Source organism: Trichosurus vulpecula, chromosome 7, assembly GCF_011100635.1.
Source record: "Trichosurus vulpecula isolate mTriVul1 chromosome 7, mTriVul1.pri, whole genome shotgun sequence".
In the NCBI taxonomy this organism is placed as follows: domain Eukaryota; kingdom Metazoa; phylum Chordata; class Mammalia; order Diprotodontia; family Phalangeridae; genus Trichosurus; species Trichosurus vulpecula.
The window spans coordinates 99047795-99119883 of NC_050579.1; positions in this window are offsets into that span (position 1 = coordinate 99047795).

The window sequence follows — 72089 nt, forward strand, 5'->3', positions numbered from 1 at the left end:
AAATAAATATGAAGTGATTTCTGGTGACTGGGGATGCGAAAACCTGAGAGATTCAGGAAAGGCCTCTTGAAGGAGGCAGAATAACCTACATTTTACAGTTCCTTTCTCTAAGCACCACAAAGTACGTGGATGATTTTTAAAAGCATTTATCCTGCCGAACTAGTCATTGTTTTATTTTTAACTTTAGAGAGACCTTAGTTCACAAATACCAGGGTTACATAGGAAATTAATTTGAAGGTCTCCTGGCTCACAGGGAATATTTTTCACTATCACATGATGGGATCCAGCTTGGCAGAGTAAGCTGCTATTCCCTAGGGGGGCCCTGAATAGTAGGGTGTACTGAAGGTCATTGCAGGGATACATATAAGTAGTAGGAAAGGAGACCACACTATGACCAAGTCTACATAGTCATCATACTTTTTTTGTTTTCTTTTTGCACTTCTTCCAGTGAAAGGCCATTCTTTTTCAGCCAATTATTTAAATTGGTCTAGATTAATATGAAATTTAACAGAATTGGCTAATGCCACAGCTTGCGGAGCTTATGCATTTACTTTTAAAGTTGTATTGATGATTGTTGTTTTAATATCACTGTTACTTCCCCTATTCTACTTCCCCACCCTCACATGGAGTCCTTCCTCCTAAGAACAACAACAAATTTAAGCAAAAACTACAAACATAGTGATTTTATTAGATGCTGAATCACATTTGACATTTGTAGTTGCCCATCTCTCCAGAAGAGAGAGGTATATTTCTCCTTTAGCTCTCCAGGATCAAGATTAATTAAAGTTTGATTTACTTTGATTAACAAATAGATCTTTTGTACAATAACTAATATATAATTTATTGTAGTCATTGTGTTGTTTTGGTTCTTCTCACCCTACTCTGCATCGTTTCATAATAAGTCTTCCCATGTTTCTCAGAATTTCTCATATATGTCATTTCTTAGAGTGCACTATTATTCCTTTAGACCCATTTGCCACAATTTGTTCATCCATGCCCCATTTTCTGAGCATCCACTTTGTTTACAATTTTTTGCTACCATAAAGAGAGCTGCTATGACTATTTGGTGTAGGTATGGATCATTCCTTGCTGCCATTGTCCTCCCTGCACTAGACTTTATGCCAGGGGTTCCCTGCCATTGTGTATCCCTGTACCTGCTGACTTATACACTATAAAAAAAAAACAGAAAAAAAGAGACTAATAAAACCTTTCATAAAGAAAACTTTACTGGATACATAAAATGTTTTATGTTGTCAAATGATTAGAAGAACAGAGTTAAATAAATTAGTGAGACCCTTAATTCTATTTCTTGTCAACCAACCAGTTTTCTTCTTGGTATAGTTTTTGAAATATCCTACTCAGTCTTCAGTTTATTCCATGCTTTGGATCTGACTGAAAACAGGATTGAGAATATCCTGATTCTAAGGATAAGCAGTTATAAACAGAATTAAAGCCTTAGTAAGAATTGGATATACTTCTACAAGGGTACACCAAAAATTTTGTAGCTTCTTGGAGTGGAAATTGATTAGGATTTCTGGTTATTGAAGCTATCGATTAGCTCACCTGTCATGGGGCCACTGCTGCTGATTTTTCTTTTTTCTAGCTCGGTATGATTATGGTTTCCTAGCCAAACTTCATTTATTTGTTTTTTTTTTTTTCAGCAGGAATTATTCCTTTAACTGTCTCTTTCAAAATTTTCAGATGTACTATACCCCTCTTCCCTTTTCTACCTCGCTTCTGCCTCCTCAATATTTTCTTTCCAATTCACATTATCCCTCCATCCCCCACTGACTACTATTTTAGAATATTTCAATAGGGTAATACAGGTTTTTGCCAACTATTCCCATACCCCTTTGATGATGCTTCATGTACCCTCTGGAGTTATCTGTGTCCCAAAATCGAATCTCTGCATTTATGCCAACCTTAAAACTATTGCTGGATCTATCTCTTGGTGTGATGACTCATCATGCATAGATTTTCACATCTGGCAACCAGGGTCAATCAGAGATTTAATTATATAATGATCTAGGCAATGTAAACAGCTAACCTGTACAATCCAGGTGCCCCTAAATTTTCCAATTTTTTTTCTTGAGTCTAAATAAACGTGCCATAAGGTTAGAGAAAACCCAATCACATAGGTCCAAGACGGGTGAAACTTGACTCAAGAGCATTTCACATAAAAAAGAACTTGGGATTTGGCTGATTACAAGTTCAATATGACCTAATGGTTGTGCATTAAGGAATCTCAATAGTGAGTAGTTTTAGGCTGCCTATGTAGAAGTATCCAAATACTGTGTAGTATGGGCTGTCCCCAGGTTCTCCATACATTCCACTTTTGCTATGATAGCTGCTGTGAAAAAAGGTTGGTGCTTTTGGAGGATCTGTAGTTTCAAACGTAGAGGAAGAGAAGAAACAATAAAAAAAGCCAGAACATCATAGAAAAGAGATTCTTAACCTTTTTGCATTTGTTGTAGATTCCTTTGGCATTCTAATCAAGCCTATAGGCCCTTTTTCAGAATAAATGTTTTTCAATGCATAAAATGAAATACGTAGAATTACGAAGGAAAGCAAAGGTTAGGAAAAATAAAGATATACCATTTTCCCCATCCAAGTTTGTTGACCCCATGAAATGTGTCCAGAGATACTCTGCACTAAGATATTCTTGTTTAGGTAAAACCATCCCAGGAATAGGCTATCAAGGCTACATTTTTTTTCCTCCTGCCCCCAAATATCTTCTCCACACACAGTCACTAATTGTTCATTTCACTTTTTTTTATAATGCCTGAAAATCCACCAACTAGATTTTGTTTGGGGGTTAAGAAGCACTTATTTTTTTTTACAAGAAAAATACCACATATGGGTAAGAAGGTTAAGGGTTATTAGTCATTTCTAATTTAGGTATGACTTAATTGAATCCCATTACTTTTCTCCTCAGTTGGGTTGAGTTCAGGTGTCCTGAGGGAATGGGTGGTTTGATTTAAGGGAGTAATTCTGGATAGTTTGAAGGTTTGTGAATGTGAGGGGGAATGCAAGGGGGGGAGGGGGGAGGGAGTGGTCAGCATAGCATGAGGAGAGGCAGAGAGTGAAGATCGATGGCACCAAAAAGAGGGAGACATATAGGAATCTGCTAATGACACACTTTGTCTCCAAAAAAATTTTTTTAACCCGTAGCTGTCTGTCATTGTATTAGGAAAGGAGGTGTGAATCTCTCTTTACCCCCTCTTTTTTTTTGTCTTTCATTCTGCCTCCTTGACTCAAGACTCAGGATTGAAGCTAGCCTTAGCACTATAGTTCAGTTACATCAAGCACTTAATAGGTTTTGGTGGGATATCCTAGAAAGCTAACCAAGATGGAGCATTTTTATGAAGAAGTACATTCTGAATTTCAAATAGCTTTCTTATATATTTTGGGAACACAGTCAGTTTGTGAGTTAGATATACCCTCTAGTTCCTCTTCCACTTCTGGAATTCTAGAAATCTAGTTCCTCTAAGGGGGCAAGAAGGAGCCATATTAACCTAGACCAATTCCCTACGAGAAGAAAGCCTCGAGAGGTACAGCTGGTTGCATAGCAACATGTCTCGGTTCCCCATGTTCTGTGAAGCTTTGTGCATCCCTGGTCTGTTTGCCTGGTGATCAATTTCAATATGTGCTCATTCATTCCTACTTGTTCCTTCAGCTTAGATGTTACTACTGTATTTGGCTAATTCCTTTGGCTGTAACATCTGCTCCTTTGGCATCTGCATTGGCATAGTTTGGTTCCTCGTAGGACTGTATGCTTGGCTTCTTGTGGCCTATTGTTGAATCACCTTCTAATTACATCAATACAGGGCAGAGGTTGCAGCAGTGATGGGTTCTTAACCCTTTATATCCACCATCTAGTGTTGGTGTATGACGGCCCCACTGTGCTCTGTACAGTTCGGACCACATCTGGAGTATTGGGTTCAGGTCTAGGCACTACATTTTTACCAAAGACATTAGCAAGCTGGAGGATAGCTACCAGGGTGATAGGTTTTTGGAGACCCTTGTTCATATGAAGCACAGGTGAAGAAATTGAGGGGAGGAAAAGCAAACCTGATAGTTGTCTTCAAGTATTTGAGGAGCCGTCATATGGAAAGTGACATTAGATTCACTCTATATTGTCTGGAATCAGAAATTAGCAGTGAGAAGAAAATGCAGGGAGGCAGATCCCAGTTAAATAAAAGGAAGAACCTTCTGACAAATAGAGCTCTTAATCAATGGAATGGGCTGCCTTATCAAATAATGAACTCCTTGGCACTGGTAGTGTTTAAGTAGAGCTTAAAGTAAGCTATTTCAGGGCCAGTTAATTGAGTGAGAGAGGGATCCAAAGTTGGAGGATTCTAGGTTCTTGAGAGGGAATTGCTCCTGTGGGGAGGATTGTCTCCCTCTTTCTCCTTCTTGTTCCTTGCCCCCCTCCACCATTAGTCAAGTGATGACCTCATGAACTTCAAAAGGTTGGAAGACCTGGAGCATTCCGTGGACATTAATATCAGTGTCCACCAGAGCCTGTAGCAGTGTACCTAATGCAGCAGTGACTGACAGCCGCCTCTGTGTTGCTAGTTGAAAGACATTTGTTGTTGTTCGGTTTTCTCAGTCATGTGTGACTCTTCGTGATACCCTTTGGGCAGATACTGGAGTGGTTTGCCATTTCCTTCTCCAACTCATTTTAGAGATGAGGAAACTGAGGCAAATAGGGTTAAGTGACTTGCCTGGGGTCACGCAGCTAGTGTCAGGCCAGATTTCAATTCGGGCTCAGCACTCAATCCACGGCACCACCTAGCTGGCCTAGCAAAAGATATACCAAAGAGAAAACAGACACACTGGATAAAAGGTGCTTCAACACTCTGTGAGGATGACAGCCCTCAGAATCCAGCAGAGAACACATATGAGGTGAACTTCATGAGGACTCCACAAAGGGAGACAACTTCACTGACCAGGAACTGTGGGCAAAACTTTTGACTGTGTACGCTCTGTCTGGGCGCACTATCTCTACAGATGTTGTGTGTTTAAGTGGTTGGTTTGCCTTCGGTTTGGGTGGGATGCTTCCATAACAACTGCCCTTGCTTAATAAACACCCTTTCTAAAAGCTAATAAAGTCTGACTAAGGATAAATGGGGACTGGGGCAGCTAGGTGGTACAGTGAGTAGAGCACCAGTCTTGAAGTCAGGAAGACCCGAGTTCAAATCAGGCCTCAGACACTTGACACATTTACTGGCTGTGTGGCCTTGGGCAAGTCACTTAACCACAATTGCCCTGCCTTCTCCCCTCAAAAAAAATTAAAAAAAAGAATAAATGGGGACCACCCTGGTGAGTGACACTACTAGAAAACAACACCCCCCCAGTTTTCTCTAGAACTCTTAGGGAGGTGGTCAACCAGCCATCCTCTGGCAACATGGCCCACCAATGCAAGTGAGAGTTGGGGAATGTCTAGGGAGAGGATGCTGCACTAGAATCATGGTATGCTTCCTTCCTCCTGTACCCCCTGCCTTGCACTGGTATATCAGTGATGCTGTGGGATTGGTCATCCATTTTATTTTATTATTTTTTTATTAAAATGTTTATGGAATAAAGCAAATATTTCTATAACATAATATAATAAAAATGATTGCACATGAAACTGAAAATCTAGTATGTACAACTTGCTATTTCTTTTAAATATATAATAAACATATCATGCAAATTTCTTTTTTCTTTTTCTCCTTTTTTTCTTCCCTACTTCCACCCCTCCCTGGAGATGTCTACCATTAGACATAAATATATATATACACATACACACATAGAAACATATATGCATATATATGTAAAATCATTCTACACATACTTCTATTTATCAATTCTTTCTCTGGATGTAGATAGTGTCTTCCTCTATATGCCCTTTGTAGTTAATTTGGGTACTTATAATAGTCAAATTGACTTGCTCAAAGTTGTTTTTAAAATAATATTGCTGTTTCTGTATAAAATACCTATTTTAATAAAAGACTTCTTGTAGATAATACCTTAATTCAAAAAGAAACCCTAATGGTGCTAAGTGGCAACTTGTAAGATAGCTCACCTTTACAAAGTTTTACAATTTACAAACCTTTCCCCCTCAAAATATGCCTCTGGGTGAACTCTGTTGTAAATCTGTTAAAGAATCTTGCATGTGTGGGAGAGACACCTCGTGTGAGGAGAGGCTTCGAGGCTGTATTTTGTTTTACCAACTCAAATGGCTTATTGAAATCCATAAATAGTAAACCCAGTGGGATTTTATATTTTCGTGCCCCTCCTTTAATCATTTTTTCTGTGATTGAGGTTATGTCTACTATAGACATTGATTTATGAAAGCCTATCTGCTCCCTTCTTAAGTTTTCACTGAGGCTATTGGGAGAGCCAACATAATCACAATGATAATGATTATAGCTAAGGTTTGTATACTTAAAGGTTTGTAAAGTGCTTTACATATATGATATCATCTCATCCTTATGGTGGAATGAATTCTGGAAATGGAGTTAAAAGACCTCGGTTCTGTGTGACTACCCACGTGACATTTGACAAATCATGTGATTTTCTTGGACCCCTCTCAGAATGAGGGGGGTTGGATTAAATGATCTCTCAGCTCCCTTCCAGCTCTGAATCCACATTCCTATGTAGTTATCTTGCAAATACTAATAGCCTTCATTTTACAGACAAGAAAACTGAGGTTCATAAAGATTCAGCATCTTGATTGCAGCCACTCAGCTAATATTTAGCCCTAGAGCTCGAGGGTTCTGACTGCAAGGAAGTAACTCAAGGCTTCTAACTGCTATACTGTGATGTCTCTCGAGCTATAACATTAGGAGGTGCTTACTTTGTCAATCAATCAGGCAAGCAAGCATTTAATTTGTTTGTGTGTACAGGCATTGTACTAGGTGCCTATTGCACCTACAACCCTTGTGAGCCTAAAGTAAAACAGACTCTCCCCTTAGAAATCTTGTAACAGAGCTGGGAGAGACAATACATATAGGTGTAGTTAGTATAGACTGGCGGTGGGGAGTCCTTATCTCAACTCTGCTCCTTCTGACAGATTGGATCCTTGGAGTATATCTGGCTATATCTTCCCCTCAAAATTCTAGGGTATTCCTGAGGGCTTACGGGGTTCGCCTGAAAAATAGCCCCATTCTGGTGTTCTCTCCAATATTAATTGACGGTTATAATTAGTGTGTCTCCAACATCATTGATTGACTCAGGATTAGCACCTTGTATCATTTGACCAACTACCTATCAATTAACTTTTACAAAGAGACGTTTACTAAAAAGATAAAAGAACTAAAGCATTAAAACATCTGTCCAACCCAGGGAAACACCGTCTCCTCTACACCTATGTTTCTGAAGAGAATGAGCTCAGACTTGAAATGGTTGTTATGAAGCACTCACCCCACCAATTTCGCTTCCAAATTTAGCATAGCTGACAGACAGAGTTGCTTCCTTGATTTCAGGACAGGGTGTCATGGCTATATTCAAATTCACTGCTGGGGTGGCTCCTACAGGCTGCTCCTCAGGACTGGGTTTCTTCCTGGCCTCAGATGGCAGCAGACTCTATTGTGGACTCCAGTTTCTTGTGATTTCACAAATAGAGAGGGAAGAAGACACATAGAGGAAACAATGCCCATCCAAGGCACGGGTTTACCTAGGGAAGGAAGGGAGAAAACTATTATGAAGCACCTACTGTGTGCCAGGCACCATGCTAAGTGCTTTACGAATGCCTTATTAAATCCTCACAACAGCCATTTGAGGTAGGTGCTATTATTAACCCCATGTTACAATTGAAGAAATTTGAGGCAGATAGGGATTAAGGGATTTGCCCAGGGTCAAGTATTCAAGTAACTTTCTGGGGCTGGATTTGAGCTCAGATCTTCCTGACTCCAAGCCCAGCAGTCTGTCCTCCTGGAGCTCAGTAGTAAGGAAAGAGAGCAAATTTTTCTACCTTTTACAAACATTCTCAGTTCCAGTTCAGCAACCAGCCATAAGGCCTTTTCTTCACTGCACAGTAAGCAGCCAGAAACAGAGAATACCTGTGTATGCTCCGACTTGGGAAGCCAGGCTCTTCCATTCCATGTCATCACAGATCTCTGAAAGCAGGTCCCCATGGCACCATAGGGGATGGCCTTAGGCAGAACCCTGGTGTGTGCTCTGATGTCTGGGTCCTTGTTGTCTAGATCCCTTGTTACATAGGCATGTAAAAAGTATGTAAAGATAATTTTGAGTGGAAGTCATTGACAAAAGGGGGGAGCCAGGAAAATCTTCATGTAATGGTGGCATTTGAACTGAGCCTTGAGGAAAGAAGGGATTCTGTTAAGTAGAGAGAACGTATTCCAGGCATGGAGGACGGCCAACGCAAAGATATGGAAAGGGAATTGGCTTTGTATGTAGGAAATTCAACTCAACAGACATTTATTAAGTGCCTACTATGTGTCAGGATATAAAGTGGCTGAGGATATAAAGTTTAAAAAAGAAAGAAAAGCATTTCTGGTCTTCAAAGAGTACATTGAACTGGGAAAGAGAAGATTGCAACATGTACATACAAGGCAATTTCAAATTCAAAGTACAACATTGGGGACAATGTTAGACAGCAGCTATTCTGAAAAAGATCTGAGGTTCTTATTTCATTGAAACTTAATGATTCATCAGTGTGATGCCAATTGGGCAGATCAGGGAAGACCTTATAGAGAAAGGGGCACATGAACCAAATCTTTGCCAGAAAATAAGGCTTCTAAGAGATGGATATGAGAAGGAGGTATACGCCAGGCATTGTGCATAGATTGTGCAAATTCATGGACGTGGGAGATGGAATGTTGAATCTGAAGAAGAGTCCGTAGTCCAAATTGACTGGAATATAGAGCATATGATTGAGAAGAATGGAAACTTAGTCAATTCTTAGATTATGCATTTGATCGGTGAGGGCATAGATAACCAACAAGATGGACCATAGCATGATGGAGTCACATCAGAGGTGGGTTCTGTTTCTCTAGAATGTAACTTCCTAGAGGGCAGAACTTTTGTTCTTTTGTAGTATAGTGCCAAATATAATGCAGGCCCTGAAATAAGTTTTAAATCAATTAATCACAAGTATCAGGTTCCAAAGTGACCAGAGAGAGGGACTGATGTTCAGAAAACCCATTTGCTCTCATTAATAAAACAATCTTATCCATATTAAAGTAATAGGAGATGGAGGGGTGGAAAAGGTTCTATTAGCATGGTCCAGCTGAGGACCTCTAAGATGATTCCTCCCTTCACTGTGCTCATGAATAATTAAATAAATTGGTGTGACACCAGGGAATAAGCTGTAAAGTGTCACAAAATGCCAGAAACAAAATCCATCCAAAGTGCTCTTTTTCTTCCTGAGGAAAAACCTAAAAGAACTTTTTTCTGATTACCTGACAGTCCATTTAATCCCCAGGAAACATTCCTTTGTTATAGTTTCAAGGAGAATTACTTGAAATAATCCTTTGTGCAATGTGCCTGGTTCTATTTTAGTTTTAAATCGTGTCCCCTTTCTTTTTGAATTTGTTATAAAAAAAAAGACATCTAATCAATGCCCAAGTGGAAGTGGTATGGCCAAGTCTGAGTTTCTTTCTCTCCAGGATGAAGTTACCTTTTGTATGGAGCCCCTTTTTAAAGAGACTTAAAAGACTTCTGGGCTTGAGCAAGAATTAATAAAAAAAGCCAAACCCCAAACCTGAATGTTATAATTAAATTGTACAGATTTAGCCATCTTTCTTATAATACATTACCAAAGGAGGGAGTGGTTTTTTTGACTAGCTCCATACCACTGGGTTAGTCTTCAGGACCCTTTGCTGCCTGTGACCCAGATTCAGAAGGGGCGTTATTCTTTCTTTCTGGGCTAAATATCTAGAAGGATTTCGAAAAGCATTTGTTAAAAAAAAAGCTAGAGAGATAACCGGTCCTTGTAATAGATGAACGATTATCTTATTGCCCTTAAGGCAGGAGGCCAGTTTTAGGGAAAGAAATGGAGCTCTGGAGGTTTGAGAGAGAATTAAACCAGAAAGGAGGGTGCCCCACTTTTAGACGACCAATGTAGTCACAGATTCAGGCTTGGAAATACCTCCCAAACATGAAGGATAAGAAGAATCATGAGGGCAATTTTCATTTAAGAGATAGAACACTATTTTAATTTCGGAGATGAGGAAAGTATCTTTGGCTTATGCTGTACTCGGCACTTAACAGGATGAAGCCTTGAGAACCTTTCTAGCCAGGCTACATACATAGGTTTAGATCTAGAAGGGCTCATAAGTTTAGAGCCAGGAGGGAATTTAGAGGGCATTTAATCCAATTCTCTCATTTTATGGCTAGGGAAATTAAGAGACTTTCCCATAGTCACACTGGCGGGAGGTGACAGACAGTCAGAATTTGAACCCAGGTACTTTGATTCCAAATTCACCACCTTCCCCCAAGCCAAAAGCTGCCCTAGAGAAAGAGTGGATGCCCCTGTGGTATTTCCAAAGCATACAGATCAACAGGATGTAGGTCTCAAGCTTTAGGGAACTCTGACTTCAGAATGAAAAAAAATGATCTGCTTCTTTTCTTTGGGTATGGAAGTTTAAGGTAAGGTGAATAATAGAGAGGGGACTAAGCCAGATTGCCCAATGAGGTAGTTCTAACATGTTCACTATAAGTTTTAAAAAGAAAAGCAGGGTCCATTTACTGTGAGAAAAGCAGGCATTTCAAAGATTCCTTCCCAGGTCACTGCCAATGATCCCATGAAGAAATATGGCAGAAAAAAATAGTGGAGCTGCTGCTAGTATCAGAAGACCAATGGCTTCACGATGTCTGCCAGCCAAGGATTGGCTAGATGTTTCTATTATCTTTCTTTCTCTCTTTCTCTCCCTCCTTCTCTCCTTCCTTCCTTCCTTCCTTCCTTCCTTCCTTCCTTCCTTCCTTCCTTCCTTCCTTCCTTCCTCCTTCCTTCCTTCCTTCCTTCCTTCCTTCCTTCCTTCCTTCCTTCCTTCCTTCCTTCCTTCCTTCCTCCTTCCTTCCTTCCTTCCTTCCTTCCTTCCCTTCCTTCCTTCCTTCCTTCCTTCCTTCCTTCCTCCTTCCTTCCTTCCTTCCTTCCTTCCTTCCTCCTCCCTCCCTTTCTCTCTGTCTCTCTCTCTCTCTCTCTCTCTCCCCTCTCCTTTTTTTGTCTTTCTTTTTTGGTGAAAGAGCATTGTTATGAGGAGAGAGACATAATAAAAATAGGTGTGACTCATTATTCATCACTTCGTCCACTCCAATCCAATGCAATCCAGCAAGCATCTATTAAGAATTTATAATATGCATAGCATTGGGCTAGACACGAAGGATACAAAGACAAAACACAAAACCAGTCTAATCAAACAGAATTAGAAACCCCAAAATTTATTCTACTCTTGGTTCAATCCAGATCCAAATTCAGAAATGAATTAATAAGCGACATTTATACAATAACTCAGTTCACTGCTTAGTCACTTTATTTTTTCATCCTCTTTCAAGAATATGTTGCTTTTCTCCTCCTCCCCTGGGAGATGGAAATTCCATTTGATCTTTAAAAAGTGATATAAGGTGAAACTACAGAGTAATCTTTTTAAAAAAGTACTACAAGCGCTCCAATATTTTTTTTTCTGGCAGAGCTGCCTAAAAGTAAGATTTGTGCAAAAATCTAAATGAAAAGTATATTCAATTGCTCAGGCCTTTAAAAAATTTATAGTTTTTTTAAAGCAAATAGGAAGAAAATGGTAGAATCCATGACTGCATTTTTAAACAAATGCCTAGTTAAAAATAATATCCAATTTGGCCTCCACCAGAGCATGGAAGGAATAACAAAAGGTAGCTAATGTGGAACACACTAAATGCTTGTGTCAAGTTGCCAGCACATTATCTTTGTATCTTTAACCAAGGAGGACTTCACTTGCAGAAATGGCTCTTGACAAAGTTAAGTGGTCCAATATATTGTTTGGGAAATTGCCCTTATTTTGTGCTCTTCTTGTTCCAGTAATGGAACCCATGAGCAGTAGATAATTGCAGCAGCCTCATCTATCAAATAATATTAGAAGTCAACAGCTATAATCTGAACCACTCGCTTTACACAGCTCTTCTCTGTATTTTTGGTTCAAATTGTCAGTTGTTACCTGTAAGTGTCCCCATTCCCTGTGGTTGATAAAAGTAAAAAGATTTAAGGAAATCAGGAGTGCAGTGGAAGGGCTTAGGTGACAGCTTGCATGGCCAGCCCAGGACACCCGATGATAACAGCTCGCTGAATAGGGAAAAAATCATAGCTCTTTGGCTAGCATTATATGTTACTATCACCAGTGCATGAGGATTGGAGGAAGAAGGGTGCATTTTAGGGATAGTCAGGGAAGTTAAAAACTAAGTTTAAGGGGGTCAGAAGTAAACCTCTGATTAAGGGAGGACAAACACTGATATCAAATTCCAGCATTCAGACCAGTGTGTGTTCATATCGCATACCACAATTACCCACAGCAAAGTTGCCTACAAATTGAGTTATACTACAGTAGTTGTAGAATCATGGGTTTCATAGGATTTAGAAATTCAGGATCAGTAAATCCAACCCTTTCATTTGACTGATGTGGCAACACAAGCCAAGAGAAGTGGTGCCTTGCTGAAGGTCACCCGGGGATTAAGTAGCAGAGCTGAGATTCAGAGCCACACCCTGTGATAGGATCCACAGCTGATGCTCTTTCAATCAATCAACAAGCATTTATTAAGGACATACTATATTCCAGGCACTATATTAAGTGCTGGGGATACAGAGAAAAAGCAAAAGCAGTTCCTGACCTCAAAGATTAGAATGAGGTGAGACAACATGTACATAAATACTTCTATAAATGAGATTCAAACAGAAGAGATGGAAGGTGACCTTGGTAGGAAAGGCACTAGCAGCTGGGGTGGGGGTGGGAGAGGATCAAGAAAGGCGTCCTGTGAAAAGTGACACTTAAATTGAATCTTGAAGGAAGATTTCTATGAGGAGCATAAAATCCTACAGTCCAGTGAGACTTTGAGGTCATCTGGATGGATCCAACTGGGCAGATCCAACAATTTAATTAAACTCAACAAAAGTATACACTGTGTGTCTATAAATAGGAAATTGGACTTACTTCCTGCCCTGGAAGGGAAGGCATGGTGTAGTGTGGTACATATAACACTGGACTTAGAAGGAGAAGACCAAAGTTGGAGTCCTAACTCTAACATGTACTCATTGGTGGCCTCTGGCAAATGAGTTCACATCTCTGGATCTCACTCTTCTTTAAAACGAAAGTACTGGATTAAATGAACTCTAGGCTTCCACCCAGCTCTAACATTTGATGAATTTCCTTTTACAGTGTTCTCCACAAGTAATCATGGGAGACACTGGTAAAGGACTGCCCAGCATCGTGTGTCACATCAAAGGAGACACTGTGCTCTATGAGCAGGCAGAATTGTAGTAACATAAAAAAAATGAGATGCACAAATTTAGAGGCATCTCCACCCCAAATTTTCATGTGCTGGTCTGATTGGCCACAGTTGGACACACTGTACCTTGACTCCAACATAGCGATGTCATTTTGGTCCACTTCAAGAATGAAGGACAAAAACCAACCCAGCCTCTACTTGAACCATGCCAGTGCTAGGATCCTTATTACCTTTTAAGGCCCTCCATTGTGTTTTTGACAGCTTTTCTTTATTTTGAACTAAAACCTTCTGCACTGTAACTTTTATCCACTAATCCTATTTCTGCCTTTTAGAGTCATGCAGAATAATCCTAACCCTCTTTCTACCTGATAGCTCTTCAGCTATTTGAAGTCAGTCAATTAGTCAGTCAACAGATATTTATTTGAAGGCAGCCATCATGGAGAATCATCCTTCCCCTCACCCCCATCCCACTCTTCTCTCCTCTCAGTATTAGTCTTAGATCTTTTAATTAGGTTCTTAGTGTGGTTTCAATAGCATTCAAAATTAGGAAAACCTTAATGGAGCAATTAGAACTTGTATTGGACCTTGAAGACTCAAGGTCCAGTGCCTTCCCTCTGAGATTACCTCCACATTATCCTGTACATACAGCATTTGTATGTAGCTGTTTGCTTATTGTCATCCCCCATTAAGATAGGATCTCTTTGAGGGCAAGGAGTATTTTGTGTTTCTTAATGTCTCTAGTGTTGAACAACAATAAAATGTCCCCAGTGCTTGGCATAGAGCCTGATACGTAGTAAGTGCTTAATAAATGTTTATTGATTGGCACATAGTAAGCACTTAATAAATGAGCACTTAACAAATAGATGCTTGTTGGCTTTATTTGACTTTTGTTCATTAGGGAAGAAAGGGAACAAATGTTTTCAGGTGGGAGCAGCAACAGGTGAGCCAGCGATGGGTGTCTCTTTGAACGTCTGTTTATAAAGTGATAGGTTTACTTTAGGCCCAACAATTTTCTACTTAGTTTGCAGGACAGATCACCCAAGCACACAGAGGTGGTCATTTATGAGAACATTTATTTAATACCTCTCATTGTTCTTAAGTGGGTTGATACTCTCATCAATTGGGAGAGGTCACTGAGAATTCATGCAAACCACTGGGGTATCTAGCCATGTGGGTATAGTAATGCCGCTGTCTTGGGTGTTCTAATGACTGGGTAGTTCACTGAATATTGGTTGTCGGCCACTATAAGCTCTTAGTTTGTGGTTCTGCATCTTATAATGAAGCTACAGTTGTTCTCACCCAGAGACTTTTTTTTTTTGGAGGGGTGAAGGCAGGGCAATTAGGGTTAAATGACTAGCCCAAGGTCACACAGCTAATAAGTGTGTCAAGTGTCTGAGGCCAGATTTGAACTGAGGTCCTCCTGACTCCAGGGCTGATGCTCTACTCATTGAGCCACCTAGCTGCCCCACACCCAGAGACTTTCGAGAGTGGAGTCACTTAGCTTTGGTGGACACCACTAAGCCCTACCAAGATGAGCAAAGGCATGAAAGTAGTAATGAATATGGCACATAGTGAGACACCAGAGTATCTACATAGTAGATCAATGTTAGGGAGTAGTTAAAAGTAAGGTAGAGCCACATTAGAGAATACTCCCATTGATACTGACCTTCTCTTTGTAACACCTTATCTATACTAGATCATTTAGTTTTTATGATCAGAGCATCATTGATTGATAGCTTGAAGGGACCTGAGAGGTCATCTGATCCAATCCTCTTATTTTAAAGATGAAAAAACTGAGGTTGAGAGAGGCAGAGTGATTCACCCAAGGTCATGTAGGTGGTAAGGGGCAGAACTGGATCTGAAGCCAAGTCCTTGAATTTTCAGTTCAGTGCTCTTTCCACAGCAGCGCATTGTATCAGTGTATCATATACTTTGCTGTTGGCTTACCATCTCATTTTTGTTTGTGTTGTTTTCCAACAAGACAGCAACCTTATTAAAGGCTTATTAAATATTTCAGTTTCTTCTAGAATGCCTAGCTGATAGATAATAAATATTTGTTCATTTTTTAAAATATCAAAGCAAATGATCAACCAGTTCAGTTATCCCATTAGACTGGGAGTTTCTTAAGGACAGGGTCTACTTTTTTTGTCTTCCCAGTGGTTAGGACTGTACCTGGAACATAGTAGGCACTTAATAAATGCTTGTTGACTCAACTAGTGCTTGAGTCCTTCATCTTTAGTGAAAACATTTTGGCACTTTAATGACCATCTACTGCTTATATCCCCTTTCAGAGCTTTCTTGTGTTGTCAATAGACATAACTCATATGTGCTCAGAAGATTTTTTTCTAGAGAAGGCCATGGTAGCCTCTGAATGGAGATTTTCTGTCTCAGTCTGGGATAGTAACCAGTGGGATATAAGAAGAAGTCTGTGCCACCCAGGGCTCCTTGGGCTACCTATGTAGATCTTTGCTCCTGGTTAAGGTGTTTGACAAGACAAGAAGGACTACCAATAATGTGCTTAGAGGGAGATCACTGTCAAGTTTTGGTTGAGGGATAGTCTACATTTCTAGACCATTGGATTCACCAGGACCCAGGATCAGGGACGTTGGTGGTGTCTGATATAGAATAGTCTATAGTTGGTGGTTCTTGGATATTGAGCCACAAGGACTGTTAACTCCATGATCTTCTCTCTTGTTTCCCACCCCCACCCCCATGTATGGTATTTCAAAAAATATATACACACAGTTTGACTATTGCTAAAACATTTACAAATGTAGCCAGAAATGTGGTGATTTGTACGTCTGTGTGAAAAGAGTTGGCATTAGTGTGATGTCATATGATCACACTGATTACAATATGGGCAAAAACCATATTCGTTCCAAATGCTAGAATCACATTCAATGTAAATGGATTTGAGTGCCTCCCCCCCCCCACCCCCCGGTTTCTCACTAGTAAAAAGGGGATAATAATACTTACCTGATTCTCAGGATGGCTGTGGAAAAAGCTTTTGGAAAAACTCAAAGCACAATGTAAGTGGGAGTAGTTTTTACTGAAACTAGGTGGCACAGTCGACAGAACACCAGGTCTGGAGTCAGGAAGACTGAGTTCGAATCCAGCATCAGACATTTCCTAGCTGCGTGACCCTGAGGCTGTCTGCCTCAGTTTCCTCATCTCTTTTATGAGGATAATAATAGCACATAGTTTTCAGACTTGTGAGGAAAGAGTGGGATATTTGTAATGTAATATAATTTGTAATGTAAAACATTTGCAAATCGTAAAGTACTCTGTAAATATTAGCTAGTAGTAGTAAAATGTGACTGAGGTGTGTAATAGTAGTAGTAGTAGTAGTAATAATAGTAAATTGTGACTGAGTTGTGTATGTGTATGTGTGTGTGTGTGTGTGTGTGTGCAGATGTTAAAGGCATGAATAAGAAACTGAACCACTATAATTAGTAACCATTTTGAAATTATGTAATCAGTTGAGATACCATATGGATAATGTTCTGGGTTTGACATTAGGAAGGCCTGGGTTCAAATCCTGTCTGTGACACCTACTATCTGTTTGACACCAGATAAGTCATGTTAAACTCTACGTGCCTCTAAGCCACTCCCAAAGATTTATCTATGAAGTCAAAGATTTCTGGTGGTTGGGAGAATTGTTACTGATGAATTCACAGATCTCTCACAACTTGAAAGTTTGAGCCTCAAGTTCGTTGAATATAGAAGGTAGGTAGGGCAGGGAAGGATTGTAGGAGCTTTTGCATGTTTGTGTGTAGTCCTATACATATGCACACAGACACAGAAAATGGTGGCGAATGTGTTAGACTTTAGCTTTCTTAAGATGTGTGGTTTAATTGTCTAAAATTCCAATTTTAATAAATAAATAAATAATAAATAAATGTTTCCTGATATGATTGTACATCATCTTGGTGCCCCTCTATTAAATTTTGAGACCCTAAGTAATCCAGTAAAAGGTCAAAGCAAGTTGTATTTTCCACAACTGGAGCATATTTTCACAGATCCAAGACAGACGGTTGTTTTACATGTATGTTGTTGGCACCACAGATTATAAATTCTGATGGTGTTGGCTTTAAGATTGCCATACACAGGTCATTTCCTCCTTTCCCCACTCCGTCTTTTTTATTTTCTCTGGTATTCCTTTTTGATTTTTCTGATGGCCTTTTTTGAGGGGGGAGGTGAAAATATTCATATTTACTTGTCTTTCTTCATTATCTTAATTGTATATGTCTACTGCTGGTTATTAGTGTGTTGATTGTCCTTCTTTTTAGGGAATAGATATGTTTAAAATAATGTGTCCAGAGTGCTAGTAGCTGGCCAAATGCCTTCGCTATTCAAGCTAGAGACATATATACTTGTATATGTGAATACTCTCCTGGCAATAATTGTTCGATATGACAGCTTCTCCTAGGTATTTGAATGATGAAACTTGTTCAAATTTAATGCTATCTATTATGAACTCGTCTTCATGCTGTTAATAGCTGGAAGGCATTGATTTTGTTTTCTGTTCTTCTATCTCAAGCCCATACATTTTGCTTGTGTTATTGACTGTTCTGATCATTTCGTGCATCATCTCTTTGGAAGATGTATAAATCAATGTCATCTGTGGAACTTAAGTTGTTTATTAGGCTGCCATGTAGGTTTACACCTTCATGAAAATCATCTCATGTGGTCAGCGTCAGATGTTTCAAACAATTGTTGACCACATCTGATGAAAAGGGACAACCTTGCAGGGGGTCAACATGAGGGGAGAAAAGTTCATTTAATTATTTATTTGGGTCACAAGTCATACTTGGCTGGATGTGCTTTTTAATGATACTAATTAACTTCAGCATGTTAAATGAGCTCAGTGCTATGATTATAGAAGGCCACAAACTGGACTGCTTACCTGAAGGACTACATTTGAGAGCTGTGCACTCTATTTTACAAGGCATTTTGTACTATAACAAGGCACCACATATGCCAGAGAAACCACATATCTGAGCATCCCCGATAGGTGGTCCATATTGGGCTTTAAATCAATTTCACACTAAATAATAGGGTAAAAATGAGTAAGTGGGTTTGAAAAACCTGTCTCTAATTTTCCCACAATGCACCAGCTCATTTCCAGGAGATTGGGTTGCACTTCTGGCCCAATAAAAGGGCTTTCCCCACTTAAGGATGGAAGAATGCATTAACAAGGCTTCTTAAGGTTTCACTCTTAATTTCCTCTTGCCCAGATAACAGATTTTGGAAATAGTGAGGGTTTTTATGCCTACTTTCTCTATTGCTTGGAAGCCATGTGTAGCATTCTTGCTCAGGGTTTTGGCATGCACATAAAGGCATTTCAATGCACATAGGGGCCAATCAGTGCTCTGCTTGGTCAAGAAAGTCAAGTGGCCAGAGGTGACCTACACAACAACTTCAAACTGGTTTGCTTGCAGCGCCTGTGGATTGAGAAAATCAGGTCGGTGGTTCTATGCTTGGTTGAGCAACTCTGCAATTGAGCAGGGGTAACTCCTGAACCACAAAGCCAAGGAGCATGATGCTATTGGCAAGCTTAGTGAGTTCTTTTAAGATTCCAACTCACATTTGGTGTGCACTGTTTAATGTATACTGAAAACTAAGAAACCAGCTAATCAATGTGATGATTTTCCCAATTACATGTAAAGACATTGTTTTACATTCGTTGATTTGTTTTTTTAAATTTTGAGTTCCAAATTTTCTCCCTCTCTCCCTCAATTCCCCCCTCCCTAAAATAGTAAACAATTTGATATAGGTTATATATGTGCAATCATGGAAAACATATTTCCATATTAGTTATGTTATGAAAGAAGAAACATATCAAAAGGGGGAAAACCATGAAAAAATAAAGTGAAAAACAGTATGTTTCAGTCTGCATTCAGATTTCATCAGTTCTTTCTCTGGAGGTGGATAGCATTTTTCAGCATGAGTTCTTTTGAAATTTTCTTGGATAATTATATTGCCAAGAATAGCTAAGTCATTCACAGTTTATTGTTGTACTTTGTTGTTACTGTGTATGATATTCTTCTGGTTCTGCTGACTTCACTTAGCATCAATTCATGTAAGTCTTTCCAAGTTTTTCTGAAATCATCCTGCTGGTCATTTCTTATAGTACAACAGTATTCTATTACAATTATATACCACAGCTTGTTCAGCCAATCCCCACTTGCTGGATATCCCCTCAGTTTCTGATTCTTTGCCATCACAAAAAGAGCTGCTATAAATATTTTTGTATAAATAGATGCTTTTGCCTTTTTATGATCTCTTTGGGATATAGACTGAGTAGTGGTATTGTTGGATCAAAGGGTATGCACAGTTTGATTGCCCTTTGGGCATAGTTCCAAATTGCTCCCCAGAATGGTTGGATTAGTTCACAACTCTACCAAAAGTGCATTAGTGTCTCAATTTTCCCACATCGCCTCCAACATTGATCTTTTTCCTTTTCTTTCATATTAGCCAATCTGACAGGTTTAAGATGGTACCTCAAAATTGTTTTAATTTGTGTTTCTCTAATCAATAGTGATTTAGAGCATTTTAATATGATTATATATAAGCATTGATTTCTTCATCTGAAAACTGCTTGTTCCTATCCTTTGACTATTTATCATTTGAGGAATGACTTGTGTTCTTATACATTTGACTCAGTTCTCTGTATCTGAGAGCCTTTATCAGAGACACTTGCTGTAAAAATTGTTTCTCAGCCTTCTGCTTTCCTTCTAATCTTGGTTGCATTGGTTTTGTTTGGACAAAAACTTTTAAATTTAATACTAGTCAAAATTATCCATTTTGCATCTTGTAACACTCTCTAGCTCTTGTTTGGTCATAATTTTTTCCCTTCTCCAGAGATCTGACAGTTAAACTATTCCTTGCTCTCTTAATTTGCTTATGGTATCCTCCTTTACATCTAAATCATGTACCCATTTTGAGCTTATCTTGGTATATGGTGTAAGGTGTTGGTCTATAACTAGTTTCTGCCATACTGTTTTCTAGTTTTCCTAGCAGTTTTTGTCAAATAGTAAGTTCTTGTCCCAGAAGCTAAAGTCTTCGGGTTCGTCAAACACTAGTTTGCTGTGGTCATTTCCTACTGTGTCTTGTGTACCCAATATATTCCATTGATCCACCACTCTATTTCTTAGCCAGTAGCAGATACTTTTGATGATTACTGCTTTACAATACAGTTTGAGATATGGTACAGCTAGGCTACCTGACTATACTTTGCTAGTATGTAGAATCTTGCCTCCAAAGCAGATCATAACTATTCCATATTTCAAAAGTTGATCTGTAAATTTTGAAAATTTTTGAAAAAGTTGAAAATGTTGTTACCTCCTGGTTGATTCTCTGGTGTTTTGTCTTCTGGCATTTGGCATGGTTAGTCCTCTGAGGATAGACACAGTTCATTACCGCTCCCACTTGCAAACCCTTTCCAGGGGTTTGTCTCTGTGGGCACACTTTTTGAAATGTTGAATTACCTTCACTCCATCATGAGACACTGAAATTGGGCTTTAGTGGAAGAGACATAGCCTCTATGCCATATCCAGAATGTTGGTGGAATTGCCCCAGGGAAAGGCACTAACTCTGGAGTTCAAATCCTACTTACCGTCTGTTTGATTTTAGGCAAATCGCTTAATCTTTCTAGGCCTCAATTTCCTCACCTGCGGAATGAGGGGGCTGGATTATAGATGGCTTCTGAGATTTCTGCTATTTCTATCTATAGTAAGATATTATTGGGCATGGGTGCTCCAGTGGTGCTTATTGAATCTCGTCTGTGTTCCCTTATCCTATGTAATTCTTGTCCATGCCTTTGTATAAGTCCTCTACAAAGGTTATAACCGAATATAGATGTTAAGCAGACCAATTGTCTAAATGACATCTAACAAGTGATACACTTTAACACTTACCTTCTTTTCCCCTGAAATACTAGCATTTAAACTCTATTCAGATGACACATCCTTTGTTCTTAGAAAAAGTCTTACTTTTGAGGTACCTTTTAAGGATTAGATTGTGTGTATAAAAGAAATTGAAGCCATGGGAGAAGCCATTTTAACAAAACTAAACCAATGATTCAAAAAGAAAGAAAGCAGGTTAAAAAATAGAAAAGGAGCCCAAATTAGAGGCAATAGGTTCATATGAGAAAACCTGGGGACAATGGGCAATTCCAAGCCCTGAGTGTTTCTCTGGAGAACAGGATGTCAAGTCACACATTCAGTGATTGACATTAAGTTCAGTGTGCATCAGTGTCATTCAAATTTTGTAGTTTTAATTGGGTGAGTTCTTTAGATACTCTTAAAATAAATTTTACTTGCACATTGAATATGTTCATCTCACCACTCCTAATGCTGGACTTTAAAGATGCTCTATTCACATCCAGGTCACTTAATTTGATACTTAAATTAATGAAAATTGAACAACTCCTTTCTTTGAAATCTACAACTCCTAATGCAAATGATTGCTCAGGAATATTTCAGTTTGATCCAATTTAATTTTCTGAAAGCCTCTCTATGGATAGTATACTGCTGCTTTCTGCACGTGTGAATCCAAGCCCTCTAATGGCGTTTTGGTCTGTGGGGAGCATTGCCAGCACCAGTTTTTTGATGTGAAAACTGAGGGAGTGTCTGACAAATAATGATAGAGCTAAGACCATCCCAACCCTGTCATTTTGCTGTGAATGATCAATAACTTAGCTAACATGGAATGTGCCTACAGGTGATCAGAGAGGGGAAATCAAAATTAGAGGGCGTACTCTTTTTTTGTGTTTTCATCTGTGATGGTCCCTGGGGGCAGGAGTGGTCAGGGACTGTGGAAAAGGAATAGGCTGTGATGCTGGAAATATGGTCAGATCTGGATGGAGAAATGAGTGCCACTAATAGTTTCAGTAATGAGTGACCAGAAATAAGCAGTGGATTGTTCCAGGCAAAATGGTCAGCTCTCTATAAGTAACAAAGAGGCAAGGACCAGGCTTAGGAGATCTGTTCCAAACTTGGTAGTATAGAGACAAGGTAGCGTTATTGGTATCCAAAGGGCAAAACAGAAAAATACGGTTTCAAGTCAAGTAAGGGTAAAAGAAAATGAGCATAAGAATAGGTACATTTTTGACTGGACTCAATTTTTGACTGTACTGATTTCTTTTTGAGCCCTAGTATTTAAACTAAGCCTTCTTTACCATGGTCATCTGAAGGAGGTTTAACTGTGTACAGCTAAACCTATTGCTTCTAGTGTTTCTTGCATGGGAAAGTTATTTTGTTGTTGTTGTTTTCTTCAGAAAAAGGTAAACATTTCTATTTACTACTTACAGACTCCATAGCCTTTGTTTTGTACCTCTCTCATGGTAGTTATAATAGTCTACCTGGTATTATAAGTATGGTTTTTCTTGGGAGGAGGGTCTATTTCTCTTATGTCTTTTGTCATTGTTTGGTCGATTATATTCAACTTTAATATTATTAATTAATATTTAATATTCAACTTTTCATGACCCCATCTGGGGTTTTCTTGGCGAAGATACTGGAGTGGTTTGCCATTTCTCTAGCTCATTTTACAAATGAGGAAACAAGGTCAAATGACTTACCAGCCAGGTTTGAATTTCGGTCCTCTTGACTTTGGGGCCAGCACTTTAGCTGCCTGCTTATGTCCTTTTGAGATAAAATAATCTTTAATAAGAATAATGATATAAAACCCATGGTTATAAAGCACTGAAAATAAGTGGCTTAATTTGATTCCCATGATATTCTTGTTGAAAAGATAGCATGATGGTAACATAAATGTTCCTTCAGTTAGATGAACTTGGAATTGGTTGAATGGTTATACTCAAAGATACAAGTCACTGTGAACTTGAAAGGAGGACTTCAGTGCACTGACTTAGGCATATGTGATTGATTTTGTGGCATTTAACATTCCTATCAGTTTCCTGGATCAAGGTATAAATGGCATCCTTAGAAATTTGTAAATGGCAAAATTCTGGGAAGTATAGCTATTATACTGATGACGAAGTAAGCATTCAAAGTGTTGAGAGCCTAGAACACTAGGCCAAATATAATAAGATGAAACCGAATAAGGATCAATAAAAAATTTTGAGCTTGGAGTCTAAAAACCAACTTTCCAGGTACTAAATGGGGGAAGCAGGCCTTGAAAGCCTGGTCATCTTTAAAAAATTTGGGGATTTTGGAAAAGGACTCACTTGTACAAAAATATTTATAGCAGCTCTTCTTGTGGTGGCCAAGAACTGGAAATTGAGAGGATGCCCATCAATTGAGGAATGACTGAACAAGTTGTGATACATGAATGTAATGGAATACTATTGTGCTGTAAGAAATGAGAAGCAGACAGACTTCAGAAAAACCTGGAAAGATGTATATGAACTAATGCTGAGTGAAGTGAGCAGAACCAGGAGAACACTGTATATAGTAACAGCCATAGTACGTGATGAGTGACTTTGATAGACTTGGCTCTTTTCAGCAATGCAAGGACCTAAAACAATTCCAAAAGACTCATGATGGAAAATTCCATCCACATCCAGTAAAAGAAATTTAGAGTCTGAATGCAGATCAAAGCATACTATTTTCTTTTTTTGTTTTGTTTTATGTTTCTCTTTCTCATGGCTACTCCCATTCATTTTTAATTCTTCTGTACAACATGACTAATGTGAAAATATGTTTAATAGGAATGTCTATGTAGAGCCTATATCAGATTGCATGCTGTCTTGGGGAGGGAGAAGGGAGAGAGGGGGAGAAAATTTAAAACTTATGGAAGTAAATGTTGAAAACTAAAAATAAATAAATTAACTTAATAAAAAAATAAAAAATATTGGGGATTTGAGTGGATTGCAAGCATCAACAATGTGTTGTAGCTGCCCAGAAAGCTAATGCAATCTTTTCTTTTTGGAGCAGGGAGGGCAGGGCAACTGGGGTTAAGTGACTTCCCCAAGGTCACACAGTTAGTAAGTGTGTCAAGTGTCTGAGGCTGAATTTGAACTCAGGTCGTCCTGACTCCAGGGCCGGTGCTCTGCTTACTGCCACCTAGCTGCCCCAAGCTAATGCAATCTTAAGCAACATTTACAGAGGCCAGTAATAAGGAGATGATAGCTAAGTCCCACAATTTTCTGTCACATAGACCAGAGTCCATGTCCTAGAGGACTTTTATTTCTTGAACTCCCTCCCTGGGAGAGCATTCTGAGTGGTGAATGCCCCATGTGGCCCTCTATTTTAGTCTAGTTTAACTCCATCTATTCCTCACTTTACTCTGACCATCTCCTCACCAGCTGCCTTGCCCCTGATCATGTTATGTTCCCCCAGTTCTTGGCATAGTACTTGGTACAGAGTAATAACTTAATAATGTATTAGTAATCTATGTATGTGGATTATAGTCATACAATTAGATATTATTGTGGAATTAATTATTATCTATGTATCTAGGTATAAGGTACATAACAATCACTTAACAGATTGATACAGACACATCTCTTTTCATTCATTATTCATTCCCTGGTTAGACCATATTTGGAACATTGTGTTCAATTCTGTGTACTCAATTCTAGGAAGAACGTTGATAAGTCAGAAAGAGTCTAGAGGAGGATGCCAGAATGGTAAAGAGACTTGGCTTAATTTACATGAAAATCAGTCGAAAGAACTGGGGATGTTTATCCTAGAAGAGGCAAGGCTTGGGAGGGATAATAACTATTCTTTAAGTATTTGAAGGGCTTGTCGTACTTGTTCTGCTTAGTCCTAGAAAGTAGAAGCAGTAACGGTAGGTGGAAATTGCAAAGAGACAAATTTAGGCTTAATGTAAAGGGAAAAAACTTCCTAACAATTAGTGATTTTAAAAAGCGGGATAAGATGCTTCAGGAGGTAGTGCATCGCCCAACATTGGAAATGTTTAGAAAGTAAAGGGTGACTTCCCAGAATCACTTGGTTACCTGAGCTTGTGCTCTGACAGTTCTTCTACTAAAGGACAACATGAGTCCCCTTCCCAAGAGTCACTTCTTTTTGTCCCTTAAATACCAAATGCAACTCATTCTGGATTTGCATCTGGAGGTCTTCTATTCATTTTATTATTCTTTGATAGTTACTTGTTAGATTCAATCTACAGCATTAAGTACCATCACTGGATGGCATTTGTTGGTGTTTATTTTACTTATGAAATTCATTCATCAGAGCTAAATGTTTTACCAACAACAAAGCAATGTATCATCTCTCATATGTTTTAGTTATGTACATTCCTACCTCCTATAATTTTGTATTGAGTGGAGGACGTGTGGTCTAGCTTACCAAAGGAGGCATAATAAGTCATATTGGCAATGGGATAAAGTTCCTGAATAACCATATTCTCTACACTTCAAGTTGGAAAGTTTTTCCTTTTTATTTTTTGACTCCCACTTGTTTAGAGGAGGCAGCCTGCTCCGAGAGAAAGTACGATCCTGGTGCCCAGGGTGAACTACTGAACATCTCTCTTCATCCTTGTATCTACATAGGTGCATTCCAAATACATGAAGATTATTAGACAGGAGAACTCATTACAGAAATATTAGTTCTAGAGAACTGTATGGCCCTATATACATAGGCCAGATTTTAGGTTATTGTAATTATTGTAGGTTTTTTTTAAAATTTAGGCAAGCGTGATGAAAAGACTCAGTTTTAAAAATTAGATGGCACTTCAAATTAATATGAAATATCTTTAAAAATCTTCTTCCAATTAGCAGTTCTACTTACACTATTAAATCTATTGGAATTTAGTCTAGTCATACTAAATTTAGATTGATAAAGGCTAGACATGTTCAACTTGAGCGATTAGATTTGTCCTTGCCCAATTGTTCATTTAGTCCCAATGGATTCTCAATTTTCTCCTTGGCTCTTGAATTAACTTATATATTCAATGTTCTTTGCAGCATTGCAGGTAATAAGATAATAGCACAAGATACACTTTAGTGGAGAGGTACTTTGCTTTATGAACACAGACATTTTAATGTGGAAAGAAAAGGAATGAAGGAGTGAAGGGAGATAGGAAAGAAAAAAGAAAAGAAGGAAGAAAGAAAGGTGTGAATGAAGGAAAGAAGAAAAGAAAGAAGAAAGAAATGAAAAGAAGAATTAAGGAAGGAAAGAAGGAAAAGAAGATAGAAGGAAGCAAAAAAAGGAAAGAAGGAAGGGAGAAAAGAAGGAAGGAAAGAAAGAAGAAAAGAAGGGAGGAAGGAAAAGAGGGAAAGAAGAAAGGAGTAAAGGAAGGAAAGATGAAGGAAGGAAGGAGTGAAGGGGAGACTAAAGGAAGGAAGGAACAAAGAAAAAAGGAAGAAAGAAGAAAAGGAGGGAGGAAAGAAAGAAGAAGAGAAGGAAAGAAGAAAGAAAATGAACAAAGCAGTGATGGGAAGAATGAAGGAAGGAAGGAAGGAAGGAAGGAAGGAAGGAAGGAAGGAAGAAAAGAAGGTAAGAAAGAAGGAAGGCTGTAGAGTGCCTTCCAGGTATTAATGCTTAATAAGAATTTGTTGACTTCCTGGTTCACTGTGTAACAATGTCTTGATTAGAATTCATGGAAGAGAGTTGTGTGGGAATTATTGGTAAGTGTGAGTTAGCTTCAGGATCCTAGGATGAAATCCTAAAAATCCCTAGTGGTCTGGTCATCAAAAAAGTGTCTAGATTCCTCTGGAAGAACCAGCATTTTAATTGCATTGAGCCCATTAATAAGACTTCAGTGAAGAATTTATTGAAAAATATGGACAAGGATCACACCAGGATGAGATGTGGAGGACTTGTAATCTGCATTTCTGGAGAGAGTAACTGCATGGATGAAACCACAGATTCATCAGATTATTTAAGTTAAAGTTCATTAGGTAATTTCTACTGTATTGGCTTTCTCAGTGGCTCGGCATAAAGGAACGGCCAGACTTTCTTCAACAATATTTACATAATGCTAAATTGACTTGGGAAGACCTGAGTTCAAATCTCATCTCAGATACTTCTAACTGTGTGAACTTGACTGCTTTGCTTAACCTCTCTCAGACTCAACTTCTTCATCTGTAAAATAAGGAAGTTGGACTGACTGGTGTCTAAATTCCTTTGTGGCTATAGATCTTTGATCTTATTGAAGAATGTGCTTTGGGACAATTCTCGCAAATCCCACTCACACTAATTTAGGTTCCCAGAGTATAGCTTCTAGGCCCCCTCCGTGTTCTAGAATTGACCCTTAGGCTTTAGGGAGGTTCCATTTTAATGCACTAGTATGCTTCTGTCTATGATTATGGGTGGACTATCAATCAGTCAGCCAAACTTAATCAGCTTTTAGACAGGGATATTTACTAAAGTTATATAGTTGGTACAGTTGGTATAAGTATTTCCCACAAAAGTCTGTGTCACAGTCTTCCACCAGTCCTTAGAATGAGCTCAAGTTTAGGGACCCTATGAATACCTCAAAGCTCCTGGAGCTCCTTTTGCTGCATGCTCAAGATATTCCCCTTAGGTTTGGTTGTTTTCCTTAACTATGGGATAGCTTTCTTGCTGACTTCTTTGTAGAGCTGTAAATTTGCGACCAGTTTGTCCTTGGCTCCCTATGTAGATAATGCAGTCAGTTGATTGGGGGATTCTGTTATGATGATGATGGGAATATGGGAAGTCCTCTGGGACTAAGAAGCTCATGTGGTTTGCCTTTGATGAAGGAAGGAAAATAGGGCAGACCAAGACCAAAGCCTTGAGATTCTGTTCCTCCTCCTCAATCAATTTCTTCTCAAGGAGTGAACTGAAATGATCTCTGTCTTCTGCTTGCTCAAACATTTCAGCTTCTGAACTAGCTTCTTGTTTGTATACACACCCCACAGAGCATCACTAGGTTTCGTCAGCCAATCAGGACACTCTTCTTGTGTGTAAGTGACTCCAGGTGATCGGGGCTTTTTCTCACTGTCTAAAGCCTATGATTGATCAATCAATTGAGACCTATTCTACCTGTTTAAGTTATCAGAGTGTAGTATTTTTATCACTAACTTTAAATTATGATCATATGATTCTATGATTTAAAGCTCAGGAAATCAGCTGTTTTGTGATGTCATTTAATTCAGTTTGATTCAGTCAATGTTTATTAAGCCCCTAAAATGCACCAGGCACTGGACCAGCTCCTGGAAACACAAAGACAAAAAATAAAAGCAGTCTTTGCCCCAAGGCAGTCCCATTAAATTGTGGAGAATACAACACGTAAATAGATAAGTAAATGCAACAGAAGACCCTAGGCTCTCTGAGGCTAGGCCAGTGGAACACAAGTTCTAATAGTCCTACCACCCTGGAGAAAAAAATCAATCAGCTAACATTTATTAAGTGCCTACTATGTGCCAGTCCCTGGGGAAACAAAGACATAAATGAAACAGTCTCCATGCTCAAGCAATTCACATTTTACAGAGGGAGATTAAAAGTATGGGCTGAGCCATTGACTTCAAGGGTGTGTGGTTCAGGGACCAGCTTAGTTAAGTTTGGAAGTTTTCGTTGGCTGCAGGTTATTGAATTTTCTAGCCCCACCTACTCTTGAAGAGCCTTGGCCAATATTGGTGAAAGGAACCTCCACACTGACAAAATTGTAGATGCTCTATTGGGCTTTTAGACTTCTAAGGTAAAAATGTGGTTTTCACGAGTTTCATAGATGCTCCAGGGTAGACAAAAGAACTAAAGCTTTTTTTTGGCTGCAGGCTGTGGATTCTGTTCTCCACCCCTTCTCCAACCCCTCCTTCTTTATTGGTGGGTATCTCTTGTCCCTGATTTTCTTTAACTAGTTTATAGAGTACTTTACTCTAGTAAAGATAATTTATTTTATTTGTGGAAAATGTGAAAATGTTAACTTTTTTTTTGTTCTAGGGGAAGTTACATACCTACTATTGTCAGAGATCAAGAAATGGAACAAAGCATATTTACAAGGTAAAAAGTAATTAGATTGGGTCTGTAGACAAAGAAACAGATTTTCTGGATTTAAAAAAAATGGTTCTAGAAAGCATTAAGGTAAAAAAGTAAAATGGCAGCCACAAGAAAGGAAGGAAAACAGAGAACAAAAGACACTGAGATCAGGAAAGAGGATGGAGAAACTTGGTAAATTTGCATAAACTCTTTGAATATTTACTTAACCAAGTTTTAGTGACCCTTAGATTGAATTCTATGAGAAATCCTTCACTTTGAGGGAGAGAGGAAAGGATGTGCTGGTGGGAATGAACCAGGAACAAGATGGAAGACAGTAGGAGAAGCCCATTAATGGGCTGCAGTGTTTTTAGGGAAATGCATGCATTGATCAGGGCTGTTAACAGGAGAAAGTGAAGGTCTTAGCTTATCAGGAGGATTGTAATTAATGAAAAAAAAACAGTAAAAATTGAGATAGATTTATTCATTACAGGGGTTGTGCTGCAAGCTGAGAAGAACACTAGATTTAGAGTCAGAAAACCTGGGTGCAAATCTTGGCTGATAACTACTGCCTGTCTGACTTTGAGCAAGTAATTTAGTGTCTTTAGATCCCCTTTTCTTCATCTGCAAAGAGAAGAGTTTTTTTTCTAACTGCTTTCTAAGTCTCTTCTACTTTTAGAACCTTTGAGTTATTATTCACCTATTTTATTTTTAATATTTTTATTTTATTTTCACTTATTCACTAAATAAATATATAAATTAATTCCCAGATGTAATCAATCCATCAACAAGCATTTATTAAGGACTACCATATTTCAGGGACTCTTCTAGGTGTTGGGGACACAAAAGCACAAAAGAAACAGTCCCTGCTTTCAAGGAACTTAAATTCCTTCCAGGGAAACAGTAGGTACATGTGGTGGCTGAGAACACCTATTCCCCTCCCAACTGAACATTGTTAAGCATCTATTATATTACATTACATCAATTATTACATTTTATATTATATGTATTATTGTATAACATATTATATTACATATATTAGTATGTTATGTTATATATTGCAATTAAATTATATTAATCTAGCATATAATAAGTTAATTTATTACATATCATAATATTTTTATTATTTCATTCATGGTCCTCCAGCAGACAGTGACCCCAGGTTCAAGGTACTCTCTTGGATCCTATCTCCTAAAATTATAGTTTATGAATCTCCACTGATGTGTTCAACTTTAATAGTTAGCCAGAGGAGATAATTAGGTCAAAGGAAAGACATGAAATAGCATAGTAAGAAAAGTTGTAACAAAAACTTTCCCTCCCCCACCATCTGCCTTGTAGAGGAGGCTGTATGGCAGCTTTGAAGCCAGAGGATCCAGTTTGGAATCTTGCCCTGTTGCTCCCCACCCCTGGGACCTGTGGAAAGTCATTTAACTTCTTTGAGACTGAATTTCCTCATCTCTAGAAGAGAGGTGTGAACTGGAGGGCCTCGGAGGTTTCTTCTCCCTTTGGTTCTATTGCCCTGTAACCCTGGGGCACATGCCCTCACACATACATATAGCATCTGTGTGAAGAGTGGACAGATGTAAGAAACTTACCATGAGAGTCATACAGTAAGGACATGGTGGAGATGCACCCACATAGGGAACGTGTGGTCAGAGCAAGCACGTGGAGGGGAGCACAGTCGGAGGATATATGTGGCCAAGGTCTACATGTGGAAGGGTAAGCCATGTCTCTAATGCTGCATGCTACAGGGCTGCTGTGATATAGTGATGCCTCCATTGTCCCTACTGGATCAATCAATCGATAAGCATTGATTATGCACCTACTATGGGGTGTCTGGATACAACTTAATCAATCCTTCCAGATGTTCCTCTATAGGACCCAGCTGTTCTGGATGTATACTCTCCACTGTACCTGGATCCTTTGTAGTTTCCATCCCCTCCTGCTTCTGGCTAAGCTGAAATCCTTGAATACTTCTTCCTTGTTGAAAAACAGATGCTTCCATGCTTGCTGACCTGAAAACCTATAGACTTTCTCAAGCTTTTTTAGGGGGGAAAAAAGAGAGAAATGCCTGTATGGGAATTAGCAAAAAAAAAAAAACCCAAACAAACCCAAAACCCTTCCCGGTCTTGTCCTTTGGAGTCCCGGCTGCTGAGGTCTTTCATCTCACTAGCAGGAGATTTTCAGTCAATGGGTACAAAGCTCTTTAGGACATAGAGTAACGCTGATACCCTCAAGCATAGCCTCTTCTGTGGACTCCCCTTCCTGTCTCAGAGCTTGGGTCTGAGACCCCATTCTAGCTTAAGGCGAGTGTTCCATATGTTTCCAAAAACTTCCATCTCTGAAGGCCAAATTATATCTAGGAAATATTATTTGTCCAATTGCTACCAAACAGCTCTGGGGGCTTGGGGTTCCCCAGTTTTTCAAACCTATCTCATTTGCTCATATTCTCGTAAGTAGATGAATGGACAGAGAGAGAGAGAAAGTGAAGCTTAGAGAGCAAGACCACAGTTTCCATTACAGGCCTAAGTGCATTCCTGGCTTTTTCTTGTTTAAATAGAGCCAAGGCAAAGCTCAGAGAGGCTTTGGGAGACTCCCCTGGGATTCTCAGCTCTGAGATGAGAAGACAGCTTCCTGGACATTTTTTTTCCCCTGTGTGGCAATAGCTATCACATAGTATATGCACATCACAAATACATATACACAAAGAAATACATATGTCTGGGTCATTTGTATGCATGTGTTTAGCCAAAGTAAAATTAAGTTAGTTTTTTTTTTTTAAAAAGCATCTTCTAGCAGAATAAAGACAAAGTCTCAGAAGCAGGCTCCAGTTGTACCCGACTGAAGGGGACAAAGAGGAGGCAAATAAGGACAGGTCAGTTCCTCTACGTTGCCCTCAAAGTATCTGCTTTTACTGGAACTCACGCCAACCACTGGGTTGAGCTGCAAAAAAAAGAACAGTTATTCTACACCTCCACTCACCCCCATTGTTTTCACTTCTTCCCCCAGTGCCTCAGGAAGGAGGAATAGCATCTTAGCCACTGAAATTGCTGTCAAAAAGTGCAGCGAGGGCAAGGGAAAGTGAGCCAACCCTTCCTCCTCTTTTCTCCTTCCAAAACTCATTTTTCACCAGGCTCTCTGAAGTCTTACTTCCATAAAAAAGTACCATATTATCTTTGCCAAAGATATGAATGAAGATTCAAAATCTAGAAGGCTTCAATCTACTCCTCCCACAAGGGGGAGAACAAATCTGTACCTTCCTCCTCTCAGAGGATTGTTAGATGAACACACACACACACACACACACAAGATTTAAAAAATTTTATCCATGTCTGTGATTTCATTGGTGCTGAGAACTCCCAGAAAAGCAACCTCCTCTACCAAAGGAGATCGATTTCTGTTGTGCAATTTAGAGTCTTAGAAAGTTTTCTGGGATACTATATGAAATAACATGTCCAGGGTTACCCAGCTAGTATATCCAGGAGATGATTCTGACTCCAAGTCTAACTCTCTATCTGCTATGTCATTCTGTTCCATACCATGTACCCCACTTTCTCTCTCTCTCTCTCTCTCTCTCTCTCTCTCTCTCTCTCTCTCTCTCTCTCCCCCCCTCTTTCCCTCCCTCTCTCTCTGTCTCCCTTCCCCATTCACTTAACTATTTATTTGTTGTTCTTGTTCTTGTTGTTCAGTTGTGATGCTGTATGGGGTTTTCTTAGCAAAGATACTGGAATAATTTGCCATTTCCTTCTCCAATGGATTAAGGCAAACAGAGGTTAAGTGATTTGCCCAGGGTCATATAGCTAGTGAGTATCAGAGGCCACATTTGAACTCAAGTCTTCCCGACTCCAAGACTAGCCCTCTATCCACCGAGCCATCTAGTGTGTTCTCTCTCTGTCTCTGTCTCATGTGTATGTATATATAAGCATATATATATATATATATATATAAAATAGATACGGATAATTTTTAAAGTATATAAGTATACATACATGTATTTGTATGTATATATATACACAATATGTGTATGTGTGTATGTATATTTATATATATGTATATTCACATGTACAAAATAAATATATGATCATTTTGGAGATAGTGGTACATACTCATAGAAAAGCCTCACATAAGAGATGCTCCTTGTGCTAAGTTTTAAAGGAATCTAGGAACTTTAAGAGGCAGAATTGAGGACAGTGGGGCCTTCTAAACAGGGGAGAGGCCTGTGCAAAGGCCCAGAGACGGGAGATGGATTTTTGTGGTATGAGAAAGCATCAGAAGGCCAGTTTGGTTGTATCATAGAGTGAGTGAAGGAAAGTAATATGTAATAAGTCTGGAATGATAGATTGCTGCCAGAATGTAAAAGTATAGCTAGATAACATTTTCCTAGTCCTTTAAAGTACATAATATGCTTTACAAATATGCCCTATTATTAAATATTATTTTAACAGAATAATTTAATATTATTAATCATTTATCAGCATAAATAATATTAAAATAAAATATTATTTATGGGCATTATAAATATTATCTATTATCAAATAGTCTTGAAATGCTAAACAGATATTTGTATTTCACATTGAAGACAGTGGCTGTTGTCTTTTGTTCTCAAAGAGGACTAAAATGACATAACTATGTTAAGAGTCAAGCTACAGTGTGTCTGATTGAGGCTGATCAGACCAATATGAACTCAGAATGCTCTGCCACTGGTTGGGCACAAATAGTCCAATAGTCCAAGTGAATATTTGGAGTGGATTATCTAAATTTGCACATCTTGCATTTCTTTTGAACTATTTCAATTCTTCTTTGCTTGTAGAGCACAGCATCTTCTCTGATATGGGCACACCCTGTTGGGCAGTCCTGTGTCAGTGTCTCCCATGTCACACAATCAATTCCAAAGTTCTTGTGTCCTTGTATTGTTTCTTCTGACCACCATGTGAAGCCCTGTATGAGTTCTCATAGGGAGCCAATGGAGTTCAATGAGCTGGGCAGTGACATGGTCAGTCAGAGCTGTACCTTAGGAATATAGCTTTGGCAGCTCTGTGAAGGATGAACTGAAGAGCAGAAAGATTTGAGGCAAACGTATAAGGCCCTGAGTGCCACCAAACCTAAGAAGGGACTTCATGAAGATAGCTGTGATGGAGCGCTACCAGGATCACATAGGCAATTGATGGCAATGTGGAGTTATCACATAGAGTTCACGTGAATCTTGCAAAGCGCATCAACCTTTGCATTACAAATGATGGAAATCATATTGAAGATGTTATTTGTTAATATTGCAATTAAGTAAAAATTTCATTCATTTCATTTCTTGAAAATATGCATTGTTGCCTATGCATCCAGATTTTAGGAACACCCTGTAGAATGGTCTGCTTCAGGAAGTAATGTGTTCTCCCTCCCTGGAGGTCTCCAACCAGAGGCTGAATGGCCACTTGTTCTAATATTGTTGAAAGATTGTCTGGTCTGGTACTGACCGGGCTCCCTGGGCCTCTGAGGTTCCCTCCAGCTCTGAGACTCTGTGATGACGTGATCAAGTTATTTTCCCCCTCAAGCCTTGTAAAATCCATAAACTTAGCAAGGAGACAACAAATGTTGACTTCTCAGGGCTGTGCTGATAAATGTTTAACAACCAGATCTCTGGGGGAAAAGAAGGACACATGACAAGCTTTCGATCTTAATCTGCGTGCATTTATTGACCTTTTCTCCATCACATTCTTAAATCTAGACAATCAATAAAACACTCAATTGAGCTCTGATTTGTAGCATTTACAGATTTCTGAGGTAAAAATACTCACGCTGAGAAGAATCATGAGAATCAAATGAGAAAATAGAAATGAAAAGACTTTGCCAAGCATGAAGTCATTATTACTTTCACTCCTTGGATAGCACAAGACTGGTTGAGTCAAATTAGCTAGCATTTCTTAAGTCCCTACTATGTGCCAAGCTCACTGGGGTAAGAAATAAATCAGGAGTGGGGAACCTGTGACCTTGAGGCCACACATGGTCCTCAAGTGTAGCCCTTTGACTGAATACAGACTTCACAGAACATATCCTTTTATTATTTATTCCCCACCTTATCCAGTGTTTATTCCATAGCAATCTCATTTCTACCAACTCTCTTAGGAGCCCTGGGGAGGTGAATTCTCACTGCCTTCTATGGATACTTTAACTCAATTTTCCCTTCATCAGAGAGGATACTAACAACTGGCAGAGATTAAAATACAGTATGCCATGGAGTAGTGAACTATGGGAGATCATTATGGCTTCAGACATCAATATCCACATCAATGGACAATAGCTGATGGGCACATTTTGATGTGAGCCATGACACAAAGGACCCTGTGTGACTCAACTACAGGGACAAGACCCATCTAAGTACTAAAAGTGTATTATAATCCCTGAAATTGTGCATGCACTATCACCTCAACTAGTCATGTAAAAATTGATTTTGTTATTTCTGATTCTAGTAGGTCTTCTCTGTGGGAGAAGTCAAAAGAAATTCCCTGTGTACCCAGGTTGAAGAAACAGTCCTTTACACATTTTTTTTGGTATATGATTTTGAAAACTTCATAAGCCAGGAAAATCACAAGAAAAAAGAAATTCATATCCTGTGGAGTAAACCTCAATACCTGGAAATTGCACCACAGGAAGCTGAATTTGGTAGAGAGCAGCTAGACTAGTAACACAATGTCACTTCACATGCTCATGGATGACCTGACACTCTGAATGTCTTTTTCTCACCAATTATCATGGAAAAAAAATCGAGCTTTCAAGGACATCGAAGTCATGCAGTCAAATCTCCTGCCTCCAGGCAAGAAAGCATCATTCTAAACCACATAAGACAGATTTTTTTTTTATTTTGGAGGGGGGAAGGCAGGGCAATTGGGGTTAAGTGACTTGCCCAAGGTCACACAGCTAGTGTGTTAAGTGTCTGAGGTCAGATTTGAACTCAGGTCCTCCTGACTGCAAGGCTGGTGCTCTACTCACTGCGCCACCTAGCTGCCCCTTAAGACAGATTTTTTAAAAAATATATCCGGAATTAGATGTTCTCCAAATTCCTGTGATGATCCTGGTAGCGCTCCATCACAGCTATCTTCATGAAGTCCCTTCTTAGGTTTGGTGGCACTCAAATCTTTCTGCTCTTCAGTTCATCCTTCACAGAGCTGCCAAAGCTATATTCCTAAGGTACAGCTCTGACTGACCATGTCAGATTAAAGGGTAATCACACACAATTTGAGGAATCTCAAAGTACAGGGTGTTCCTCAAATTGTTAAGAAGCTTTGCCTATGCCAGGCCTAGATCTGTTTCTCTGTAGATCCTAGAACCTAACAAAACAAGAATAATTCTTCATTCGTGTGATTACCCTTTAAAAGCCAACTCCACTGTATAATAGCCCCCTGACTAAAGTCAAAACTCTGGGTGGTTATGGAGTTTTTATGCAGCCTCAAGACTATCTCGGGAGTATGAGGATGGGAATGAAGCATGCTTCATTCTGAGATTAGACCAGGAATTCTTAACTTTGGGGTTGGTGAATTTGCTTTAAAAATATCTTGATAACTGTCATCCAATATAATTGGTTTCCTTTCTAATATTATGTGTTTTTGATGCATTTAAAAATATTATTTTGAGAAGGGGTCCATACGCTTTGTCAGACTGAAAAAGGGATTGATTATATAAAAAAGGTTAAGAACCCTTGGTCTAGGGTGATTCTTATTATATAAAAGTTATTATAAAATTATTATAAATTGATTATTGTAAACATTCTTATTATAAAAATATTCTCATTATATAAAAAGATTAAGAACCTTAGATTTAGGGTGATTCTTAGATATATTCCCTGTCCGAGGAAAAGGGCTGATTCTATTAGCACCATGGTAATTCTGATCATCTTGGGTAGCCTTATTTCCAACTTCATCCCTTTGGCTATTTCTATGCTGATTGCTACCCTCCTGTCGCAAGCCCCAGCCTTTTTTCCATCCCCTATTCCAACCCCCAACACCCCATTGGTCTAAGAACTACCAGGCTTGGGCATAGAGCGGATGATATCTAGGTGGCTATTCTGGAATAGATGAATAGTGCTCTTACCTGGATCTTGTCAGAGGCTCAGTTGTCAATTTTACTGCCTGGAGCAAGCAGTATGAATCCCAGGGCAAGCAGCACGAAACTGGTCCTCAAATCCACTTTTAATTTATGGTTTGAAAATAACAAAAAAGTAATTAGTTATTAATAATTAGTCAAGTAGTGGCTTCTTTGCTGCTGGAGAGCATATATTAATTTTTCGCACTCTTTGAATTTCAGTGCTCTAACGCAAGGCTCCAATGGCCCTGTCCTAGTTAAGGTTCTGCTTAAAATGTTCTTTTTAACATTCCTTGGGAGAGTGCTGTATAAAAATTGGGATAATAATAACTAACACTCGTCTGGCAATCAAGGCTTGTCAAATGCTTTTTATATATCATATCATTTGAGCCTCAAAACAACCCTGAGAGATAGATAGTACAAGTTTTGTTATTGTCCCAGTTCTATATATTAGGAAATTGAGGCTTAGGGAAGATAAATGACTTGCTCATAGTCAAACAACTAGTGAGAGTCAAAGGGTGAATTTGAAACTGGGTTCTTCTTGACTTCAAATGTAGACTTGCTCTTGATGGTAAAAGAATTTCTTATTTTTACGATTGATTCAAGCCTGCAGATTTCTATTCTGAAAAGGGTGAAACAACGGGTGGTAGATTTTGATTTTGTACGAATTATTTAAGTTTACTCTATATTGATCATATTGAACAGATAATTGTCACATTTCTACTTTCCTTTATGTATCACAGGCTCAAATAATCTGACTTTCTCCCTGGGCTTCCTCTAATTATTTCCCTTGCCTTCCCAATTACTTTTTGAATATAAGAAAAACAAGAACAAATAGTGAATAGTAATGACATTTTTACCAAGTCCATTTGGCCTTTCAATTTTAGATGGTATATCTGTGCTCAGGGATTTAACAAAATCAAATGTGTATACAGCAGGTGCTTGATAAACGCTGTTGAGTGGATGAATGAACAACTGATTATTTTAATTCAAAGCCGAGCATTAGTCTCCTGTGGAAAAAAATGAAATGAAAGGAACCAAGGAGACCATCTGCACTTTCTCGATCAGTGAGCTACTTCTGGAAAAGCACAGAACAACAATATCCTAGAAAGATGATTCTTTGCAGAGCATTAGCTATCCTCTCCTTCTTTAGTGTGCCCGTGTTGTGTCAGTAGCAAATAGCATCAGAGAGGAGGAAAATAGGAGATACCTAAATGATGATTTTTTTTAAAAGAGAAAATAGGACTCTAATTAATTTTGTTCATCTTCAGAGATCACAGGGAAAGGAAATGAAAGGTGGTGAGAGCAGACAAGGTGAAAATCCTGCAAATTCTTCAAATGTGAATGAAATTCTGTGATAAACCCTAACTTTCTGGTAAGCATTTTAATGGATCCTTTAATTAGCTTTTCTGGAAAGTTCACTGATGATATGCTAGAATAATGATCCCATATGCTTTAAAGTGTCTAGTCATTAGCCAGCAAGGTGACTGAACATACTAATGTACTTGTCTTTTAGACATTTTAAGCCTGGGCTGCTGGTAAAGCCTCCCATTTGCTTGACTTAGTCACCTAAGGAATTTATAGGCTAGATTCTTTCTTAGGAAAAAAAAACCAGTGTGCCAGGTATTTCTGGCATTTAAGATACTCCATGGCAGTAGCTAGGTGGCACAGTGGGTAGAGTGCTAGACCTGGAATCAAGAAGACTCATCTTCGTGAGTTCAAATGTGACCTCAGACACTTACTAGCTATGTGACCCTGGGCAAATCACTTAACCCTGTTTGCCTCAGTTTCCTAATCTATAAAATGAGCTGGAGAAAGAAATAGCAAACCACTCCAATATCTTTGCTAAGAAAACCCCAAAGGGAGTCATGAAGAGTTGAACATGACCGAAAAACAACTGAACAGCATAACAGCATGGTGGTATTTAGGTACCTGGAGAATGGTGATAAAGTGTTCAGATGATATGAGAACCTAATGTTCATACAGACCTGCCCTGGGCCAATGCAGCTTTCACGTCAGGGCCTCAGACTAATGAAAAGTAGACCTTAAATTTGGATTCAAATAGGGCTTACAACATAGAATCAGTGCACACCCAAGGTCCTTCTGCTTCTGTATTCAAAGGTATATTTGATTATGACCCAAAGAGATGATTTAGACAAGGTGAGTGAATGTGTGAACAGAGCAGACCAGATGTGAAACTGATGGGAGATGTGAAATTCCCTTAGGCCAATGGGCCATTTTGGGACATTCTTGGGATCCCATATTGGTGTTGCTGACTCTAAGCTTGGCCTTATGGATAATCATTGATGAGTGGACCTTTGAATGAATTTTCCAACTCTAGTTTGGTTTGCTGCTGGCGTATACCCATAGCCTTTGACAAATGCATAAGTTCTTCCTGTGCCATTGGCTGAAATGGGCTGATTTGCAGATAATTTATTCAGCATAAATCATTGCTGACCCTAGCAGGAAGAACACATGTGCTTGATCCTCTTCGAATATGTAGTCAACAGGGAATTATCCAACTACATTTTTTTTCCCACTATATATCTTTCAGCTAAATCAAATCCTGAATCTTGAGGACATCATGTGGATTTCTAATATTCCTCAGGGATGTTGAGCCTACAAACCAGTGATTGGATCATACTTTGGTAAATATAGCTTGCAGTTTGTTTTCTTAGTGTGGAATAGAATGCCAATTCTTTGTTGCAGCATTTAATTATATTTTTCATTTATGATTTAATTCTTGCATAATTAAATACCTATTTAAATTGTAAAATATGGATGTTTCTTTTAACATCCCATTGCATTGGGCATGGGATGATAGAAATTAACTACATATTAAAATCATAATCCTATAAGTAACAGTATGTTGTCATTGTCAGTCTTCATAATTGAATATCATAACATTTACTGTTATTAAGGCTGGCCAAACTCAGAGAAGGTAACTGCCTACGTGAACTTAGCTGCTATGCCTCAGCCACTAGGAAATGTGGCAATGGCTCTTAAGGGCCATAGCTTGAGTCAGATAGATTCTGTTTGTGATCTGACCTTAACTTTTCCTAGAACATTTAGTCAAGCTTTTTCCTTTGTTCCAATTGTTCCAATTCCTTTGTACCAATTTTTAATGACCTACTTGGCATGATTTGAAAGTTGGCTCTTTTTCTGACTTCCTGGACTTTACCATCATGCCTTAGGTGATATCTTAAAATGTTATGCTGGCCCACTTCTCCTATTGAAAACTTTCTCCTGGGGGAAAAGGCCCAGGCCAGTCATTTTTTATTTCCTTCCCAGCTCTGCTTCTAATCCTTTGGACATTGACCCCTAATCTGTGTGTGTGTGTCCCCTATCCACAAAAGCTTTTCAGCTCCCCTTTGTGTGTTGTTCCCCCCCATTAGAAAGCAAGCTCTTTGAGGGCAAGAATTGTCTTTCTTTTTGCATGTATTTGTGTCCTCACTGATAAGCACAGTGCCTGGCATGTAGTAATTAATTAGTGCTTGTTGCCCTACCTTACCAAGGAAAACTTGCTCGCAAATGAGTGTGTCTTTGCTACGGGGAGAGTCTTTTGTCTCACTTGATGTAAATTTCCTTTTTGAGTTGAAACAAAGCCTTCACCTAAAGATGTGATTTGCCTTAGATATAGATCAGCAAGCAGCCTTGTGAATGGAACAGGAACTGATTAAAATAAGTATATCTTGCACCACCACATCCTCACTCCCATATCCATTTCCTATAGCCAGTGAACACATAAAGCTAGACATGCTGCTCCTACAATTGACTTGAAATATATTGAGTAATGTAGCATAGCGTAGGGAAAAGAGAGCTGGGTTTGGAATAAATAAATCTAGGTTGGTCAAGTCACTTAACGTCTGTTTGCCTTTGTTTCCTCATCTATAAAGTGATAGGTTTGGACTAGAATAGCTCAAAGGTCCTTTTCAGCACTAAATGTTATGCTCCATTTACATAATTTTTTTTCATATTGGGAATGAAATTCCTTATCTGTCTCTGTAAATTATTAATTATTAATTAATCAAGCCCCCTCCTTTTACAGATGAAGAAAGTAAGACCCAGTTAGGTGAAGTAACTAAATGTTAGAGCAATGACACCAACAACCCACAGTCAGAATTGACCCTTAGTTTCAAATCTAACGCTCTTACACTATTTACACTATTTACATGGGGTAGGAGGAGAGTATCACATTGCTAAATTCCGTTTATCCAGCATCTATGAAATGCCCATAAATAGAACATGGCCCTTCCAGATTATCTTCCAATATTTGAATGTCCTTTGATGTTTACATGCTGTCTTCTGCATTAGAATATGTACTCCTTGAGAGCAGGGACTATTTTTGCTTTTCTTCTGATCCTCAGAGCTTGGCATACTGCCTGGCATAAAGTAAGCACTTAATAAATGTTTGTTGACTAACTGAAAGAATTAAGGAATTAGTCCATTGTATTATGGGATGCCACCATGGAATGTGGTGATGGCCTTGAGGGACCATAATTTGAATAAGATAAATTCTGTTTGTGATCTGGCCACAAAATTTCCTAGAACTTTTAGTCAAGCTCTTTCTTTTGCTATCTTCACCTCCTAACTTACGATATACTTAATCTGTGTACATACTGTACTTTGTACAGTATAATGTAAATCCTTTGGGACTGTGTAATTTTAGGAAATCTTATATCCTGAGCACACAGCACAGTACTTTGCACATAGTACACGTTTGATAGATATTTGTCATTATGTGAATCCAGTTCTCCATCTAAAGAAGTATAAAAACATTCTTGACAAAGAATAGATACTTTTCAAAAACTAATTCCTCAGCCTATAGAGCATATGTCAATACAATAGCATTTCTTATTTATTGTCCTTTTAAAATAAAAATATCCCAAAGAATAGAACAATCAAAGTCCCAAGAAATCTGTAATTAAGTGGCCTATGGCCCACTTTTGCCAAGATATGAGCCTCTATCTCTGGATGTAATGAAATAGGTATTATTGTTTCATCATCACATAGAGATTCTTTCTTTGCAACTCTTATCAATATATCCTTTATCTTTCAACTCCCGCCAAAGACACATACTGTTTTCCTTGCCTACTGATAATTCAAGAATTCATGATTTCATCCATGAGAGCATTCATTTGATCTACTCAGATTGCCACCCGTCCATGCTTTAAAAAAAAAAATCCTTACCTTGTGGCCAATCTTCTCCTTATGAGCCTCTTCTGAATTTACCTTGGCTAATAAGGTTAGGTTTGCCTTACATAATCTGTAGACAATTTAGTGAAGTGATTTGTGTGTTTATTTCTTATTCATTTGCTTTTATTTATTACATGTGCCTTCACCAGCATATTCTTTGATTATAAGCCCCTATTGGGGACGTATAGCATTATATCTGGGGCCATCTCCAGTTGTCCTGACCTATGTTTTGCCGCTAGACTCCAATGACTCTGGAGGAGAGAGTGAGGCTAGTGACTTTGCACAGCCTCGCCTCACTTAAATCCAATTCACTTGCAAGTCAAGACATCACCCTCCTGATGTCATTGGTCCTCTTAGAGACTGAAGGATGAATAACAGCAATAGACACTTAAGAGACTTTCTAGGATGATACATATTAAAAGTGGACCTTCAGTATCTCTGCAGTCAGTGGTGTGTATACGTCTGTTCTTAGAAGTAACGCTACCAATTCTTTATTTTGAAAAAAAAGTGTGTGTGTATGTGTGTGGGGGTATCTTTTGGTTTTTATGTCACCTTTCTTTCTGAATATATTTTTCTCCTCACCCTACCCAGGGGATCATACCTTGTAACAAAGAATAAAAAAGAGAGTTCAGAAAAACTAACATTAGCTGAGTCTGGCAGTGTATGCAATGACCAAAGCCACAGTCTCTATGTCTGCAGAGAAAGGAGGGAAGTTCATTTTCTCATCTCCTCTTTGGTATCAAACTTGGTTATTATAATTGTATGACATTCAGTTTGGGGTTTGTTTTTTGGTTTTTCATTTACATTTTATAGGCATTATACATATTGTTTTCTGATTCTGATCACTCTGCATCAGTTCACATAAATCTAAAAAAATAATGCTTCTCTGAATTCTTCATATTCATATTCATTTGTTCATTCATGGTTCAGTAATATTCCATTATATTTTTGTGTTTAGCTACCTCCCAAACAATGTTGCACATATTTTTTATGTGGCATAACACTCTTCAGTACAAGCTGACTTTTTAATAAGTGGCATCCACTGTTGGTAATAGATATGGCTACCAGGGGCACAATCAAAGCTTGAAAATGTATTCAACAGTTCAATTCATTTGTTCAACAAACATTTATTGAATTCCTACTATGTGTCAGATATAGTTCTGGGTTCCAAGGATAGAAAGAAAAAAATATAGTCCCTCCCCTCAATGTGGTTATATTGCATTGGGAAGAATTAATATTGTTATTTTTACAGTAATATTTATAAGAATGTATCAGGAGGTAGCCCATGGAGTATGCATGGGGTTAGGCCTCTGCAGTGGACCCTTCTGAGGATCCATGTGTACTCTGATCTCTTGCTAAAGGACATGTATGACCGGTGACTCCGGGTTGCTCCCTTGGTTCACAATATGGGGAAAAGCCAAGATGACTGGCACCTGAGCCAGGAAGAGCTACATATTCAGTAGACTTTACAAAAAGAGGCCACAGTTTCTGCCTCTCTCTTTTTTTGAATGTGTCTTTTGAGACTCCACCAGTTTTCTCTTGGGTGTCCGGTGAGAGGGGAAAGGAATTTCTCTCCCCTCCTTCTCCCCTATGTCTGTATGTAGCTATGGCGGCTGCATGTACATGCCAGCAAAATCATTTGCTTGCCTGGGTGAGTCTGTGATTGGCTTTCCTGTCTCTGGCTGCCTCTTAAGCTTTGTGTTTCTTTCCCAGGCTCGGGTCACCAAATTGAAGTCCTCAAAGATCAACATTTCTTGGCTAGTTGATTGCCTCATGACTTCGATAATTTAATTCAATAAACATTTGGGAAGAGTATAATGCTCTGCCCTCCAGTCCTCCAATCAGAGAGGAAAGGCAACTGAGGGTGAGTGGGAAAGATGGTGTGTATCAAAACCTGAATAAATCTTTATGGGGATGAAATTTTTAGATTTTAGGTTTTCGTGTTAACCTGGGGTTGGGAAAGAGGGGAGGAGTATGGTTTTCCATGATGTCAAAGTTGAGAGAGCTACTGACAGAAAATGACTGTAATAGGTTGGGAGTTTCTACATTCAGTAGTCTGGCAGGAGGTAATTTATGCAACAGCTTTGGGGGGGGCAGGGCAGGGTGGCACAAGTCACCATCACTGAGAGGATTCTACGGCTGAAGGACCACAAAGTCATGTTTTCCTCTCTTTTTAAAGTCTGCTGAGTTGGCAGCTCTTCCTGACTCAGCTGCCAATCATCTTTGCCCAAAATTCCCCATCGTGGAGACCAAGGGACCAACCAGGAGTCACTGGTCATGCAAGCCTCGTAGCAAGGGTCCCAAAGATCTATACACTGAATAGCTCGGATAGTATAGCTCCAAGGTAACGGTGAAATAAATACTTTTTCAACAACCCCCACAAAAATGTTTCAGGTTTTAAGTATTATTGAAAAACAATTAGGAGTCTTTTGTGTTCTAAGCATTTCTTTTACGGTGGATGAAATAAATACTTGTTCTATACCTGATATCTATTACTTTATACAATGAGTACCTTTCTAGAAAGGACCCTGTTAATCCCTCTTGGGGAAGCCCTAAACATGAGCCAAACCTATGCTTCTCTAAAAGAAAGATATTTCCCGGAGAGCAGAAGAAAAGCCTGAATAAAAAATAGCAGATATTTGTGCATATACATATGTGTTCAATATACACATGTGTGTAGGTAGATATACATGTACACACATATATTTATATGTGCATTTACATGTGTGTATATATTATGCACACTGCATATGGTCATACATGTATGTCTATATAAATTTGTATGTGCATATATGCATATTATGCATATGCTGGTATGTACACTTGTATAATAATAGCTAGCATTTATATTATACTTTAAGATTTGCAAAATGCTTTACAAGTATTATCTTTTTTTGCAGGGGGGAAGGCAGGGCAATTGGGGTTAAGTAACAAGTATGATCTTTTTGGATCTTTGAATCAGCTCTGGGAGGTAGATGCCTTTGTTATCCCCATTTTACAGATGAGTAAACTGAGGCAGACCACGGTTAAGTGAAGTCCAGGGTCACAAAGCTAGTGTTTGAAGCTAGACTTGAACTTAGATCATCCTAAATCCAAGGACAATGTTTTATCTGCTGAGCCAGCGATTGAGTTTTATCTAAACTGTGTATCCCACCCAGGCTAGGACAGCGCTCAGCGCACAGTATGTGCTTAGTAAATATTTGTTGGATTGAGTAGGTGTTCTCAAGGACAGTACAGGAAGCATGAATAAACCAGTGAAGGAATCGTTTGACCCCAAGTAGAAAGTTACCCCTGAAAAGCAGTGTTGCATAGTGGACAGTGCTGGCCTTGCAATGAGGAAGATCTGTGTTCAGGTCTTTTTCTGACACATGCTAATTGTCGTTCCATCATTTCTGACTCTTTGTGACCCTGTTTGGGGTTTTCTGGGCAAAGATACTAGAATGGTTTGCCATTTCCTTCTCCAGTTCATTTTACAGATGAGGAAACTGAGGCAAACAGGGTGAAGTGACTTGACCAGGGTCACATAGTTATTAAGCATCTCAGGTCTTCCTGATTCCAGGCCTGGCACTTTATCCACTGGGGCAACTAGTTACTCATGACACAGGCTAGCTATCCTCTCAATTTCCCCAGGCAACTCTGTAAGTGTAGAAGTTGAGAATACATTGATCTGTATTGGTAGAGAGAGTTCCTCACTGGGAGCTCCCTCTTCAGATAAAATCACAGGGCCAATCCTCCCTCCATATGCTTGCAGACATTTTTCTTGCAAAGCTAATGGAAACCTGAGCATTACTAGCTTTCTGAGCTATAAAGGAAAAAGCAACAGAACACTCGAAGAGACTTGGGAAGACAGTGTCAGTGGCACCACCTGAAACGTAGGCTAAAACAATTAAAAATCCTCCTGTTGCTTACATTTGGAACAAAGTTATTTTAGACCTGCAGGTGCTGTATTTTAGGAATGGCATATTTTATGATTCTTAAAGTGACCTTCGCAAACTAAAAAAAAAAAGGAAGAAAACTCACAATAGCATAGAAAAAATAAAATTGAAATTCAATGATAACATCCATTTGTATTACCTCAGAAATAAAAGTAGTTGAAGTCTTTAATAATAGTGCCTTGTTCTTTTTATGGGAGTTTTAAAAAGTGAGGCTCTTCCATCTGAGCTTATTAAGATTCAGCACACGACAAGTCTGTGAGACAGGTGGGTGGCAGGTATTCTGTGAATTATTCTAGATAGAGAAGCTGAGAGATCTGTAGCTGCCGCTGTCTTCCCATTGCTAGCAGTGTGGGTGCTTTGGAGGGTAGGGGCTCGTGACCTGGCTGAGAGATCTCATTTGTGGTCCCATCATTCCGGGGACTCCTGGCTACTAAGGATGAGGCTGAGACAGTGGTTGCATAGGAATGCTGAGACCTAAACCATCAGCCAATAGATATTTGTTAATAGTGTTTACATTCTCAGCATTGGGCTTGTTACTCAAGAGAACATGATCGCCTAAGATGATTTATGGCTCACCAGGATGTTTTAGGTGAGTTCTAAGTAGGGTGAGGTGTAATTGCAGTTTCAAATGCAGGTTCAGAAGATTGAACTAAGTTCTCATCATTTTCTTTTCTAGTCTAACATTAATTCCAGAGCAGAATTTAGATCGAAAGTCAGTGTTTTCTGAATTCCTCCCCTGTGGATTACTAATTCTAAATTCGTGGAAACCTAGAGGAACTCTGAAATAATTTTAAAAAATTTGGGGGGGGAGGGAGGAGAGGGGTCTAGGCATTTGCACTGAAAGACTAAGAACTGAAAAGAAGCCTACTGACTCTTTGCTCAAGAAAGGGCAAGGAAAAGATAAAAGGGAGAAATGAGGCAAGGAAAAGAGAAGTAAGAACGAATGCAATTAGCAAAACATTAAAATGGGAAACCTTGGAGCTGTTGGGGCCTAATGGAACCTTGGCCGGGTTTAGGGCCCACATTGGATGGAGAAAATCACAGAACTAGAGTTAAAAAGAACTTCAGAGGCCCTTTACCCAACGTCCCTATTCTGTGTTGTTGTTATTCATTTGTTCAGTCACATCTGACTCTTGCTGATCTCATGGACCATACCTGTCCATGGGGTTTTCTTGGCAAGGATGTTAGAGTTGTTTGCCATTTCCTTCTCCAGTAGATCCAATGGATCCTTTTCTCATGCTGTCAGAAGTTAAGTGACTTGCCCAAGGTCACATACCTAGGAAGAGTCTGAGGCTGGATTTGAATTCAGATCTTCCTTACCCATGCTATATCCACTGAGCCACAAGTTGCCTCTACCCTGTGAAACCAAGGAAGGGAAGATGAATTGTCTTAGGTCACTTAGTTAATAATCATCAGAGGTAAGATTTGAATCCAGTTTCTCTCATTTCAAAGTTATTGTTTATATCACTCTGTCTTCCAAGAAATGAACTTCTCTTTTTATTAGGCTGAACTATAATTTATATTGTGGTACACTGATGAAACAATATAGCTCCTTCCCACCCCAAACCAGCTTCTGTCATTTGGAGGAGGTATGGTCGGATTGACATGCTAATTGGCAGGCAGGCAGGCAGATCAGTGTACTTTTAAGGCAATAGCCCTTCAAGCATTGGAATAAAAATTTGCAATAAAAGCTGAAATCCACAGTGTTCCTCCCCAGTCCCGAGCCCCAGCCTGTCTGTTGTTGCTATACCAGTTTTTGGTGTTCCTGGGAACATCACGTAAACTGTGTTTTGCGTCTGAAGTGGTAGTTTCACTCTGGATAAGCACCAGAAAACAATTCCCAAATCATCCTGCCTTTTCCCTGGGGCTAGTTAGCTCATGACTAGACAATTTTGGAGGGGCTAGAATTCCCTCAACCTGTCCCACGGTTGCATGGGCACAGCTCCTCACAGTATTAAGGATGTAGCTTTCACTGATGTGCATTTCCAGGTTCGGGTTCTGGAAACATAATGAGGAGATGCTAGTGACTCCATGTAGATGTAGTCATTTCTTCAGTAGGATTCGGGCCCCTCTCAGATAGAAGGACTTAGTTCTATCCTTTATTTGTCTTTGGAATCCAGATCAGTGCTCCATTGTGGGAATGTCTCTAAAAACCATCACGTACTTTGTCCTTCGTGCTCGATCTAACCGAAACCATTTGGAGCACGCGTTGAGCAGACACTCATTGTTGAGGAGTTAATTTAGAGAGAGAACAGTAATTCCAGAGGGAAAATGCCTCCCTTTGGTCTCTAACTCCAGTAATCACCCACACTCTGTGTTTTTGTTGGCCGTTGGCATTTTTAATTAATTAAGTATCATCATTAGCAGCCAATATCTAGCCGAAATGAAATTTGAGATCTTTGGAACAACTGTGTAGTTCTGAGATACTTGACTCTGAGATTTAAGAGGATATACAGGACAGTTTTGGAAGAGAAGGAATTAGACGTGAAACGTAGATGATGTGAGACATAGACATGGGCTTGAGCCATATAAAAGCTCAATCACAAAGATAAACCTTTTTTCCCAGAGGTTTTGTGTGTATGTGTTGTGTGTTTCTGTTTGTATATATGCATGCATTGCTAGAAGGAGGCAACAAACAGAGACATAGATATTGACAAATATGGTCAGGAATTGGAATGGCTGTGAATAGGCCCATTTAAGTGTTATTAATTCAGGGCAGTTCTATTCATATTGAATTATTTGCATTTATGTTTTGGCTGAGCTATAAAAGAACACTCCTGAGTCCTGCTCAGTGCATGGGGAATTAAGCATACAGCTCTCATTAACAATCCTGTGAATTGTACAGTATGCTTAATTCCCCAAACACTTCACAGAAAAAAAAAATTCCCTCTGTCAGTGTGCTGTATACGGCATTGATTTCTAAATTAGACAGCTTAGTATAGTGACATAGTGTTGAGAAACAAGCTACCATATGGGAGGTCTGTCACCCAGAAGATCTCTCTGGCTTCTTGTTTGAGCCAGACATATTCTTGGGGGGAGGCCAAAGGAGGAAGGCCAGAGAAGTGTATGCAAGAGTTGGCCTGTGCAGTGATTAGCCTTCTATTTTGATAGGTCCTTTTTACATATCTTTCATTAAGTCTGTAAGGCCCTGAGAAAGACTGGATTCACTTAGCAAGATCAAAAGTGACAGCTTGGGTAAGGAGAAGAGCCACCCTTGCCTTTAGGCCTCGGGGATCGATCCTATTGAAGTCGAGATGTTATAATAATAACTTGAAATCACTGTGTCAGCAGTGTGAACTCATCACAGCTGATGAGAGGGAAATGCCTAGAGGCTCTGAGATGAAGTCAGGCTACAAGAAATAAACAAACCTGCCTTCACTCCTTGAAAACCATGCCTATCAGTGCTGTCCATGGAGCCTGCTATCAGCACGGAGAGATGAAGGAACCCAGTAGTGCCCTTTGTGGCAGAGGGAGGGCAGCCACAGGTGGTACAAAATGTTCCCATCGCTAGGGTCCCTGATGGAAGAAGTCAGCGTAAGTCTGTAAAACTAATATTAGAGATACCTCCAATGCTTGCATCTGGTCTGCCTGCTTCTCTCTACCTTACTGGACAGGATTATTGCAGGAACTCTGCAATTTCACAGCCTGGATGCTTGTACCATTTGAACCAGAAAATTATCCTTCTCCTTCCTCTGTTGACCTTCTTTTGTGAGTTTATGTACATCCCTCTGAATTAGCCTATTTGAGATTGTGGGGAGGGGGAAGAAAACTTGTCTTGTCGGATGTTTCCGGGAATGTGAAGACCCTTGGGTAGGGGTCCTATTGGTTTTTATGTCTGTCAGTAGCTGGTAGGAAGGAGTCTGAATACTGGTTTGAACTGGTTAAGTCAAGGCAACAAGAATTTATTAAGTTCCTACTATGTGCTTGGCATTATTCTAAGAACTGGAGATATGAAAAAAGACAAAAACAGTCTCTGCCCCTAGGGAGCTCACAACTGAATGGGGGAAGACAACATGTAAAAACTATGGGGGTGTGTATGTATGAATTCAAAGACATAAATCTCTCTCTGTCTCTCTGTCTCTCTCTCACTGTATGTATGTGTGTATGTATGTATGTATGTATGGATGGATGATTGGATGGATGTATTTGAACTCAAGTCCTGCTGATTCTAAATTGAACATAAGTCAATGTATCACCCAACTGCCTCATACTTATTGGTGACTACAAACAAGTGACTTATATTCTTAGTGCTGTGTGTGTGTGTCTAGAAATAATTTGGAGGTAATCTCAGAAGGAAGTTATTAAGATTAAGGAGGCCTGGGAAAGGCTTCTAACAGAAGGTAGAACTTTAACTGAAACTCTAAGGAAGCCAGAGAATCCAGGAGGCAGAAATGAGGAGGGAGAAAGTTCCAGGCATGGGGGATAGACAGTGAAAATGGCCAGAGGCAGGGGATGGAGTGTCATGTGAGACGAGTAGCAAGAAGGCACATGTCACTGAATCATAGAGTCTTGTGAGAGGGAATAAGGTATAAGAAAATGGGAAAGGTTGGGAGGGGCCAGGTCATGCAGGATTTTAAAAGTCAGAGAGGTACTAGGGAGCCGCTGGAGTTTATGGCTCTGGGAGTATGACATGATCAGATCTATGCTTTAGAAAGATCAATTTGACAGGTGAGTGGAGGATAGTTGGGTTGTTAGGAGTGTTAATTGCAGGTAAGCATTGGTCATTTGCTAGAGAGTGGGGCTCTGGGGGTTGCCATTGTTTATACTCTGAGGGACTAAAATGGTATGATTATTAAATGTAGGTTATGAAACTGTGGGAATTTAGATTGGGTATTTTAGGGAGAGATTGCTTGATACAATTCACCAAGCATTTATCAGGTCCTACTATGTGTCAGATACTGTGGTAGGCACTTGGATTTTAAACACAAAATTGAAAACCCAGTTCTTGCCTTCAAAGGGCTTATATTCTATGGACAATCTCACTGTCTCAGCTGTTTGTTGGACTCTCCAAAGGTATCTGACCTCAGAGCGCAGAAAGAGTGTCTGTATCCCTGACCAGCTGTCTAACAGTTGCTTTTGAATGCTGATCTCAGCCCACCAATTGGGAGAGAAGAGTAAATAAGGTAATAGTCGCTGAATCTTCTTTACACTACACTTGTAATTAGCCACTCACCCATGATGAGTAAAATTGAATTCTAGATAAGTGAAAAGGAATGCTGATGAGATTGATTTTGCTATCTGTTTTCTGGGAAGAGGAGAGCTGAAGAAAATATTTCTGGGGGCTTAAAAATCCTTATTTACTGCAGTGTTTTACATATTTAATATACTTAAACTTGGAGGGCTTTCATTAAATAAATGCAAAATTATAATAACTTTATGAGATTATTGTCCCCTTTACTAACTGGGTTTTTTTCCCCCAATAAAATTTTTCATTTGTTGTAGCAGTCAGGGGACTAAAGCTCTTTCTGAACAACAGAATATCACTTACTATTAAGAGTGAAAGGCAAAATGGGTGGTGTGGGAGGTGGTATGGGGATCTGGAAGGTAAAGTAGGTGGTGACTGGGGAGACCCAGACCTGAACAAAATTAGGATGCAGCCCAAGTTTATCTTTTGTGTTCTCCTTTACCTTTTCCTGTGCTCTCCTCCCCACCCGCTTCCAATACCCTTCGTGGTCCCTCCTGCTTTTCCAAATAAGATTCAGAATTATATCTCCTAATTCACTCTATGAAAATGCCTATTTCCTCACTGCTCCAATCTCACCTAGCATTCTAGAGAAAAGACACGCAACAAACTAATTTACACTGATGTTGAATTGATTATAGCTTTATCTTTTTATGCTTTTCCGGGACATTTTTATTTCAAAAAGAAATATTTGAAAATGGCAGTACCTTTAACCTGAAGTAATGACTTTGCAGTAGTGGTATTTTTTTGTGGTAGACAGATGGTAGGATTATAGATTTAGGGCTGGAAAGGATCTGAGGGGGCTCATCAAATTCAACCCCCTTATTTTACAGATAACGAAAATGAGATTGGGAAATTGTATGTAGTTTACAGGCTTAGAGAATTGCCTAGGGCACTGAGAAAATAAGTCACTTGTCTGTGATCATCAGTTAGTATGAAGCAGCTAAAGTGATGCACTGGTTCATGTTGGACTTGGAGTTAGTAGGACCTGAGTTCAAATCCTACCTCAGATACTTACTAGCTGTGTGACCTGGGCAAGTCACTTAAGCTCCCTCAGTCTCAGATTACCGCTCTGTAAAAAGGACCTGCCTCACAGGGTTCTTGTGAGGGTCAGATGAGTTAACATAAAACTTTTTGCAATTAAAGTAACACACAAATGCCAGCTCTTAGAATGTGTGGGAGCCAGCACTTGAACCTATGACTTTCTGACTCCAAAGTCTGTTTTCTGTTCCTGGTTGTTGTTGTTCAGTTCTGTCTGACTCTGTGACCCCATTTGGGTTTTCTTGGCAAAGATACTAGAATAGTTTTCAATTCCTTTCTCCAGCTCATTTTACAGATGAGGAAACTGAGGCAAACAGGGTTAAGTGACTTGTCCAGGATCACACAGCTAGTATTTACCTGAGGCTGCATTTGAATTCAGGTCTTCCTGACTCCACATCTTGCACTCTATTCACTATACCACCTAGCAGCCCTTCTATTCCTTATATACCTTTATTTCTCATACATAGTCATTAATGATGGGGGAATGAATAATAATCATATAATAATTGACAAACAGCCCTTTGAAGTTTGCAAAGCATTTTAACTTATGTGATCTCACTCGGTCCTCACTAAAATGAGGTAAGTTACACAGGTATTTTTATCTCCATTTTACAAATGAGAAAAGTGAGCCTCAATGACCCTTTGTCCCAGTTATTTAGCAGAAGAGGATAGGAGATCATTTGGAGGTGAGGACCCTCCCATCGCCCTAATTCAGCTCGTGCCTCTCTGCCTATGCATATGACCAGCCCTGACTGTAACAGTCCTAGAAGAGCTGAATTTTGTCCTTTCATGTATCTCTCAAGTCTCTGCTTAATTATAAAGAAAGAATATAGCACAAGTTTCCTGCTACGTTTTTCTCCTGATCGTTCCTGAAGGTGATGCTGGTGGTGTGTGACTAGTTCCAAAGGCTGAGGATGCTGATGAATTGTCACTAAAACTCCAGACTCCTGGCTGTTGCAGGATGGGTGAGAATTCTTGCATGATTTATATCATTTCCCTATTCCTCTGAAAGTAAAGATGGCAGAAGAAGGTATAAGGGATAAGCAAGTGATTCCCAATGTTTTTTGTCCCTCTATCCTTTTCAGTGACAACAACAAAATCTGTTGTGAATCTCCAGGATGATTAAATATACTAATCATATCATTCTTTTAGATTTTTCCTTGCATTTACAATAATTACAATGATAACTTTTGCCCCTTAAATCTCCAAACAGAACTTACATTGTGTGGTTATAATTATAAATTTTATTTTGCCTATAATTATGAAAACTTTATGAAATTAGAAAACTCTAATTTGAAATAATTATAAGTATTTTATGTAGTTTCATAAATATGAAAATATGTATTTACAGAGGACATTCTATAAGAATTAAAAGAAGTATGATAGCAATCACTCGATCAACAAACTTTTATTAAGTACCTACTATGAGCCAGGCACTGTGCTAAATGCTGGGGATACAAAAAAAGGCAAAATACAGCCCCGCCCCCCAAGGAGCTTATACTGTGATGGGGGAGACAGAACACTGTCAAATATATACAAAGCAAGCTATAAGCAGGATAAATAGGAAAAATTTAATGCTAGAGTTAGGAAGGGCTAGGAAAGTCTTCCTGTAAAAGATGAGCTTTTAAGCTGGGACTTAAAGAAAGCCAGGGAAGTTAGCAGGCAGGGTTAAGGAGGGAGAACAATCCAGGAATAGGGGACTGTCAGAGAAAATTCTCCCACCCAAGGAATGGAGTGTCTTGTTCATGGAACAGCTAGAGTTCCAGTGTTACTGGATCAGAGAGTACATGTTGGGGTTGGGGGATGGGGTGGCAGGGTAGAGGGAGTAGGTATAAGAAGACTGGAAAGGGAGGTAGGATATGAAGGGAGCATGATTTCAGATACTTACTATAATTCGGAAGACTTTGTATTAAATTTATTTATTTTTCAAATTTTATTGAATGCCAATAAAATTTTAATGAAATAAATCACACATAATTAGGCTCTTAATTACTGCTTTAAGTTGTCATTAAACATTTTTTTTTAGCATAAACCCCTTTAACCATAATCGCAAACCTCAAAGGGTTAATGAGCCACTAAATTGGAGCCACTGGGATGGACTGACCCAAGGCTCAGGTCAGTTTCAGAGCATCCATCTATATTAGGTTCCAGAGGCTAGATTAGTTTTCTTCTTAACTCTTGTCATATTACCTAGTGGAAAAGTTTCCAGGCTTTATGTGGTGGTATCCCTGCTTTCTACAAAAACATTCTTACACGTCTTCAATTTTCATAAACTAATCTGCAGAAATAATTTCCTTACCTTATATTTTAATCAAATAAAATGAATGATTTATTACAATTTGCATAATGTACAGCTGTCAAACATACAATAAGATACAAGATGATGTGAATGATCAATGTGTTATATTCGCTATTGTAGAACTTCTGTAGGATCATAGATGAACAGCTAGAGAGGTCTTTTAATAATAATTAATAATAATAATGATAACTAACATTTATGAAGTACCTACTATGTGATAGACACTGGGCTAGCACTTTATAAATATTGTCTCATTTAATCCTCACAAAAACTGTGAGGAAGTAGGTGCTGTTATTACGCGCATTTTATAGATGAGGCAACAGAGGCAATCCAAGGTCTACTTGGAATCACATACGTAGCTAGTAAGTGTCTGAGTCTGGATCTGAACTCGAGTCTTTGTGACTCTGTTCCAGCATCCATTGTGCCAGTGAGCTGCCATGAGCTTGAGGCCGAGGGAGAATCATGGGATCATAGATTTAAAGCTGGAAGAGACTTTAGAAGTCATTGACTCTACCTCCTTCTCCCTCACCTATAGAGAGGAGTCAATCGAAGCACAGAGAAGTTGACTGGTCCAGGGTCACACAGCTAGTAAGTCTTTGAGGCAGGATTCAAATTTGTGTTTTCCTGGTTCCAAGACCGAGTCCCATGCTCTATCTAGTCACTTCCAGCACACTGCCTCTCAAGCCCAGCTGCCTCCCACGTGCTCTCCTTATATGCCTATGATGTCAGGAGAAGGCAAAGAAGGATCTTAGCTTTTCACATCAGTGAACTGATTAGATCTCTTTGAGTGACCTTGCAGCTGTCAGATTCTTATCAACCTATATTGTTTCATTGATTAAATGTATTGAAGAGAGGAATTATTGGAACATTAGCTCCCTCCCTTCCTCTACTCCCAGCATCAATCCTTTGTACTCATTTGGGGATTAAAATTAGCAACGAAAGATTTGGGAATTGGCTTACTTTTCATTATTTCCAAAGTATTATTTTTCTTATATCTAGAGGACACTGGAAATGGACATCAAAATAACATACTATAAAAGGCTTTAAAAAGACCCGCAAATAACAAGTTTTCCAGTTACCTTGGGTGTCTAAATATAGGACCTAAATATCAGTTGAGAAGGTAGACAGTTATTGAGGGGTTTGGGGGGCAGGTTCTCCATCCTGACCCTAGCAAGTTATCCTCCTGGTATTTCTAGTCACTTTCTTGGTTAGTCTCCATTGGGGTGTGAAAGCCAAATTCACTTCTCTTTAAAGCTACACTGTAGCCTGGCAAAACTTTCTCTGGGTCTGAAAAACAGCAGGGGATCAAAGCAGTTCTTTAAAAAAAAACTGTGGCAGTGGGCTGATTTTTTTTTTTCTTCAGGAGTAGAATGTGCTTGGCTGGGTTGCTGTGAATCTGCCTGGGGCTGTTACTTTGAACAGAAGTACGTTCCAATCTTGAAAGCCAGCTGAGGATCAGAGCAATGTACTAGGGCTAAAGCCAGATGTGGTCATTTCCCTGAATCGGTCGGAGCGTGAAGAGATCTTGGAGTGGCTGCCTATGGGGCTCTTCTCCCTTGTGGATATCATCCTCACCTCCCTTTATCTCAGAGCTCTTACTTGCCTTTGGGCTCAGGGCCATTGGGATCAGTAGCTCAACAGGCAGCCAATTAGTACATGAATGAGCATTTATTAAGTACCTACTATGTGAGACACTGTGCTAAACACTGGCGATACAAAGAAAGGCAAAACAAACAGACAACAAAAGGTCTCTGGTCTCAATGAGTTCGAAGTCTAATGGAGGAAACAGGACGTAAACAACAATAGCCAAATAAAATATATAGAGGACAAACTGGGCATAGGTAGTCTTAGAGGAAAGGCACTATGATTAGGGGCACTGGAGAAAGCTTTTCATAGGAGATAGGACTTCAATTGAGACTTGAAGGAAGCCAGAAGGTATCAGTGGGAGAAAAATGAGAAGGCAAACTTTGGATTGGATGAAAAGATTGGAGAAGATGCTATTTTTCCATGTTCTCTGTAGTAGAATTCTTTTTTTTTCCTAAATGGAAACAATCACTGAAAATTCTCATCCTTTATTCCTCGAATACAGTTTCGTGACCTCCTAAAAATCATCTCAGGGTTAAGTAGCACTGATGTTTGGTCCATTTGTGGTGCTTAGTGTATATGAAACAGCTGAGGCAGGGTATATTTTCTTCCCCCCAAAGAAATGGAATATGTTATCTTTTAATGTAGCATAGTTCCCTGGCATGGCTAGACTGACTTTTAAATGCAAACTCTTGGGTTAAATGCAGAGGGGAGAAGAGGTAGGCAGAACTCGTGTGACTTTACAAGCAAATTCTGCTAGTTTTCTGAAAGCCCAACATGAACTGACTATTTTTTTCCAGATAGGTGCTATGATGGTTCTTGATAAATATTTCTATGACATGAGAGATTTTCATAGCGCTAAACAGTAAGTTCAGTAAGATATTCTCCTCCCCCTTCAACTCCATCAACCTAACAAAAATCTCTCCAGGCAGCAACAAGCCTTTTGTGATGCAGTCGCTGTCTGTTGGAACGGATGTATTTTTACAACAGCATGGCATCGAATTTATGTTACTTAAACAAGGGATGCACCTTCTGGAGCTACTTCAGGGAATGTGACAAGACAGCTCCTGTCTACCCTTTACTAGGGCCAAGAAGGGGAAGGGAGGCTTAAAACCAAGGTTGGGTATTTCTGTTCTGGAATCTGCCAATGCCTCAGTCCCTTGCAGCTGAATATTGGTCAAATAACTCCTCTAGTAGCACCTGATTTTTCTATCATTGCTGGAAAAAGGAGGTTCTCTTAAGTGCCTTTTCCACAAAGCTGCAGCCCTCCTATTTAAAGTGCCAAATCTATTTTCATTTTAACCGTTTTGAATAAAAACCTTTCTAAAATGTACGATTATGATACCCTTCTCTTCTTTCTTAATCAGAGTATGTTGAACATCCTTTATTTTTTTCTTTTTGATGACTCCAGATCATCATCATGAATGTCAATTGTTGTGTTATGCCTCATAAACACATCCCAAGGGACTATGGCAAGCAGTCCCACACATGAAATGATTCCAGAAATTGGTGCTTTTTTGAATTCTTGTGTCCTCTTTTTATTGTTTTTTTTTGCCTGTTTCTCTCTCTCTCTCTCTCTCTCTCTCTCTCTCTCTCTCTCTCTCTCTCTCTCCCCCCTTCCTTTCTCCGCCCTCTCAAGCTGTTAGTCAGCCAAGTGGCATTTATTAAATGCCTACTATGTGCCAGCTGCTACTTTTTTCTGCTGACAGTATTCCTGTCCCTTGTCAGACCAATCCTCACCTATAATTTGCTTCTTCTAGTCTCCTACAGACTCTATTCTTTGTATCCTCAGCTGTTAGCACAGTAGGAACTTCTATAACACTTATTGAATTGGGAAATTAGCTAATTGAGCATGTTGGAATTGTATCTAAGCTAAGAGTAGATAGGATCATGGAATTAGAGCCAGAAGGAAACTTAAGGGTTACCTAATCCTCCCCCTCCCCCCCCCCCATTTTAATTAGGCATAAACAGGGTAAATGGCTAGCTCACAGTCAGTAGCTAACAAGTGTCTGGGGCAAGATTTGAGTCTAGGCCTTTTGGGACTCCAAGTCCAGTACTTTCTAATGGCCTTGGCTATAATTAAAATACATCATTACATAGACTTTGTGATGTCTATTCAGATTGCTCAGTCACTTCTCCCCCCTTCTTTTCAGCTTCTCAGATATATTCAACATGGAGTGTTGAGGCTACTGGATAACTGTTCTCCAGAGAGCAAAAGGACATTGCAAATTGTTGTCTGAAGGGAAAAGGGAGACACAAGAGAGTAGGCTGTTGTGGCACAGCTTGTTCATGTAGTGAAGATTAATAAATTAATGCTGATGAAGTATCTGGATGCCTTTACATGAAAGGTGTTACTGAACATGAAGTATTACCACCACCCTGAGAATGACTAATGACCCCAGAGCACGTTGCAATGGAACACATTAAACTCCCTTGAATCACTTTCCATCAAAATTCTCCGAAATGAAGCTCAGTTTCGCTTCTTGGATTACTTTCTGTTCACTGAAGATTTGAGACCTTGATAGGTTATGAAGCATGAGAGAAAAATAATATAATAAAAATAACCCACATCAATAGAGTCGAGAGTAAGAACCACCTGGCACCCTGTGAGCCGAAGCCAGTGAAGGATACAAAAAAGGAATGATTGACATGAGCGAACAAACATACACCCTGACCAGACATAGCAATAGAGTTCAATCGGAAAGTTATAGCCTGTGACAAGATGAAAGAATACAGGCTTTAAAAGTAAAACACTTTGCGAACATAAACCCCCAATACATTTCACTGAGTCTCTGTGAATCAACAGCAGCGGCCCATCCCTTCCCTCTAGACCCCCTCCCCCCACCCCATCTCACTGCTTCAGGTCTGGAGCACAGGTTCAAACAAGGTCATAGTGACTGGCTTCTTGGCAGGCACTGGCCTTTCTGCAAACTTAATAAATGGGCCCAGGTGCATGTGTCCTTTGCAAATATGTCATCTTCCCACAGGCTTCTAATTTTTCCTAGAGCTGTGCTATGGATTCCAAGTTATATTATACTGCCTGCTAACCAGGAGTGGGCTTGTCCACAGGTACACTGGCAAGAGCAGAAAATTCATCAAGTCATTTAGCTCATGGCCATTATGGAAGTTTTAGTCAGAGAAAAAGCATAAATTGAGTGCCTACTACTGATAATACCAATTTTATTTTATTTTTTGCCTTAGACTTAGTTCATCAATTTAGGGAGCTCTGGGTCAGAAGAATTCTATTGATGTAGATGACCACCTGCTCTGAGACATAATGTTAGAGCCTACAGCGATAATTGCAAGGGAAAGGGAACAGAACAAGCATTTATTAAGCACCTATTATGTGCCAGATATGATGCTAAGTGCTTTACGAATATTATCTCATTTGCTCCTAACAACACCTCTGGGAGGTAGGTTCTATTATTATTCTCATCTTACATATAGAAAAATTGAGTTAGAAAGACAATTAAGTGCCAGGGTCTAACAGCTAGTATCTGAAGCTGGATTTGAACTCAGGTCTTCCTCACTCTAGGCCCAGCATTCTCTCCACTGTGCTAGCTTGTTTTTGTTTCCCTGTTTCAGTCATGTCCAACTTTTCCTGATCCCATATGTTTTGTGGGCTTTATTTATTTATTTGGGCAAAGATACAGCAGTGGTTTGCCATTCCCTTCTCCAGTTCATTTGGCAGAAGAGGAAACTGAGGCAAGCAGTGTTAGGTGACTTTCTCAGGGTCACATGCCTAAGAAGAATCTGAGATTTTCCTGACTTCAGCATCAGTGCTCTGTCTACTGAAGTACCTAGCTGCCCCACTGTGTTACTTGGCTGCCCTAATATGTTGCTTATTAGGGGGTGTATAATCACAATATACTTTAATGACATACATATGGAACTTTAAGGTTTACAAACTATTTTCTTTACAATAATCTTGTGAGGTAGGCAGGATAGGTATTATATTAAAGACAAGGAAATGAGGACTCGGAGAGTTCATAATTTGCCCAGATATCCCACAGTCAGCAAATGGTGGAGCACAGACTGGAAATTCATTAATTTTTGTTTTTTCTTTTCTTTAATTAATTCATTTGATATTTATTGAATGCCTGCTACGTAGCCTTTAAAAACAAAATGCATGTGAACATAAAATCAAATGAGAGAATATATCAGAAGTGCTTTGTGAACCTTTAAAGCATTCTGTAAATGTTAGGTATTATTTTTACTGCTGCTACTACTACATTGTGTTATTGACCTTGGGCAAGTCACTTAACATCTGTTTGCCTCAGTTTCCTTATCTGCAAGATGGAGATAACAATAGTACCTACCTCCCAAGTTTGTTGTGAGGGGCAAATGAGATGATGTAAGTAAAGCCCTTAGCACAGTGCCTTGCACATGGAAGATGCCTTAGAAATGTTAGTGATTATTGTCCTTGTTATTATTTAAGACCCTGGATTTCAACGTGGTACAATGGAAAATCGAATGGGATTTGGAGTTACCTGAATTCAGATCCTAAAATCACTCACTAGCTGTGTGACCATGGGCGAGTCATTTGACCTATTGACCACTCCTATGTTCTGTGAGTCTGCTATTCTAACTCTATCTCTCATGCTCTTTCTACAACACTTTGCTGCCTGTAACGTATATGGATAATATGATGGGCCGTGAGAGACATAAAAGACAGGCATGCGTCCTCCAGGATAGTATAAACTAGTTGGGGAGACAGAACACATACATGGATATTGGAGTATATGTATAAGGCAACACCTTAGTACATTCTAAGTAAAAAAAAATAGGAGGCAAGATGTAGCTTGATCAGAAGGGGGTAGGGGAGATTTGTCAGAAATCTTCTTAGAGGATTCTTATCTGATGTGACCATCTACCTAAAGTGCCATTTACATTAAGTATTATGATTGTAAAAATGTTTTTTTTTATTATTATCTATACCCAATAAGATAATAGGATGACAGATTTAGAGCTAGAAGTCATAATTGAATCAGACCTGGAGGGACCTATAATGACAATGCTACTTGCAGCTGCTGTGGGGGGTGTAAGACCAGTAACAGCAGCACACAGGAAGGCTGCTAGCACAGGTTCTTTGATCCGCTTGTGTAAGGAAAGCAACTTTAAGGGGTTTACAATCTCACTTTAATTAAACATACATATATCATTCACTTAGTTCAGCGGAAAAAGTCAGCATCCTGAACTTCAGAGAGAACACAAGCAGAAATTACACAAACAGAGCAAAATAACACAAATCAATGGACAGGCTTCTAGCTATCTGACCAAGACATTACATACATAATTACCAGAGAGAGAAGCACCAACATCTGGGTTTTTCAAAGCTGGAGGGCTCCAATGGCTACCCAGAGTCTCATCTGGTGAAATCGCTAACACTTTTCCAATGAGTGTGCCCTCCAAACAAAACCACTCTTCCTGCAGTTCTGATGGTTCTAACTTAACTGCTATCCTAAGAGTATATATACTCTTTTTCAGGGCCCAAGGGCTTCACACCCCTTGTGACCTAATTAGCAAAAGGGTGTGGGCCTTCCTACAAACAAAGGCAAGACTCAAAGACATTTGATTACCTTAGTGCTAAGAAGCACTACAAAACGAAAAACAACAAAAAGTCCCACTTTGCTTGCCATTACAGGACCTAGAGGACATCTAGTCAAATCTCTCTCTGTCTCTCTCTGTCTCTCTGTCTCTCTGTCTCTCTCTCTCTCTCTCTCTCTCTCTCTCTCTCTCTCTCTCTCTCTCCCTCCCTCTTTGGAAGTCAGGGGTAAGTGACTTGCCCAAGGTCATACAACTAGTAAGTGTCAAATGTCTGAGGCCAGATTTGAACTCAGCTCCTCCTGACTCCAGGGCCGATGCTCTATCCACTGGGTCACCTGTCTGCCCCTCATTTTACAAATAAGGAAGCTGAAGCCCAAAACGGTGAAATGATTGTCCCAAATCATGTAGATAGGAATTAACATTCAGGATTCAAATCTAGGTCTTTTGACTCTGAGGCTAACACTCTTTCCATGGTATCACAGTGAGAAATTGGTCATTTTTTTGATCAAACTTCATCATTTTTCAGATAAGGAAACTGAGGCCTAGAAGGATTAAATGACTTGCTTAAGGTCCCATAGATGGAAAGTGAGAGAACTTGCATTCAAATCTAGGGCCTCTGACTCCAAATCAGCAGCTCTTTCCACTGCCCCTTTGGGGTCTCATTATAGAGTAAATAAAGTTATTACTTTTTTAAAATTATGATGTAGAGTCAGGAAAAATAATAATTATACATTGTTGAAGTTTTGCAGAGAGCATTACTTATATTATCTCATTTGGTCCTCACAATAACTCTGTGAATTAGTAACTATTATCCCACTTTACAGAAAAGGAAACAGAGACTAGAGAGGCTAAATGACCTGTCCAGGGGCATATGGGTGGTATCTGAGGTGGGATCCAAACCCAGGGCTCCCTGCCTCCAAGGTCAGGGCTCTATGTGCCATGCCAGCTGGGCCATATCTACTTGTTAGCTGTGTGATCCTGGGCAGGGACAGTCACTCTGATTCTTCTTAATATCAGGCAGCTAGGTGGTGCAGTGGATAGAGCGCTAGGCCTGGAGACAGGAAGATTTGAGTTCAAATAGGACCTCAGACACTTACTAGCTGTGTGACCCTGGGAAAGTCATTTAACTTCTGTTTGCCTCAGTTTCCTCAACTGTGAAATGGGCACAATAAGAGCACCTTCCTCCTAGGGGTGTTGTGAGGGTCAAATTATAAGGGGCTTAGCACGATGTTTGACACACAGTAAGTGCTATATAAAAAACGCTATTAGTAGTAGTAGTTGTTCTAGTAGTAAAACAAGACTAATACTACCTGTATTATTATTAACTATTAATACTAGCTGCTAGCTATTAATATAGTTATAATTGTATATTATGTTATAGATACAGAGATATTAACTGTAACGTGCTTAGCATAGTTCCTGGCACATAAGTGCTTTATAAATGTTGGCTAGTAGTAGTAGTTGTAGAAGAAGAAGAAGTAGTAGTAGTGGCAACAAAATGAGGCTAATAATACCTTTATTATTATCTATTGATAATAATTTTTAGCTATTATCATAATTATAAATTATTATATAGATACAGAGATATTAACTGTAAATTGCTTAGCACAGTTCCTGGCACATAATAAGCACTTTATACATGTTAGCTGGTAGTAGTAGTAGTAATAGTAGTAGTAGTACTAGAAGTAGTAGTAGAAGGGGTAGTAGCAACAAAATGGGGCTAATAATACCTTTATTGTTATTGTTATTATTATTATTTAATAAGATTGTTAACTGTTATAATTGTATTGCAAATTATTATAAGATTCAGAGATATTAACTGTAAAGTGCTTAACCCAGTGCCTGACACATAGTAAGTGCTACATAAATATTTGTTATTATTATTAGTAGTAAAGAGGCTAATAATACCTGTAATATTATTAACTATCAATAATAGCTGCTAGCTATTATAATTATAATTGTACGATATTTAACAGATATAGAGATAATAATTGTAAAGTACATAGCACAGTGCCTGGCACATTGTAAGAGCTAAACAAATGTTAGTTAGTAGTAGTAGTAGTAGTAGTAGTAGTAGTAGTAGTAGTAGCAGCAGCAGCAGCAGCAGCAGCAGCAGTAATAGTAGTAGTAATACAAGCCTGATAATACCCCTATAGTACCTTGCCTCAAAGGGTCATTTTTCATGTTCAACTGCGGTACTAACAGGGTCTCCCAAAAGTCTTAGTATGATTTGAGGCTATTTAAGCTTAAAACTTTTAATTTTTTAAGTTTAAATTAAAACTTTAAAGGAATTAGAGCTTTGACTGGCACTAAGACTTTTGGGACACCCTGTCTGTGTAAAGAGCTTAGAAATCTTAAAGATCTGTGTGAATGCTACTCCCTGGTATGAAGATATAGAGGAGAGAGAGGGTGTGCCAAGGAGGAGAGTGGCGTAAATGATGTCATGGAACAGGGACTCAGTGGAGGAGGATGGTTCCCAGGCAGGCTTGGTGGGACTGAAGGAGCCATCGTAGAGATGTGAGAGTTGGGAAGGGTCAACTGTATTTGCCGTACACAATTTTTAAAAATGTTCTTCATGGAAATATGCATCAATGTAATGGCAGCATTGAGCTTAAGAGAGGCTGCTTGCTGGGTGGGCTGCGCAGACACACCTGTGCCATGTTGCTGTGTGCTTCCACCTGACCTGCCTGGGAAGTCTCAGAGCCGGAGGCCCCGAGAACCTCTGACTTGAAGCCTATTAGAATTCTGTGAACATCTTATGCCTTGGACCAATGGGACTAGAAGAGGCCCAGCTGTGCCATTTCTACTTTTGGCTCAATCAGGCTTCAAGCCTGGGAGTGCAAAGGTGATGAATAGACAAATCCCTTGTGCTGGCCAGCCCTCACTTCATATGGTTCTGCACTTCACCCTATAGGGAGATAACTGTGGGGTCCTCACATCAAATGTCCTGAAAATCTCCTTGCCCTCTCTTACCACTGCTTCACCAGGAGGGGTTAGGGTGATGAGGTTCCCTTGCATTTGATTTACGAGGTGTGAGAATCAAATAACCTATATAAAATTTTATGTTGTGTTTCAAGATGTCTCATCGAGACTGAAATACATCTGGTTAAATTCCAAATAAACTGACTCCCCTAGAGTTTTCTCTGAAGCTTACTTGCCGGGTAGCATATGATTAAGGTTAATGTTGTGAAGCAATCCTATAGAGTGAGGTGAAGCATCTGCCCGTGCCCTGAGCTGGTTTTGATTTTGGGGAGGTAAGTGAAAGTGTGAGCTTGCTAATTATTCTGACCCACTTTATCGAAAAACTTGAGCCTTGAGACTTACCTCTGATACCATCCTTGAACAAGCAGGTATGGTGTTCTCCCCTCCCTCATGTGAAAGGGGCAGTATTCCCCTGTAGTTATCTCACAGGTATAATATAATCAGGATTCATGGTGAATCATGAATCTTTTGAAAAGTAATATACCATACAAACTACTGTAGACCAGAGAAACAAGCAAACTGTCTCTGGTCTAGACCCAGCCCCTTTTCTTCTGCCTGGTAGGTCTTCCTCTCCTCTATAACCTTCTAGTCAAGGTGTCTCTTCCAGCTTCCTGACAAATTGGTACCTACCTTCCTCTGACATCAGAGGTGGGGAAGCAATCAGACACATCTGTTAGAGTCTCTTCTTCTCCCTATAAAATACCTGGCCCTGCTTAACATCAAAAAGCAATTCTATTTTGTGGGACTGTCCCACTGCATCAACATGGGTTGGAGCCATGAGATCTTGGACTGATAAGAGATCTAGGGAAATACTTCTCATTGGATCAATGAGGGCCCTCTCCCTTTTTCTCCCTCTGTCCTGAAGTTGACCAAAATCAAGGCCCACATCTTATGTATTCCATCTCCTTCAGGTCCTGGTTGCACCCTTATCTTGGAAATGACAGAGATCCTGGTGTGTTCTTGTCCCCTCTTTCCTCATCACCCATGCTCTTGTGAGTTGAAAAACACTTGTTATAAAGACCTAAGAAATTAGGAGACTTGCAAAAGTGACATTGGTAGTAAGGAACAGAGGAGGTTAATTTTTTTTTGCAAGTCTAATTCTTCCAATCCCAGAAATAGGTTAGATTACAAATATGAAATGAGTTTATGAAATATTGATTCTTTTTGCCTTTTTTCCATGCCTTTTCATTGACTCTTTTCCCTCCCTCCCCCATACCTGGAATGTTCACCTTCCTAACCTTTACTTCCTGCCTTCCCTGTCCTCCTTTACCTTTCCCTCTTACCCATTCCTAGTACCTTGCATATGACACTACCTTCCATACACTTTGCATGTATCTTTTATGTACATTTTATAGTTGTTTGTATTAAAATCTCCCCTACTGGGAAGTTAGCAGGGACTGTTTTTGCTTTTCCTTGTATGTCCAGTATGTCCTTAGCTTCTCGTTGTTCAATCATTTTCAGTTGCGGTTGACTCCTTGTGACCCCCTTTTTTGGAGTTAGTTTCTAGGCAAAGATATTGGAGTAGTTTGCCATTTCTTTCTCCAGTTCTTTTATAGATAAGGAAACTAAGGCAAACAGAGTTAAATGACTCACCCAAGGTCACACTACTAGTTAAGTGCCTGAGGCCAGATTTGAACTTTGGAAGACAAGTCACCCTACCTGGCACTCTATCCATTGTTCCACCTAGCTGCCCAGTCTTCGTATAGGCTATAGACCTAACCTTAGTTTCCAAAAACACACTTAAATTTCAGATTCTCTCCATTGTCTTGAAGGTCAATCACCTCTTTATTCTTTTCCATTTTTCTCCCCCCACTTCTTTCTTGTCTTCCTAGTTCATCCTTCACATCTTGGGATCTCAAAGTAACACAAAATACTCCTCAGTTTTTATTCACAGATGTCAATAACTCATTTTATAGATGCAGAGACTTACATAAGGAGCCTTGAAATGATATATTCAGGCAGACCTTGGTCTCATGAACCAAAATCCAGCATTCCCGATCTGGTCAATTTTAGATCTAACCAGTTTCTCCCTGTGAAGTCTGAAGCATTAGTAAGAACAGGTAAGATGTTAAGAGACTTGGGCCTATAATAGCTCTGTAAAATTTCCTCTTAACCATAGCAAGTTTCTATCATGGACATTAATTTATAGTTTTTTCTCAGTTTCAAAAGGGATAAGAAAAGCAATAGGAAAGAACATTCAGATTCATGCCTCTGATAAGGTCATGGGATCATTAGAACTTGGAGGCACCTTAGAAGTCATTGAATCCAACCCCCTCATTTTACATTTACATCTTGGAGTATTTGAAGGGCTATCTTGGGGAAGAAGGGTTATACTTGTTCTGCCTAGATCACAGGTGGAAGCTGAAGAGAGTTTGATCTATTCAGATAGGGACAAACTTCTAATGATCAGAGCCATCTACAAGTGAAATGGGCGGCCTTGGAAAGGAAGAGTTGCTTCTCACTTGAGGTATTTAAACACTGGCTGGATAAACATCTATCAGAGGCATTTCTCAGTCAAGTACAGGTCAGACTGGATGTCTTTGGAAATCCCTCCCAACTCAGACTCCATGATTCTAGGACCTCTTGGCCATTGGCCCTATCAGGCTGCTGTGGCAATGTCGTTCATCCTTTGTTCTCAGAGGACTGATGACATCACAAGGGTGATGTTTTGACTTGCACATGAATGGATTTAAATGAGGCAGAACTTCACAAAGTCATCAGCCTTGCTTTCTCCTCCAAAGTCATGAGAGTCTGGTGTCAAGAAAAAGGTCAAGAAGACTGGTGATGGCTCAGGATGCTGTGGAGTGGGGAGCCAAAGGAAGGTGATGGGAATGTCCTAATTGTAGAAAGTACATAGACCTTCAGAATTGGAAGGAACTTGGAGAGTTATTTAGTCCATATTCTCTCAGTTAAGAACAAGCAGTACCTAGTGGTGAAGCCCATGAAGTTCTTGGGTTTGCTTGGAGTAACTTCCATTGTCTAGATCTTTCTTCTAGCAGCACTTTCATTCTGCCTGTCTTGCCACATGTGAAGCACCTTCCTCGATGACACCTACTACTCTTGGCATCTTGGTTAAGGACAAAAAGCAACAGCTTACCTATGATGTTTGGCATCCAGTTGTGGAAACCAGGACTGATGACTTCTAGGTACTTTTACTATCTTCTTTCTCCACCCATCCCCCAAAATAACCTGAGCCAAGGAAAGCCAAAACCTACCTGTATGCTTCAAGAAAAGATTTCCTAAGCTAGGAAATTCATAGACTAATGTTAACTTTGCATAGAAAATGCTCATAGTAAGCTCAGTCTCATATGCTTCTCTGCATACTGGGAAGAAATGATGCAAGTAACAAGAAGGTATGAATCAGTCATCAAGGATTTAAGTGTCTGCCATGAGCTAGGTACTGTGCCAGGTGGGGATATACAGCAAGAGTAAAATAGGCCCTCCCTCAAAGAGCCCAAATTGGGTGAAACCATTAAAAATTGCTAATCATAAACATGGTAAGCAAGATCATAATCTTACTACAAATATTTCCTAAACTAATTATGATGAACTAAAAATTCACCATATGCTAAGCATTCAGCAGTCCCCTCTCAAGTTCTTGGGGGTTAGATTATGACAGCTCTCTCTTCAGAATTAGTTTGACCTAATTAGCTGGGCCTACAAGACATCTCTGAAGGTGCTAAGCACTTTCCAAAGACTGGAATAAGGAGTTTTGTTTGTGGGATTGCTGTGGATGAACTAGACATCTCTAAATAAGTTGCTAAGTGCTCATTAGCAGCATGTCTGAGAAACTTTGCCTTTCCTTCAGGACTAATTTTACAACAAATTATGGGGCTACTTGCCAAACATTTTTGAGAAATGACTGTAAACAGCAGGAAATGAAGCATTAATTTCAGGAATTCAGTAGATTAGAAAATTTAATGGCTTTGAGAAAAAGGGTATAAATTGTTAGTAGGTAAATTGTTATAATGTAAATAAAGGCGTTCATGTAGTACTTTGCTGAATCACAGAAGAAAATTACAACCCTCCCCACTACCCCACCCCCACCCCCATCATACCACGCCCCAACAGTGATATTTGGGCCTATGTGGAAAGGCCCTGACTCCATTTCCCCCAACACTGAAATGCAGCCATATTTAGTTAAATTAAAGCATTTATTAAGTACCTACTACGTGCTGGACACTAGGAGTATAAAGATAAATGTAAAGACAATCTTTGCCCTCAAAGAACTTCAAGTCTAGTGGGCTTATGGGAAAGGAGGTGAGACAACATACAAAACAGGTTCATACAAAGTAAACACAAGATGATTCCTTTCCACTCTCAGGTATCAGAAGCAGCCTGGAAGTGTTCTGCTAGGGATGAAAGTACTGATTATGCTGTGATGAAATGGATCTCTCCAGGATAGATCTTTCAACAAAAGCTATCCTGAGTTAAGTTCCCATTATTTCTTCCTTTGTTCTAATCTGTAGCCTAAAAGATGTAGCCTACCATCTAAGGATGAAGATTCTTCCTTCAAATACAATTCTTCTTTCTCTTCTGTGAGAGTATCTCTTTCCCTACCTGCTCCAATTAGAGATACTATGTACAATAAGGCAGAATTTTTTTCTTTTTTTGTACTTCAGTACTCCCTTGTACAGTATTCCTCTTTGTACTCCCTTCTCTGGAAGTTACTATTGGAGTAAGATAAGATCTCAGACTATAGTCTCAGACAGGAATCTAGCCAGCCCAGACAGCTTTCATCAGTGAATTCCACTCTCAGAAACCTGGACAGATTGAACTGGTCCATTCAAATCCTTCCTCCTGCCCATAAACACACAGGGCCCTACCAAGGACTCCTGTTATTTTAGGGACACAGAACACAAGACTTAGCTCCCCTGAAATGTTGAACCAGAGAGAAACAAACTCACTCCCACATCAAGACAAACCATAGGTAAACCATTGCATACCTCAGGATCGTGGTCCCAAGTCACACACAAGCTTCCTTACCCTTCACACACATAGTATCTTTGCTTTGCAATAATTCCCCAGAAAAACTAAAAAAAAAAGGAGCTGAGCAGGTCAAAACTCTGGGAAAAACACATTGGTGCTGATTTATCTATCATTAGACTCATGCTTTTGGGCTGGGGGTAGGCCTAGAGATGTTCATAGTTGGCTCTGTGTCTCTGGGCCCTGGGACTTCTTTATTGTGAAGAAGATTCACCTTGTTTATGTTGTGATTGTGGAGTCAAGTCAGCAGGCTGTATTGGGGATCAAGATGGGCTCTTAGCACTTACTCAACCAAGTGCCCTTGAAGAGTTTGGCCTTTGTTTCCCTTGATTAATTCAATGTCTTTGATTGAGTCTTATTAGGTGCTAAGCCCCAGGCCCAAACCCCTATCTATTAGGTGCTAAGCCTATGTGGGTGTGAATTGGTAACTAAGGTGGGACTCCAGGTGGGGCCAATGAAGGGAGGTACTAAGACCAGGGCCAACAGTAAGAGCTTAAGTTCTGGTCACTCAGATGACGTTTGATGACAGCTAAAGAGTGCATAAAAAGGGAAGACAGAGCTATTTGTTTAAGGCTGTCACTCCTGGAGGCACGGGACTCTGGGCAGCCATTCTAAGGGCCTTCTGGATGAACTCAGATGTTGATGGTTTTCTTGGTAACTATGAATTGAGATTTGAATCAGACAAGGTTTGTCTGTTGATGTTTGTAATTTGTTTGTATTTGCTCTGAAGTTCAGGGTGCTGGCTTTTTCCCCTGAACTAAGTGAATGATGTTTGTATGCTGGATTAAATTGAGATTGTTAAACCCTTAACGTTGCTTTCCTTAGTAAAGCAGATCAAAAGAACTTGGGCTTGCAGCATTCTGTGAGCTGGTTGTTGTTGGTTTTACACCCCCAAGGCAGCTGAGGGTGGGAGAGGTGGGGAGAAGGGCAAGAAGGTATCAGCTGTTACCAATAACTCCACTGAGACTACAAATATTACCTCTACTATAAGGTTGCTCGTAGAAAGAGCAGACTTTGGGGCTGGTTTTTGTTATATATTGGTCCATGAAGAATTGAGTTTTTTTGTTTGTTTGAGAAGGAGAATGAGGAATAGAGAAGACCCATTAATAAAAAAAAGGATTTAGAAAGGAAGAAAATGATGTTTGAAAAGAAGGGTTGGACCAGACCAAGTTCACGTTGTGGAAATTCATGCTAGAGGAGACAAAATATTGAAGGTATTTTGGGTTTGTTTTATAAGATATCTCAGGAAAAGGAAGAAAACAAAAGGATGGGGGAGGGGGAAATGACTGATGATACAGTATTAATATCCAAAAAGGGTGATGGAAAAGACATCAATAATTATTGACCCAGATGCTTACCTTTTCATCTTATGTTATCTTCATGTTATATCCTTGAGAATGAACTATATTGAGGTTATCTTTGATGAAAATTCACAAAGGGAATGGGTGGGTTTTCCCCAAAAGCTCTCCTATAGCCAACCACATCTTCATAATGACACAAGTAGCTGAAAGGTTTAGGTGTACTGTCCCATTCCAGTGTAGCCCTAGAGACTTGACTCCATTTTAAAAAATTATCTAAGTTTTTTTATGACCTTAGCAAACATGAACATTTTAATGCTCAAAGTACAAAAAAGAGGGTTGATCTAAAACTGTGTATTTCTATTATGTACATTTTAAAAGCATATATTAAATTTAACATGAAACTGCCACCTCTGCTTTGCTTATTGGTATTTCTTCTGAAATTTCCTGTTTTCTTCTATGTATTTTAAAATGTATCATTAGTGCTCATTAATTTATTTTGTTCCTCTACAGACTATTACCACCTGCTGACAGCAGCATCCTCTTCCTCCCCTGCCCCGTCCACCTTGGTTTCATTTCCTGACTCTGACACATAGTGACTTTGTGACTCTTGAGAAATTATTTAACCTTTCCTAACTGTAGACGATTCTCTAGGCCTATGAGTTGCAGGGAAGGTACTAA